General features: G+C 43.2%; 3 protein-coding genes across 5 annotated transcripts; 2 read left to right on the forward strand and 1 right to left on the reverse strand.

Annotated features, from left to right (window-relative positions):
- The first annotated feature begins 30,362 nt into the window (after positions 1-30,362).
- On the forward strand, positions 30,363-33,925 carry LOC110604801 (probable prolyl 4-hydroxylase 6). Of its 2 annotated transcripts, none has more exons than XM_021743108.2 (8): positions 30,363-30,738; positions 30,832-30,900; positions 30,997-31,054; positions 31,205-31,309; positions 32,460-32,517; positions 32,611-32,786; positions 32,883-32,943; positions 33,454-33,925. In XM_021743108.2, exons 1-8 carry the CDS (start codon positions 30,632-30,634, stop codon positions 33,762-33,764), a joined length of 945 nt encoding a protein of 314 aa, XP_021598800.1. In that variant the 5' UTR covers positions 30,363-30,631; the 3' UTR covers positions 33,765-33,925. The 2 variants fall into 2 exon arrangements, with proteins under 2 accessions (XP_021598800.1, XP_021598801.1); XM_021743109.2 differs by having other exon boundaries at positions 30,364-30,738; positions 33,457-33,925.
- A 460-nt stretch (positions 33,926-34,385) lies between these two features.
- Positions 34,386-37,252, forward strand: LOC110605470 (transcription factor MYB35). The gene is made up of 3 exons (XM_021744064.2): positions 34,386-35,248; positions 35,356-35,485; positions 36,195-37,252. The coding sequence occupies exons 1-3, from the start codon at positions 35,044-35,046 to the stop codon at positions 37,033-37,035; spliced, it is 1,176 nt and encodes a 391-aa protein (XP_021599756.1). The 5' UTR covers positions 34,386-35,043; the 3' UTR covers positions 37,036-37,252.
- Positions 37,253-38,071: 819 nt separating this feature from the next.
- On the reverse strand, positions 38,072-41,923 carry LOC110605469. Of its 2 annotated transcripts, none has more exons than XM_021744062.2 (9): positions 41,657-41,922; positions 41,484-41,567; positions 40,976-41,386; positions 40,633-40,768; positions 40,098-40,260; positions 39,706-39,834; positions 39,413-39,607; positions 38,582-38,704; positions 38,072-38,481 (listed from the first exon to the last, which is right to left on the reverse strand). In XM_021744062.2, exons 1-9 carry the CDS (start codon positions 41,841-41,843, stop codon positions 38,389-38,391), a joined length of 1,521 nt encoding a protein of 506 aa, XP_021599754.1. In that variant the 5' UTR covers positions 41,844-41,922; the 3' UTR covers positions 38,072-38,388. The 2 variants fall into 2 exon arrangements, 1 of the variants encoding a protein (XP_021599754.1); XR_002486402.2 differs by lacking the exon at positions 38,072-38,481 and adding an exon at positions 38,829-38,924 and having other exon boundaries at positions 41,657-41,923.
- Positions 41,924-72,089: the final 30,166 nt, after the last annotated feature.

The raw sequence follows: 72,089 nt of genomic DNA on the forward strand, positions 1-72,089 counted from the left end.
ATCTCAAGGTCATGTGTGGGGTAATTCAACTAATGCTTCTTTAGCTGCCTAGAAGCATAAGCAATCACCCTCTCATTCTGCATCAGTACACAACCCAGTCCCACACGGGACGCATCACAAAAGACTGTAAAGTCCTCATCACTAGATGGCAGAGCTAAAACTGGTGCTGAAGTCAACCTCTTCTTAAGCTCTTCAAAACTCTCTTCGCACTGGTCGGTCCACAGAAACTTCTGATTCTTCTTGGTCAACCTGGTCAGAGGAGCTGCTATCTTCGAGAAGTCCTGAACGAACCTCCTGTAGTAACCTGCCAAACCCAAGAAACTTCTGATTTCTGTCACTGAAGTGGGTCTAGGCCAGTTAGCCACAGTTTCTGTCTTCTTGGGGTCCACTTCTATTCCATTTTCTGTCACTACATGCCCCAAGAACGAAATGCTCCTAAGCCAGAACTCACACTTAGAGAACTTGGCATACAAGCCATGTTCCCTCAAGGTCTGTAGAACCAACCTCAGATGATGGGCATGCTCCTCTGCATCCCTGGAATACACCAAGATATCATCTATGAAGACAATAACGAAGTGATCCAGGTACTGGCTAAACACTCTGTTCATGAGATCCATGAATGTTGCAGGGGCATTGGTTAACCCGAACGGCATCACAAGGAACTCAAAATGCCCATATCTGGTCCTGAAAGCTGTCTTTGGCACATCCTCCTCTCTGATCCTCAGTTGATGATACCCGGACCTCAGATCTATTTTAGAGAAACAACCCACTCCTGCTAGCTGGTCGAATAGATCATCGATCCTTGGCAAAGGGTACCTATTCTTCGTAGTGACTTTGTTCAACTGCCTGTAGTCGATACAAAGTCTGAGGGATCCATCCTTCTTTCTGACAAACAAGACTGGAGCACCCCAAGGTGAGGTACTCGGTCGGATGAAGCCCTTGTCTACCAGCTCCTGTAACTGCTCCTTCAACTCTTTCAATTCTGCTGGCGCCATCCTGTAGGGAGGGATAGAGATCGGTCGGGTTCCAGGCATCAGTTCTATCTCGAACTCTATCTCCCTAGTAGGTGGTAAACCTGGCAGCTCGTCTGGGAACACATCTAAGAACTCTCTAACCACTGGCACCGAGGCGGGCTTTCTAACCTGACTGTTAAGCTCTCTCACATGAGCCAAATACCCCTGACATCCCCTCCTGAGCAACCTACGAGCCTGAAGAGCTGATATCAGACCTCTAGGTGTACCCCTCCTGTCTCCTCTGAAGACAACCTCAGACCCATCCTGACCTCTGAACCTGACTACCTTGTCCCTGCAGTCCAAGGTAGCACCATGGGTAGATAACCAGTCCATCCCTAGAATGACGTCAAAATCTGTCAAATCTAGAACCACCAGGTCGGCGGACAAGCATCTTCCCTCAACAAACACAGGACTACACTGGCAGGCTGACTCTGCCACTGATGGGTCACACTTGGGTCCACTGACCCAGAGAGGACACTCTAACCCAGAAGTCATCAACCCTAACCTCTCAACGGCTCTCGGTGCAATAAAAGAATGAGACGCACCAGGGTCCATCAAGGCATACACATCTGAACAACCAATGACTAAGTTACCTGCCACCACGGTGTTAGATGCATCTGCCTCCTGCTGTGTCATTGTGAAGATCCGTGCTGGAGCTGATGGACCTTCACCTCTGAAACCCGCTGAAGAAGAGGCTGCCCCTCTCCCTCTGCCTCTGCCACTGGCTTGAGTCATGGCTGGAGTTGCTGGCTGCGCTACACTGCCTGAAGCTGTCTGCTGGGACTGAGCCATCGGGACTGCTCTTGGACATTCTCGAGCCATATGCCCCTCCTGACCACATCTGAAATAGGCATTCGTCCCAAACCGACATACTCCCCTGTGTGGCTTACCACACCTCGCACAAACTGCATTATCTGCACCAGAGCTTGAGCCACTCCCAAATCCCAGACTGGACTTGACTTTGCTCCAAAACTTATTCTTCTTACCCTTGGGTTTACCCCTTCTCTTACTGCCTGAAGCTGCTGCACTCAGGGTAGAGGGATCTAACCTTCCCCCACCCAGAGTTTTAGGACCAGAAGACTGTGCCACTGTCTGTTTAACTGTCCCCTGAACGATGGCACTGGCCTCCATTTTCCTGGCCATATCTACTATGGCATGGAAGCTCTCCCTGTCCATGGACTGAATCAAGGAGGAATACCTGGAATGAAGTTTCATGACATACCTCCTTGACCTCTTCGAATCTGTATCCAGACTCTGCCCAGCAAAAGGCAACAGCTCTAAGAATCTGTCGGTGTACTCCTCTACACTCATTTCATCCGTCTGCCTTAACTGTTCAAACTCTATCATCTTCAGCTCCCTTGAACTATCGGGAAAAGCCCATCCTGCAAACTCGTTTGCAAACTCTTCCCAAGACATACTGTCCACCCTCGGATTCACATAATTCTTGAACCACTCACGGGCCTTCTTGCATTTTAATGTGAACCCAGCCATCTGGATGGCTCTACTGTCATCAGCCCCAATCTCCTCTGTGATCACTTTAACCCTTTCAAGATACACAAATGGGTCATCCCCTTTCTCATACTGAGGAGCACCAAGTTTCATGTAATCTGTCATCTTGACCTTACTCCCACTGGCTGAGCTAGGTCTAGAAGGTTGAGTAACTGGGGCTGCTGGTTCTGCAGGTGGTGGAGGTGGTGCAACATTTTCTGAGGTAGGGTTTGCTGGATTTGGATAGTAAGGTGGGGGTGGATACATTGGGTATTGTGAATATGGTGGGTAGTATGGTGGGTATGGCATCTGTGTGGGATAAGGGGTGAAGCTAGGGTAATCCGATGTGCCTCCCATCGAATACCCAGGGTTTTGTGAGAAGTGTGGGTAGTGGGGTGGCTGAACAAATCCTGAGGCCTGAATGCCTCCTTGGGACTCTCCCATACCTTCTTCTGACATGCTAACTCCCAAACTGCCATCCCTTCTCTGCTCTACATCCATATCATCCCCCATATCTTCTGACATTCCTCCCTGAACTGTTCCCCTCACTGATCTGCTCCTACCCAGATCCAGAGACCTTCTAGGGTCTCTTACTGCTCTTTCTCTGTTAGACCTACTAGACATTGCCCTAGGCAATGTAGGAGGACGGGCGCTCATGCCCTCATCCTCAGGTGGCACTCCAGTCAATCGTGCAGATCGATGAGTTCCTCTCATCCTGTTTCTGAAAAACAGCACACATAGCACAACATTAGCATCATATGGTTCATTTGGGCACACATGAACCCTCAGTACATACATCACATATCATAGCATATCATCATACAAGACAGGACTCCACATCCTATCCTAGTGGACATGATCTTTCCTATTGTGCTTGACCTTCTATAACATCTATGAGCCCGACACTCTAGGTCCGACCATATGAACCTAGGGCTCTGATACCACTCTGTAATGACCCGAAAATCGGACCGCTACCGGCGCTAGGATCCGGGTCGACTTAAGGCCGCTGGGACCCGTAGCAAGCCTAACATGCATCCTGAAAACCTGTTTAATCCCATACATGATCAACAACATACATAAAAATTAAAACTTTTCTTTCCATATACATCAACCAAACTCAACCTGTGCATACACGGTATATATCATAAATCATAAACATTGATCCCTCTGTGGGATCTCATCAGTGCCCCCAATGGGTGACATAACATATGTTGAGTTGGTTTACATAGACATCATAAAAATCTCTAAGATCATGTATTAAAAGGGATAACAACAATCTATGGTCAAGCACACCTCTAACATCCATAAACATCGTCTCATACTGATTAAGACATTACATTACAATTTGATCATGTCCATTGCTAGCTATTACATAAACATGACTTCTTTACTCTATCCGGACTCCTGCTCTATACTGTACCTGCAAGCCTGGGGGTAAAAGGGAGAGGGGTGAGCTAAAAGCCCAGTGAGTAGAACTATAAAACATATTAACACTATGTTCTATGGAATGCATCATAACACAGACAATTCACATAAGGGTTGGGTGAACTTGTCACCAATTAGTCCAAGCTAACATTGTGCCAGGCCGTAGCATGGGGTCCTGGTCTTCCTGAAATAACATACATTACTTACCATTGCCCCAGGGCCTCCTCTGGGCTCCTGGTCTTCGAGTCCCATAACCGTGCCAGGCCGTAGAATGGGGTCCTGGTCTTTCCTTACATTATGCCAGGCCGTAGAATGGGGTCCTGGTCTTCCTGTCATGGACTAATTGGGTCATCCAATATTCACCCACATCAACAACAATCGATGCAATGCGGCATATTCATGAAAACTAATGCAATCATCCTATTGCATAATCATGATGCATGAAACATGATAAAACATTTCATTTTTCAATTTAAAAGGGTTAAGTTTAGTTCCACTCACCTCTGGCTGACTCTGACAACACCGAAGCAGCTGAACTCACTGCTGGGGTCCTCGGTTCCTCGGGTCCGAACCTACACAGGTGGACTCAAATGAGGGACCAAACATACCTGAACATAACTATAAACTACTCCCCAAAAACCCCCTAAAACATCATGAAACAATAATAGAAAAACATGCAAAAGAGGCCTAGACAGGGCACTTTCGGCGGCAGGTTCGGCGGCCGAAAGTCCCTCCAGAGCCGAAAGTCAGGCAGGTTCGGCGGCACCTTCGGCGGCCGAAACTCCCAGACAGAGACGAAACTCATGCATGTTCGGCGGCACTTTCGGCGGCCGAAACTGCCAGACAGAGACGAAAGTCTCCTTTCGGGGGCAGGCTTCGGCAGCCGAAAGGCTTGCCTCCCCAGCCATGTTCGGCGGCCGAAATTCCTTCGGCTGCCGAACCTGGTTTCTGCGAAAGGGCAGAAACTTGGCTCCTTTTGCCCATTTCGCCTCTAAACCATCCAAACATGCCTCAAACCTATTCTTCAACACACATACACAAGCATACATGTTCCTAGGGGTCTCAAACCATCATAAACCCCATCTACTACACATCAAGCAACCACATTGTTCATGAACATACATTTATACCCATAAACATAACTATAACCTAAACATGCATTCTACCCCATAGATCGACTTAAAACTTGCTTAAAACATGCAATGAGCTTAAGATCGGCTCTTACCTCTTGAAGATCGAGAGAGAGACGACCAAAAACTCGAAGGTGGGAGAGATTGGATTCTTGAACCTCCAAGCTCCAAAACTTTGCTCAAAAGCTCTAATCTTCAAAACAAAGTTAAAACAAATGAAAATCTTGAAAGATCTAGAGGAAAAACATCAAGGATTGGTGAGGGGCGGCGGAGACTCACCTTGGCCGACAACGGGGAGAAAAGCTCGCCCGTTTTCGGCTAAGGGACCCTTTTTATAGTGGTTGGCCAGGCCACGTTCGGGGGCCGAATGTGCCTCCGCATGCATGCCATGTTCGGCGGCCGAACTTGAGGTTCGGCGGCCGAACCTGGACTTTCCTCACTTATGCTTTCGGGGGCCTAAGGCACAACCGAAATGCATGCATGTTCGGCGGCCGAACTTGGGATTCGGCGGCCGAACCTGAGTTTTCCTCCAATGCTATTTTCATGCAAAACTCATTTCCTTTTTACTTAAAACCATGAAAAACATTAAAACATTTTGTGAAAACATGTTTCTACCCTACTAGAGGCTTTCGACATCCGAGATTCCACCGGACGGTAGGAATTCCGATACCGGAGTCTAGCCGGGTATTACACGGACAGTCAGAGAGGACCATCCAGACAATAGAGGATATGCTCAGAATGTGTGTGCTGGATTTTGGCGGTTCTTGGAGGCAGCATCTACCTTTGGTGGAGTTTGCCTACAATAACAGCCATCATGCTAGCATAGGGATGGCCCTATATGAAGCTTTGTATGGAAGGAAGTGCAGGTCGCCTGTCTGTTGGGAAGAAGTTGGAGAAAAGGCCTTGGCAGGGCCTGAGTTAGTAGAAATCACCAGCAGAGTGGTGCCCATAATCAGAGAAAGGATCAAGACTGCTGTGAGCAGGCAAAAGAGTTATGCAGATGTCCGCAGAAGGCTAGTAGAGTTTCAGGAGGGGGATTTGGTATTGCTCAAGGTGTCTCCAATGAAAGGGGTGATTCGGTTCGGGAAGAAAGGTAAGCTAGCTCCACGATACATCGGACCCTTTGAAATCTTGCAAAGGATAGGAGATGTATCGTATAAGCTAGATTTACCTGCTTCAATGGAGAGAATCCATCCGGTTTTCCATGTTTCTATGCTATGAAAGTTTGTGTCAGATCCGGGTATGGTTCTTAGTGAGCCTGATATGGAGATCCAAGAGGATCTCACTTATGTTGAGCAACCAGAGCGGATTCTTGACACTCAGATCAGAAAGTTAAGGAACAAGGAAATCCTGATGGTAAAAGTCCTTTGGAATCACCACAACATCGAAGAGTGTACCTGGGAGACACGGGAGTCCATGCTCCAGCAATATCCTCATCTCTTTTAAGGTAAGTGTTATGTGTTTTATGTAAATGTTTATGTTTTATGCCATGCTATGTTTGTTTGGTGAACATTCGGGGATGAATGTTCTTAAGGGGGGGAGAATGTAATACCCGGCTAGACTCCAGTATCGGAATTCCTACCGTCCGGTGGAATCTCGGATGTCGGAAACCTCTAGAAGGATAAAACCATGTTTTCATAAAATGTTTTAATGTATTTTATGGTTTTAAACAAGAAAGGAAATGAGTTTTGTATGAAAATAACCTTGGAGGAAGACCCAGGTTCGGCCGCCGAACCTCAAGTTCGGCTGCCGAACATCCATGCATTTCGGGAGTGCTTTAGGCCCCCGAAGGCATGAGTGAGGGAAGTCTAGGTTCGGCCGCCGAACCTTATGTTCGGCCGCCGAACATGGCATGCATGCGGAGGCACGTTAGGCCCCCGAAAGTGGCCTGGCCAGCCACCTATAAAAGGGTCCTCATGTCCGAACGGGTGAGCTTTTCTCCCCGTTTTCTGCCAAGGTGAGTTCTCCGCCGTCCCTCATCGTTTTTGAGCTTCTTCCTTCGAATCTTCATGATTTTCTTATGAGTTTTCACTTGGTTTTGAAGATTTCGAGCTTAGATCGAAGTTGTGAAGCTTAGAGACCTCAGGAACCCATCCTCCCCAAATCTCCAAGTTAGGTCACACTCTCTCTCGATCTTCAAGAGGTAAGAGTCAATCTTGAGCTCATTTTATGTTTTAAGCAAGTTTTAAGAGGATTCATGGGATAGAAATGCATGTGTAGGTTTATGTTGAGTTTTTGGTTAAATGTGTGTTTTTGAGCAATGTATGTTGGATATGCATGTTTGAGGTGTTGTAGTTGGGGTTTAGGATAGTTTGAAGCCCTTAGGAGCTTATATGCTTGAGTTTGCATGTTGTAGAATAGGTAAATGCATGATGGAATGGTTTGGGAGGCATTTGTGCATGAAAGAGGCTGAGTTCTGCCCTTTGGAAGAACTCAGGTTCGGCAGCCGAAGGGACTTTCGGCCGCCGAACCTGCCTGTGGAGGCCAACTTTCGGCTGCCAAACCCTGCCCCCGAAAGTGGACTTTCGGCTCTGGAAGGGAGTTTCGGCCGCCGAAGGTGCCGCCGAACATGCATGAGTTTTGGCTCTGGAACCCACTTTCGGCCGCCGAAGGTGCCGCTGAAAGTGGCTGAGTTTCGACTCTGGAGGGACTTTCGGCCGCCGAAAGTGTCCTATTCAGCCTTCCTTTGCATGATTTATGTGATTGTTTTAAGGTGTTTTAAGGGGTTTTTGGGGAGTATTTTAGAGTCATGTTCTTGGATGTTTGGTCCCTCATTTGAGTCCACCTGTGTAGGTTCGGATCCGAGGAACCGAGGACCTGAGGAGTGAGATAGCTGCTTCAGAGTCATTAGAGCTTCAGCCAGAGGTGAGTGGAATAAACTTTATGTTTAAAGCAAATAAATAAATTTTGAGCATGATACATGCATCACGTATGCCATGAGATATACTAGGTTATTTGCATTAGAATTCACGAATATGTTGCATTGCATAACTTGATGATGATGTGGATGGATGTTGTAACAGCCCGGAAACCGGTACACCTCTTGTAACGGCCCCAAACTGCTCGGCACTAGGATCCAGATCGGCTTAAGGCCGCCGGGACCCGTAGTAAGCCTCTAAACATCCTGAACTCTAGGTATAATCCCATACATGATCAGCATTTTCATAAGAACTTAAGCTTTTACGGAAAGCCTTTAAACTTTTTCTTTATTTCAGCTTGACCTATGTATAGAAACATAGAACTTCATACTAGATGAGTCATCAAGCTAGCTGTAAAAACATATCCGTCTTGGGTCAAGGGATTGAGACCCTTTCTTCCCTCACGGCCATACATACTTCAAACCATTAAAACATTTCTTTAACTTGAAAACATTCTTAAAACATTTCTTTAACTTTCATATTGATCATGCAAAACCAAGGGATTTACCGACACTAGGCAAAGCACAACTCTATACTATACATCTCACATACTTTTCTTAGCTTGGCTCTATCTCTTATAACATACTCATTACTCTTTTCATTCATCATAACCATATATCATCATTATCATCATGTCCACTACTAAGCTAAACAAGCATACAAAACATACATAGCATTACATAACATATCATCTCTTTAACAACTTCCTTACATAACATCCTCTATAATCATAAACATACCCATCAAACCTTACTCAAACATAAACAAAACATAGCTAAGCTATTACAACCAAACATGGCAACCCATGCTTGAACCTCTTCTTTCCCATAGCTCTATCTGACTTACTCTGGCTTACTTACTCTGGCCCTGCAAAACTGGGGTTAAGGGAATGGGGTGAGCTACAAGAGCCCAGTGAGTAGAAACAGAGAAAACAGTTCATTAATTATGATTTCATTTTATTATTCATTATTTATTTATTATATTTTAATTCATTTTATTTTATTCTTTCTTTTATTCCATGCTTTCATGAAATGCGTCATATCACAACGAATACACATCAAACATTTCATCCCCGCTTGAGTTCACGCTAGCAATCTCTTCCTCTTGCGGGTGATTTTAGAGGGTTCTCGAAACGTCCTTCCCCTCAGGGTTAGACATGACCCCAACATTCCCTCTGTCATAACTCGGCCCCGAAGGAGCTCTCATTGGGCTTTCCTACATGTACTCGCCCGATGTAATACCCGGCTAGACTCCGGTATCGGAATTCCTACCGTCCGGTGGAATTTCGGATGTCGGGAACTTCTAGAAGGGTAAAGACATGTTTTATGAAATGTTTTCATGTTTTTAATGGTTTTAAAGTATGAAACTAAATGAGTTTTGCATGAAAATAGCATTGGAGGAAAACCCAGGTTCGGCCGCCGAAAGTCAAGTTCGGCCGCCGAACATGCATGCGTTTTGGAGGCACGTTAGGCCCCCGAAAGCATGAGTTAGGGAAGTTCAGGTTCGGCCGCCGAAAGTCAAGTTCGGCCGCCGAACATTTGCATGGATGCGGAGGCACATTCGGCCCCCGAACGTGGTCTGGCCAGCCACCTATAAAAGGGTCCCTTAGCCGAAAATGGGCGAGCTTTTCCTCCCCATTTCGGCCAAGGTGAGCATTCCGCCATCCTTCCCCAATCTTGAGTTTTTCCTTCCTTTTTCCATGATCTTTACAAGTTTATAACTTTGGTTTTGAAGATCTTTGAGCATAGAACGAGTTTTGGAGCTTGGAGACCAAAAGTTGAAACTTCTCCCATCTCCAAGTTTAGATCTCCTCAACCCTCGATCTTCAAGAGGTAAGAGCCGATCTTAAGCTCTTCATGTGTTTTAAGTAAGTTTTAAGTGATTTTATGGGGTAGAATGACATGTATAGGGTTGTATGAGTTTTTAAGCAAATGTTAGGTTTTAAGTGATTTATGGACAATGTATGATGTTTGAGTATGCTTGAAGTGTTGTAGTTGGGGTATTTGATGTTTTGAGGCCCCTAGGAACTTGTATGCATGATTTGGGTGAAGTATATGCATGGTGTGAGAGTTGGGAGGCATATGTGCATAGAGGAGCCAAAGTTTCTGCCCTTTGGCAGAAACCAGGTTCGGCAGCCGAAGGCACTTTCGGCCGCCGAACATGGCTTGAGAGGCAGCTTTAGGCTGCCGAAGCTTGCCCCCGAAAGTTGGAGTTTCGGCTCTGTCCGAGACTTTCGGCCGCCGAAGGTGCCGCCGAACATGCATGAGTTTCGTCTGTGTCTGGGAGTTTCGACCGCCGAAGGTGCCGCCGAACCTGCCTGACTTTCGTCTCTGGAGGGACTTTCGGCCGCCGAAGGTGCCACCGAAAGTGCCCTGTCCAGCCTTTTCTTGCATGCTTCCTAGGAGTGTTTTGTGATGTTTTTAGGAGGTTTTTGGGGGTATGTTTAGAGTTATGTTCTTGTTGTTTGGTGCCTCATTTGAGTCCACCTGTGTAGGTTCGGACCCGAGGAACCGAGACCCCCGGTTGTGAGATAGTCGTTCCGAGTTCGTTGTTCAGCTTCAGTCACCAGGTGAGTGGAACAACTTCTTAAGTTTTAAAGTAAATGAATAAATGAATAAATGAATGAATCATAAAGCATTGCCCATGCATCATTATGTCATGCAATATTTCAGGATGTTTGCATTAGAATTCACGAATATGCTGCATTGCATAAATTGATGTTGATGCGGATGGTTGTTGGGTGATCCATAGTCCTCTGATGTTATGTTATGATGATATGTTATGGGAGACCAGCGAGGCCCATTCTACGCCCCTGGCACTATGTAAGAGAAAGACCAGTGAGGCCCATTCTACGCCCCTGGCACTTTGGAATGTTATGTTATGTAAGAGAAAGACCAGTGAGGCCCATTCTACGCCCCTGGCATCTGGAGATGTTGAGGACTAATGGTGACAATACCATCCTTTATGTGATTAGCTGTGATGTGTTGCATTCCATGAAAGCATGAATAAGAAAAAGTTATATAATAATATACCTAAAAATGGAGGAATCATAATAATAATAAAATGAATAATAACATACCTAAAAAGGGTGGAATTAAAGCAAATATTTTTAGTTTCCGCTCATTGGGCTTTATAGCTCACCCCCTCTCCCCTAACCCCAGTCTTGCAGGTGCAGAGTAGATAGAGAAGTCAGCAGAGTAAGAGAAGTTTATGTAATAGTTTAGCTGTGGACATGGTTTGTTGGTAATGTAATTATGAGATGTAATGTAATGTAAGTTTGATAATTTGCTTGACTAGAGTCTGTTGTATTCCCTGTACACATGGTCTTGTATGAGATATAATGTTTTTATGATGATTATGTAATCCAAGCCTATGTTATGTTATGTTACCCCATTGGAATATTTGATGAGGATTCCAATGAGAGGTTTATGTTATGTTGTGCATGCACAGGCTAGGCTTGGCAAAGAAATGTTTGAATGAATGAAAGAAAAGTTTTTAATTTTTATGTATGTTGTTGACCATGTATGGGATTAAACAGGTTCACAGGATGTATGTTTGGCTTGCTACGGGTCCCGGTGGCCTTAAGCCGATCTGGATCCTAGCGCCGGTGGCGGCCTGATTTTCGGGTCGTTACAGAGTGGTATCAGAGCCCTAGGTTCATATGGTCGGACCTAGAGTGTCGGGCTCATAGATGTGATAGAAAGTCAAGCACAATAGGAAATCATGTCCACTAGGATAGGATGTAGAGTCCTGTCTAGAATGAAAGTATGATATGCCATGAGATATGCTATGTATATGATGTGGGTTCATGTGTTTCCACATGAACCATTGGATGCTAATGTTTTGATTTCTGTGCTGTTTTTCAGTAAACAGAATGCGAGGAACTCGTCGATCAGCTAGATTGGCTAAAGTACCACCGGAGGATGAGGGCACGAGCGCCCGTCCTCCAGCATTGCCAAGGGCAATGTCAAGTAGGTCCCACAGGGACAGAGCAGTGGGAGATCCTAGAAGATCTCTGGATCTGGGTAGAAACAGATCAGTAAGAGGAACGGTTCAAGGAGGCAGGTCAGTGGATGTGGGAGATGAGATGGATGTGGACCAGAGGAGGGATGGTAGTCTTGGTGTGAGCATTCCAGAAGAGGGCATGGGTGAGTCTCAGGGAGGCACTCAGGCCTCAGGGTTTGTTCCACCACCCCAGTACCCACCTTTTTCACCATACCCCGGGTATTCGATGGGAGGTACATCGGATTACCCCAGTGTTAATCCTTACCCTTCTCACATGCCATACCCACCTTTTTACCCACAGTATCCACAGTACCCTATGTACCCACCTCCATCCTTCCATCCAGGCACAGCAAACCCTATCCCAGGGGATGCCGCACCTCCACCACCAGCAGAAACCACAGTTACAGAAAACCAAAGACCTCAACCTACCTCATCTGGAGGGAGCAAGGCCAAGATGACCGACTATATGAAGTTGGGTGCTCCCCAGTTTGATACCGGTGATGATCCGTTTGTGTACCTGGAGAAGGTCAAAACAATTACAGATGAGATAGGGGCTGATGACAGTAGAGCCATTCAGATTGCTGGTTTCACTCTGAAATGCAAGAAGGCGCGAGAGTGGTTCAAGAACTATGTGAAACCAAAGGTGGACAGTTTGTCATGGGAGGAGTTTGCGAATGAGTTCGCAGGATGGGCTTTCCCTGACAGTTCCAGGGAGCTGAAGGTGATTGAGTTTGAACAGCTGAAGCAGACAGATGAGATGGGTGTCGATGAGTACACCGATAGATTCTTAGAGTTGTTGCCGTTTGCTGGGCAACATCTGGACACAGATCCGAAGAAGTCGAGGAGGTATATCATGAGGCTCAATTCCAGGTATTCCTCTTTGATTCAGTCAGCTGATAGAGAAAGTTTCCATGCCATTATAGACATGGCCAGGAGAATGGAGGCTAGTGCCGTAATAGAGGGAAAAGTCAAGCAGTCTGTGGCACAACCTTCTGGTTCTAAGACCCCAGGTGGGGGAAGGATAGACCCTTCATCCTTGAGTTCAGCCAGTAAGAAGTGGGGCAGTACCACTAAGAAACCAAAGAAGAATAAGTTCTGGAGCAAGATCAAATCAGGTCTGGGATTAGGAAGTGGCTCAAGCTCTGGTGCTGATAATGCAGTGTGTGCAAGGTGTGGTAGGCTACACAGGGGGATATGCCGGTTTGGGACGACAGCCTGCTACAGGTGTGGGCAAGAGGGACACATGTCTTGGGAGTGTCCGAGGGCAGTTCCTACGGCACAGCCCCAGCAGACAACTTCGGGTAGCGTAGCACAGCCAGCAGCTTCAGCCGCAACACAGGCTAGTGGCAGAGGCCGAGGGAGAGGGTCAGCCTCTTCTTCATCAGTTTACAGAGGGGAAGGTCCGTCAGCTCCAGCACGGATCTTCACAATGACGCAGCAGGAGGCAAACGCATCCAACACCGTGGTGTCAGGTAATATCATCATTGGTTGTTCAGATGTTTATGCCTTAATGGACCCGGGTGCATCCCATTCTTTTGTTTCTCCGAGAGCGGTCGAGAGGTTGGGTTTGATGGTCTCTGGGTTAGAGTGTCCCCTATGGGTCAGCGGACCCAAATGTGACCCGTCAGTGGCAGAGTCAGTCTGCCAGTACAGTCCAGTTTTCATAGAGGGAAGATGCCTATCCGCCGACCTAGTGGTTCTAGACTTGACAGATTTTGACGTCATTCTAGGGATGGATTGGCTGTCTACCCATGGTGCTACCTTGGATTGCAGAGACAAGGTAGTTAAGTTCAGATGTCAGGATGGGTCAGAGGTTGTCTTTAGAGGAGACAGGGGGAGTACACCTAGAGGTTTGATATCAGCCCTACAGGCTCGTAGGCTGCTCAGGAGGGGTTGTCAGGGTTATCTAGCTCATGTGAGAGAGCTAGACAGAGATGTCAGAGAGCCCGCCTCGGTGCCTGTGGTTAGAGAGTTCTTAGATGTTTTCCCAGACGAGCTGCCAGGTTTACCGCCTCCTAGGGAGATAGAGTTCGAAATAGAATTGATGCCAGGAACCAGACCGATCTCTATCCCTCCCTACAGGATGGCGCCAGCAGAGCTGAAAGAGCTTAAAGAACAGTTGCAAGAACTGGTAGACAAGGGTTTCATCCGACCGAGTGCCTCACCTTGGGGTGCTCCAGTGTTGTTCGTGAAAAAGAAGGATGGATCCCTTAGACTTTGTATCGACTATAGACAGTTGAACAAGGTTACTACCAAGAACAAGTACCCGTTGCCTAGGATCGATGATCTATTCGACCAGCTAGCAGGAGCAGGTTGTTTCTCCAAAATAGATCTGAGATCTGGGTATCATCAGCTGAGGATCAGAGATGAAGATGTGCCAAAGACAGCATTCAGGACCAGATATGGGCATTTTGAGTTTCTTGTAATGCCGTTCGGGTTAACTAACGCCCCTGCAGCATTCATGGATCTCATGAACAGAGTATTTAGCCAATACCTGGATCACTTCGTTATTGTCTTCATAGATGATATCTTAGTGTATTCCAGGAATGCAGAAGAGCATGCCCATCATCTGCGGTTGGTCTTGCAGACTTTGAGGGAACATGGCTTGTATGCCAAGTTCTCTAAATGTGAGTTCTGGCTAAGGAGCATCTCGTTCTTGGGGCATGTAGTGTCAGAGAATGGGATAGAGGTAGACCCCAAGAAGACAGAGACTGTGGTTAACTGCGCTAGACCCACTTCAGTGACGGAGATCAGAAGTTTCTTGGGTTTGGCAGGTTACTACAGGAGGTTCGTTCAGGACTTCTCAAAGATAGCAGCTCCTCTGACCAGACTAACCAGGAAGAATCAGAAATTTCTGTGGACCGACCAGTGCGAAGAGAGTTTTGAAGAGCTTAAGAGGAGGTTGACTTCAGCACCAGTGTTAGCACTGCCATCTAGTGGAGAGGACTTTACAGTCTTTTGTGATGCATCCCGTGTGGGACTGGGATGTGTGCTTATGCAGAATGAGAGGGTGATTGTTTATGCTTCTAGACAGCTAAAGAAGCATGAGTTGAATTACCCCACGCATGACCTTGAGATGGCAGCAGTAATCTTTGCACTCAAGATGTGGAGGCACTACCTCTATGGGGTAAAATGTGAGATCTTTACAGATCATAAGAGCCTGCAGTACATCCTGAGTCAGAGAGATTTGAATTTGAGACAGAGAAGATGGGTAGAACTGCTCAGTGACTACGATTGCAAAATCCAGTATCATCCGGGTAAGGCTAATGTTGTAGCTGATGCCTTAAGCCGGAAATCACTCGGCAGTCTATCCCACATCACAGCAGAACGAAGACCAGTAGTAAAGGAGTTCTACAAGCTCATCGAAGAAGGACTACAGTTAGAGTTGTCGGGTACAGGTGCCTTAGTGGCTCAGATGAAAGTGACACCCGTGTTCCTTGAGCAAGTCGCTCAGAAACAGCATGAGGACCCCGAGTTAGTGAAGATTGCTAGGACCGTTCAGTCAGGCAAGAATGATGAGTTCAGATTTGACAACAAGGGGATCCTCTGCTATGGGAGTCGATTATGTGTACCAGATGACATAGGGCTAAAAGGAGACATTATGAGAGAGGCTCATAATGCAAGATACAGCATTCACCCCGGAGCCACCAAGATGTATCAAGATCTAAAGAAGGTTTATTGGTGGCTAGCTATGAAGAAAGAAATGGCGCAGTTCGTGTCAGCCTGCGAAGTGTGTCAGAGGGTGAAGCTGGAACATCAGAAGCCAGCTGGAATGCTTAACCCGCTACCGATTCCAGAATGGAAATGGGAAAACATAGCTATGGACTTCGTAGTAGGGTTACCGGCGACGTCCAACAGATTGGACTCCATATGGGTGATTGTGGACAGACTCACCAAATCTGCTCACTTCCTCCCTGTCAGGAGTGGCTACTCTGTGGACAAGTTGGCGCAGGTGTATGTGGATGAGATTGTCAGGCTGCATGGGGTTCCAGTGTCTATAGTGTCAGATAGAGGGCCCCAGTTCACTTCCAGGTTTTGGCGGAGTCTGCAAAATGCCATGGGTACTAGGTTAGACTTCAGTACTGCCTTCCATCCCCAGACTGATGGACAGTCAGAGAGGACCATCCAAACAATAGAAGATATGCTCAGAATGTGTGTGCTAGATTTTGGCGGTTCTTGGAGGCAACATCTACCTTTAGTAGAGTTCGCCTACAATAACAGCTATCATGCTAGCATCGGGATGGCTCCATATGAAGCTTTGTACGGAAGGAAGTGCAGATCACCTGTTTGCTGGGAAGAAGTTGGTGAGAAGGCCTTGGCAGGGCCTGAGCTAGTAGAGATTACCAGCAGGGTGGTACCCATAATCAGAGAAAGAATCAAGACTGCTGCAAGCAGACAGAAGAGTTATGCAGACATCCGCAGAAGACTAGTTGAGTTTCAGGAGGGGGATCTGGTATTGCTTAAGGTGTCTCCAATGAAAGGAGTGGTTAGGTTCGGGAAGAAAGGTAAACTAGCCCCACGATACATTGGACCCTTTGAGATCTTGCAAAAGATTGGGAATGTATCGTACAAGCTGGATTTACCTACTTCTATGGAGAGAATCCATCCGGTCTTCCATGTTTCAATGTTGAGGAAGTTTGTGTCAGATCCGAGTAAGGTTCTTAGTGAGCCTGATGTAGAGATCCAAGAGGATCTCACCTATGTTGAACAGCCAGTGCGGATCATAGACACCCAGATCAGAAAGTTAAGAAACAAGGAAATCCCGATGGTGAAAGTCTTGTGGAACCACCACAATATAGAAGAATGTACCTGGGAGACACGGGAGTCCATGCTCCAACAGTATCCCCATCTCTTTTAGAGGTTAGTATCTATGTGTTTTATGTTATGCATGTACTAGTTGAGGAACATTCGGGGACGAATGTTCTTAAGGGGGGGAGAATGTAATACCCGGCTAGACTCCGGTATCGGAATTCCTACCGTCCGGTGGAATTTCGGATGTCGGGAACTTCTAGACGGGTAAAGACATGTTTTATGAAATGTTTTCATGTTTTTAATGGTTTTAAAGTATGAAACTAAATGAGTTTTGCATGAAAATAGCATTGGAGGAAAACCCAGGTTCGGCCGCCGAAAGTCAAGTTCGGCCGCCGAACATTTGCATGGATGCGGAGGCACATTCGGCCCCCGAACGTGGTCTGGCCAGCCACCTATAAAAGGGTCCCTTAGCCGAAAATGGGCGAGCTTTTCCTCCCCATTTCGGCCAAGGTGAGCATTCCGCCATCCTTCCCCAATCTTGAGTTTTTCCTTCCTTTTTCCATGATCTTTACAAGTTTATAACTTTGGTTTTGAAGATCTTTGAGCTTAGAACGAGTTTTGGAGCTTGGAGACCAAAAGTTGAAACTTCTCCCATCTCCAAGTTTAGATCTCCTCAACCCTCGATCTTCAAGAGGTAAGAGCCGATCTTAAGCTCTTCATGTGTTTTAAGTAAGTTTTAAGTGATTTTATGGGGTAGAATGACATGTATAGGGTTGTATGAGTTTTTAAGCAAATGTTAGGTTTTAAGTGATTTATGAACAATGTATGATGTTTGAGTATGCTTGAAGTGTTGTAGTTGGGGTATTTGATGTTTTGAGGCCCCTAGGAACTTGTATGCATGATTTGGGTGAAGTATATGCATGGTGTGAGAGTTGGGAGGCATATGTGCATAGAGGAGCCAAAGTTTCTGCCCTTTGGCAGAAACCAGGTTCGGCAGCCGAAGGCACTTTCGGCCGCCGAACATGGCTTGAGAGGCAGCTTTAGGCTGCCGAAGCTTGCCCCCGAAAGTTGGAGTTTCGGCTCTGTCCGAGACTTTCGGCCGCCGAAGGTGCCGCCGAACATGCATGAGTTTCGTCTCTGTCTGAGAGTTTCGGCCGCCGAAGGTGCCGCCGAACCTGCCTGACTTTCGTCTCTGGAGGGACTTTCGGCCGTCGAAGGTGCCGCCAAAAGTGCCCTGTCCAGCCTTTTCTTGCATGCTTCCTAGGAGTGTTTTGTGATGTTTTTAGGAGGTTTTTGGGGGTATGTTTAGAGTTATGTTCTTGTTGTTTGGTGCCTCATTTGAGTCCACCTGTGTAGGTTCGGACCCGAGGAACCGAGACCCCCGGTTGTGAGATAGTCGTTCCGAGTTCGTTGTTCAGCTTTAGTCACCAGGTGAGTGGAACAACTTCTTAAGTTTTAAAGTAAATGAATAAATGAATAAATGAATGAATCATAAAGCATTGCCCATGCATCATTATGCCATGCAATATTTCAGGATGTTTGCATTAGAATTCACGAATATGCTGCATTGCATAAATTGATGTTGATGCGGATGGTTGTTGGGTGATCCATAGTCCTCTGATGTTATGTTATGATGATATGTTATGGGAGACCAGCGAGGCCCATTCTACGCCCCTGGCACTATGTAAGAGAAAGACCAGTGAGGCCCATTCTACGCCCCTGACACTTTGGAATGTTATGTTATGTAAGAGAAAGACCAGTGAGGCCCATTCTACGCCCCTGGCATCTGGAGATGTTGAGGACTAATGGTGACAATACCATCCTTTATGTGATTAGCTGTGATGTGTTGCATTCCATGAAAGCATGAATAAGAAAAAGTTATATAATAATATACCTAAAAATGGAGGAATCATAATAATAATAAAATGAATAATAACATACCTAAAAAGGGTGGAATTAAAGCAAATATTTTTAGTTTCCGCTCATTGGGCTTTATAGCTCACCCCCTCTCCCCTAACCCCAGTCTTGCAGGTGCAGAGTAGATAGAGAAGTCAGCAGAGTAAGAGAAGTTTATGTAATAGTTTAGCTGTGGACATGGTTTGTTGGTAATGTAATTATGAGATGTAATGTAATGTAAGTTTGATAATGTGCTTGACTAGAGTCTGTTGTATTCCCTGTACACATGGTCTTGTATGAGATATAATGTTTTTATGATGATTATGTAATCCAAGCCTATGTTATGTTATGTTACCCCATTGGAATATTTGATGAGGATTCCAATGAGAGGTTTATGTTATGTTGTGCATGCACAGGCTAGGCTTGGCAAAGAAATGTTTGAATGAATGAAAGAAAAGTTTTTAATTTTTATGTATGTTGTTGACCATGTATGGGATTAAATAGGTTCACAGGATGTATGTTTGGCTTGCTACGGGTCCCGGCGGCCTTAAGCCGATCTGGATCCTAGCGCCGGTGGCGGCCTGATTTTCGGGTCGTTACACCCGACTAAAAAGGACTCAATGACAGACTTACGGGCTATTGAGGTCGCCTTGGTCCACCCATCTCATCACAACATCAACAATTTATGCAATGCGTCACATTCGTGAAACTAGTGCAATCATCCTATTACATATAAACATGATGCATGCATATGCTTTAGGCATTAGATTTCATTAAAATAAAAGATGCATTAGACATTTGATTTCTTAAAATAAAAGATTAGGTTTAGTTCTACTCACCTCCTGGCAGACGCTGACAGACTCTGCAACTGCTAGCACTACTGGCCTCCTCGATCCCTCGGGTCCGATCCTACACAGGTGGACTCGAATGAGGTGCCAAACATACTCTAAACAACTCATAAACATACTCCCAAAAACCCCTCTAAACATCACTAAGACATGCATAGGAAACACCCAAGAAACGGCTGGACAGGGCACTTTCGGCGGCACCTTCGGCGGCCGAAAGTCTCTTCCAGAGACGAAACTCGGGTAAGTTCGGCGGCAGGTTCGGCGGCCGTAACTCCAGGACAGAAACGAAAGTCCCTCCTTCGGGGGCACGTTCGGCAGCCTAAAGACTGCCTCCCATGCAGGTTCGGCGGCCGAAACCCCTTTCGGCGGCCGAACCTGGTCCCCTCTAGACGACAGGTCCGATTCTGCCAAGCCAAAAACCAAACTCAAATATACCCAAATCCTCACATACTCTCTCCCAATCATGCATACGCACTCCCACAAGCATAAAGGAGCATAAACTAACTTAAAACCCCCAACACAAACATCACATAACATACATTGGGTATAAAACCCACATAAACCTTAAACATGCACTTCTACCCAAACTCAACCATCAAACTCTATAAAACTTACTTAAAACTTCATTAAACATAAGGAAAAGCAAAGATCTACACTAACCTCTTGGAGATCGAGGGTTGGTGTGACCCGAACCTTGGAGATGTGGAGGAAACTAGCTCCGGGGTCTCCAAGCTCCAAATCCTTGATCCAAGTTTAAAACTCTTCAAAACCAAGAATGAAACTCATAAAAACCATAGAAGATTGAAGGAAAACGTGAAATCGACCAAGGGAGGACATGAACTCACCTGGGCACGAGAACGGGGAGAAAACTCGCCCATTTTCGGTCTGAGGCCTTTTATAGGCGACCGGCTGAGCCACATTCGGCGGCCAAACCAGCACCCTAAAGTCCCCCATATTCGGCGGCCGAACTTGAGGTTCGGCAGCCGAACCTGGTTTCTGCCCAACTCAACTTTCGGAAGCCAAAAGTCCATCCGAAACTATCTCATGTTCGGCGGCCGAACATCACCTTCGGCGGCCGAACCTGGGTTCTTCCTCCTTGGCCTTTTCTCTTCAAAACTCAATTCATTTTCATTTAAAACCATGAAATCATGTGAAAACATTTTAGAAAACACATTCTACCCTTCTAGAGAGATCCAACACCCTAGATTCCGCCGGAAGGCAGGAATCCCGATGCCGGATTCTAGCCGGGTATTACATTCTTCCCCCCTTCAAGAACATTCGTCCCCGAATGTTCCACAAACAAACAGGCATCTGAAACATAGCATCAATCATACATAAACAAGCAAGCAATCAAGCAAGCAAAACCTAAAAACCTCTCTCCTAAAAGAGAGACACGGCACTGCCGGAGTCAAAACTCCCGGTTCTCCTAAGAACACTCTTCCAATAGGAGATACCTCTAGCAATACCCAACTTCCTCTGAAACTCAACGCTTCCACTGCGCTACTCTGATCCTTACTCTTCTCTTCTCTTCTCATCTTTACTAACTGGCTTCTTCTCACTGCTAACCCAAACTAACTCTAACTCTCACAGGTAGTACCCGAATTTCAGATCTATCTTGGAAAAACAAACAGCTCCTACTAGCTGTCCCAATAGATCATCCATCCTGCATGGGAATACCTGCTCTTGGTAGTGACCTTGGTCAACTGCTTACAGTTATTACAAAGTCTCAAGGATTCATCCTTCTTTTCCCACCACCACACTGGAACAGTCCAGGGTGAGGTACTAGGTCGGATAAAACCCTTATCTACCAAGCCTCACCTCTATTCTGACTACTACCTCTCTCTATGCAGGCGCCATCCTGTAGGGAAGGGTAGAAATGGTTCTGGTTCCAGACACCACTCCTACTCCAAACTCTAACTTCCTGACAGGTGGTAAACCTGACAACTAGCCTGGGAAAACAACTAAGAACTCTCTCTAACAACTGGCATCGAGGCTGGTTCCCCGACCTGACTGCTAAACTCTCAAACAAGAGCTAGAACCCTCTGACAATCCTTCCTACGCACCCTACGAACCTGATAGGCTGACATCAAACCTCTAGGCATCCCTACTGTGTCCCCTCAGAAGAAAATCTTTGACCCATCCGGCCCTCTGAACCTGACTGCCTTGTCTCTGCAGACCAAGATAGCACCACGGGTAGAAAAACCAGTCCAACCCTAAACTGACGTCCAGACAGTCAAGTCTAGGACTTCAATGTCGGGTGGAAGGCATCTACCCTCAACTGACACTGAACTGGACCGGCAGACTGACTCTGCCACAGATGGATCACACATGAGTCCACTGACCCAAAGAGAACACTCTAGCCCAGAAGCTATTAACTCAACCTCTCGACGGCTCCTAGAGAACTAAAGAAAGAGAAAAACACTAGGGTTCACAAAAACACACACATCAGAACATTCAAAAGTGAGCGTACCTGACACCACCATGTTCGATGTGTCTGCTCCCCTTCCTTGCTCACTGGTCTGAGCCACATTACTTGGAGTTAACCGCTGGGACCGTACCATCCTGGGTGCAGTAGGACACTCACGTGCTATGTGTCCCTCCTGTCCGCACCTAAAACAAGCTATTGTCCCATAACGGCAGACTCCCTTGTGCGACCCTCCGCACCTCATACATCTTGTAGTGTCTCGACCAGAACTCGCACCATCTTCAGCATCTAGCCTAAACCTCTTCCACAACCTACCCTTCCTAGTTCTGCCCCATTGCTTAGGGGTTCTTCTCCCCCTTCTACCTCTCTTGGCGGCTGTACTCAGCATGGAGGGATCAACTTCCCTTGAACTTGAACTCTCAAAATCCTTAGACTCTCCCATGCAGTCCTCATCCATATTCACTTGCACACCTATGTCCCTCCTCTGCACCACTCCTTCTCTGCTGACATCAACAGACCTTCCAGGGTCTCTTGACGTTTCCCCACTGCCAACCATACCTGACTGTACTCCTGGCAGAACGGGAGGAAAGGTCTCCGTACCTTCCCACTCAGACGGATCTGACTCCACAGATCGACTAGCACCTTGCATCTTCAGCTCTTCTGAAAACACAACAAGCGCACCGGTACACATAAGCATCACATCACATAGCATGGCATCATAACACATAGCATGCATCATATCATATGGTCCATGTGACAAACACATGACCCCTCATGCAATATATATCATGGATGAACCTGTCACCTATAGCCTACAACATAGCAGAACATGCCTTGACCAACTGTGCCAAAGGCCATACCTGGTCTCTCAGCTCATCTCATATCAGTACATATTATGCCATCTCGCGGCTAAGAGACTATCAACATCCATAATACAAACATAAATGCACATGCACCACACATGGCATTACACATCATCAAACAAGACGGGACTCCTCATCCGGTCCTAGTGGACATGATCTTACTCTGAATCTTTCTTATTGTGCTTGCCCTTCTATGACATCTAAACCAACCTCTTTCCGATGTGGGATATCTCTAATCCTTGAGCATCTTTGCTCAACACACCGTACTTATGAGGCCCAAAGCTCTTATACCAACTGTAACAGCCCGGAAACCGGTACACCTCTTGTAACGGCCCCAAACTGCTCGGCACTAGGATTCAGATCGGCTTAAGGCCGCCGGGACCCGTAGTAAGCCTCTAAACATCCTGAACTCTAGGTATAATCCCATACATGATCAGCATTTTCATAAGAACTTAAGCTTTTACGGAAAGCCTTTAAACTTTTTCTTTATTTCAGCTTGACCTATGTATAGAAACATAGAACTTCATACTAGATGAGTCATCAAGCTAGCTGTAAAAACATATCCGTCTTGGGTCAAGGGATTGAGATCCTTTCTTCCCTCACGGCCATACATACTTCAAACCATTAAAACATTTCTTTAACTTGAAAACATTCTTAAAACATTTCTTTAACTTTCATATTGATCATGCAAAACCAAGGGATTTACCGACACTAGGCAAAGCACAACTCTATACTATACATCTCACATACTTTTCTTAGCTTGGCTCTATCTCTTATAACATACTCATTACTCTTTTCATTCATCATAACCATATATCATCATTATCATCATGTCCACTACTAAGCTAAACAAGCATACAAAACATACATAGCATTACATAACATATCATCTCTTTAACAACTTCCTTACATAACATCCTCTATAATCATAAACATACCCATCAAACCTTACTCAAACATAAACAAAACATAGCTAAGCTATTACAACCAAACATGGCAACCCATGCTTGAACCTCTTCTTTCCCATAGCTCTATCTGACTTACTCTGCCTTACTTACTCTGGCCCTGCAAAACTGGGGTTAAGGGAATGGGGTGAGCTACAAGAGCCCAGTGAGTAGAAACAGAGAAAACAGTTCATTAATTATGATTTCATTTTATTATTCATTATTTATTTATTATATTTTAATTCATTTTATTTTATTCTTTCTTTTATTCCATGCTTTCATGAAATGCGTCATATCACAACGAATACACATCAAACATTTCATCCCCGCTTGAGTTCACGCTAGCAATCTCTTCCTCTTGCGGGTGATTTTAGAGGGTTCTCGAAACGTCCTTCCCCTCAGGGTTAGACATGACCCCAACATTCCCTCTGTCATAACTCGGCCCCGAAGGAGCTCTCATTGGGCTTTCCTACATGTACTCGCCCGACTAAAAAGGACTCAATGACAGACTTACGGGCTATTGAGGTCGCCTTGGTCCACCCATCTCATCACAACATCAACAATTTATGCAATGCGTCACATTCGTGAAACTAGTGCAATCATCCTATTACATATAAACATGATGCATGCATATGCTTTAGGCATTAGATTTCATTAAAATAAAAGATGCATTAGACATTTGATTTCTTAAAATAAAAGATTAGGTTTAGTTCTACTCACCTCCTGGCAGACGCTGACAGACTCTGCAACTGCTAGCACTACTGGCCTCCTCGATCCCTCGGGTCCGATCCTACACAGGTGGACTCGAATGAGGTGCCAAACATACTCTAAACAACTCATAAACATACTCCCAAAAACCCCTCTAAACATCACTAAGACATGCATAGGAAACACCCAAGAAACGGCTGGACAGGGCACTTTCGGCGGCACCTTCGGCGGCCGAAAGTCTCTTCCAGAGACGAAACTCGGGTAAGTTCGGCGGCAGGTTCGGCGGCCGAAACTCCAGGACAGAAACGAAAGTCCCTCCTTCGGGGGCACGTTCGGCAGCCTAAAGACTGCCTCCCATGCAGGTTCGGCGGCCGAAACCCCTTTCGGCGGCCGAACCTGGTTCCCTCTGGACGACAGGTCCGATTCTGCCAAGCCAAAAACCAAACTCAAATATACCCAAATCCTCACATACTCTCTCCCAATCATGCATACGCACTCCCACAAGCATAAAGGAGCATAAACTAACTTAAAACCCCCAACACAAACATCACATAACATACATTGGGTATAAAACCCACATAAACCTTAAACATGCACTTCTACCCAAACTCAACCATCAAACTCTATAAAACTTACTTAAAACTTCATTAAACATAAGGAAAAGCAAAGATCTACACTAACCTCTTGGAGATCGAGGGTTGGTGTGACCCGAACCTTGGAGATGTGGAGGAAACTAGCTCCGGGGTCTCCAAGCTCCAAATCCTTGATCCAAGTTTAAAACTCTTCAAAACCAAGAATGAAACTCATAAAAACCATAGAAGATTGAAGGAAAACGTGAAATCGACCAAGGGAGGACATGAACTCACCTGGGCACGAGAACGGGGAGAAAACTCGCCCATTTTCGGTCTGAGGCCTTTTATAGGCGACCGGCTGAGCCACATTCGGCGGCCAAACCAGCACCCTAAAGTCCCCCATGTTCGGCGGCCGAACTTGAGGTTCGGCAGCCGAACCTGGTTTCTGCCCAACTCAACTTTCGGAAGCCAAAAGTCCATCCGAAACTATCTCATGTTCGGCGGCCGAACATCACCTTCGGTGGCCGAACCTGGGTTCTTCCTCCTTGGCCTTTTCTCTTCAAAACTCAATTCATTTTCATTTAAAACCATGAAATCATGTGAAAACATTTTAGAAAACACATTCTACCCTTCTAGAGAGATCCAACACCCTAGATTCCGCCGGAAGGCAGGAATCCCGATGCCGGATTCTAGCCGGGTATTACAGATGTTGGATGATCCTTTAGTCCTCGTATGATATGATATGATGATGATATGGTATGGAAGACCAGTGAGGCCCATTCTACGCCCCTGGCACGATTGGACTATGTATTGGTGACAAGTCCATCCTTGATGTGATTTGTTTGTGATGTGTTGCATTTCATGAAGGCATGAAATTTAAATTGAATGTTTATTTATTCTGCTCACTGGGCTCTATAGCTCACCCCTCTCCCTTAACCCCCAGATTTGCAGGTACAGGGTAGACCAGGAAGTCAGCTAGAGTAAAGTCGTGGTCATGTAATAGCTAGTGGTGGACATGATAAATATTGAAATGTAATGAATTGTATTAAACAGTTATGTAAATTAATGATGTTATTGAGGATAGAATTGTGCTTGACCATAGTATGTTGTTAATCCCTTTTTAGTACATGATCTTAAATGTGTATTGATGTTTATGTAAACCACACTTAATGAATGTTATGTTACCCCATTGGAGCAATTGATGAGGACTCCATTATAGGGTTGATGATTATGTATATGATTAGTGCATGCACAGGTTGAGTTTAGTGAATGAATGAAAAGAAAAGTTCAAAATTTTTATGTATGTGTTGATCATGTATGGGATTAAACAGGTATTCAGGATGAATGTTTGGCTTGCTACGGGTCCCGGCGGCCTTAAGCCAATCTGGATCCTAGCGCCGGTAGCGGTCCGGTTTCCGGGTCGTTACACTAATATTATTAAGCCCTAAGTAATTCATTGCATTCTTTCTATTCTTTAAGATATTGACTTGAGCGTCAAAGTGGCTGCCATGGGCACCTACCACCACCTCATGTTTCACTCTCGCAGGTTCTAACCAATCGCATTACAGTGTTGTTCCGGCCACGTTATCAATCTAATTCCCACCAGCAGTCAGTCTACATCAGGCCAAGGCAATTCCTACCAAGCCGCTCAAGCGTTGATCCCATGAGTCAAGGTAGTTATCGTCAGGCCATGAATTATAATTACAAGGCAGGCATCCACCAAGCATTATGTTTGGGGTGTTAGCTCCACCCTGGAAATTTACTAAGTTTCTTATTTCATGGCCCCAAGACGGATTAGTGACTAAGCGTCATCAACTCCTTCTTCACAGATCCTGACCTTGAACAAACATCTCCCCACTCTAAGCCACTGTCTTCTGGAGTTTCGCCTCAAGCTTGACTATCCTGATAGAGGCAGCCTGAGCCTCTTAAGCTTGAGCCTATAGCTCCAAGACTTGACGTTGCAATAAGGCCACTTGATCCTTAATAGATTTAGCCCAACCCTCAAGGCCCAAGTTAGAGGCACGGGTCGAGTCAAGATCAACCTGAAGCTTGTCCATTGATTCTAGAGTATCCTTCATCGTACCCTCAACTTCGGCTGCCCAGCTTTCAAGTTTGAACATTCCTCGACTAAAAGCTCCCTATGTGTCTCATTTGCACTAAATTCTCACCTCAAGCTTCTAAAATGCTCCTTGACCATGTAGGCGCAAAGGAGAAAAGACGCTCTGTTTAGTGCCAAGGCCAAACGTTGAATGCTGGCAGGCCAGGAAGACTCGACCCCAGCACTCATAGGAGCAGAGGAAGAAGGGGCATCAGTAGGGAGGCTGAGGTAGGAGCAGAGGCACCCAGGACCAAAGACTTAAGTTGAAAGGTGCTAGTTCCTCAACCGTAAGTTGGGAAGGGGGAGAGGGAAGTACAATTACCTCCTCTAAGGGGCGAGCACGCTTAGCAAGGGATTGGCAACATCAGCAACAACAGTCTTGCCCTTTCAAGTAGCACGCACTGCCTCGGCGAATCTGCTTGACTCGGTCATATCTGCAAACAAAAGAAAAAGTAAGTAAGATAGTCAAGATGATGTTCCTCACCGCCTGAGTAATATCAATCTTCCTTAAGGCTTTAGCTATCACCCTAAGGGAAGCCAAAGCCTCGTCTTCCTTTCTCCTTGGGCAGACCCCATCTTTATCCAGCTCTACCCAGTAGTGACTGCTAGCCTGAAGATGCCCAATGCCCCCCGGAGTATGATGATGGAGGATAAAAAACTTATTTTTCCATTGTTTTAAAGAATAAGACATTTGATCAAAAATATTCAAGTACTTTCAACTGCTAAAGTACCAAAACTCCTCATTCTTATGAGTACTCAATTCGTATAGCTGGGAGAAAAGTGCTACGCTAGGTCCAATGTGATTGTTAAAACATACAAACAGAAAAGTTACCAAAATTCTCCAACTATTAGGATGAAGCCGAGCAACAGAAAGCTTGTGAAACTGAAGGACCTCCATAAAATAGGGATCTAAAGGGAAATGGAGACCCACCTTCAACTACTCCTTGAAGACCATGATAGTATTGCCAACAGGAATGAAGTTGTTAGCAAAGACATGGGAAGAAGGAGTAAAGATTCAGAAAGAATCCTGAGGAATGTGATAGGTGTGATACAAACGATCCACATTGCTATCCGATAAGATGGACAAGATATCACTAAGGGAGCTACCCTCGTTCTCAAATGTCTCCCATAATGGAACAATGGGGGCTGGCACTCGGATAGGGCCATCAGAAGAGAAGCTAAAAACGCTGCTAAGGGAGGAAAAAGTGTTCCTATCCATATCAAAAAGGACAACAAAGATTATTGTAAATTAGGTAAGGACTTCAACAGAAAGGGAATCGTAGAGTGAATTTATTTGAAAAAAAAGTTGTAGAAAAATGCAAAAGTGATGAGTAGAGAAGACGATGGACCCTTATAAAAGTGGTTCTGAAGGCAGGCATTAAATGCGACACGATAAACAGTGCAGTAGCCGCTAAAAGATTCCGTAGACGAAGCGACATGAGCAGCAAGGAGCCAATCTTTAAGAGTCACATGTCCAGGGCATCGATAGAAGATATCCCCTTCGAATCTGAAGAGTCAAAAACTAGCGGGGGGACCTCTGATGTTACAGAACATCTGCCCAAATAAAATTATGAGCTATCACCGCAAGATAAAAACTACATGGCAAGGATCAGACAGGTGAAAAGTGCGATCCGGTCATAGGAAAGGAAGGCCCGAACGACACCTGGATTATCGCCAAGACTCGCTCTCCCCTGATAGGCCAAGTCTTGGCGCAGAGTTACCATTGTTAGGCACATTTTTTATTTCGCTTGTAATCATGAGATCACCAATCTATTAGCTGGTGATGCCCATTATCGAGCATCCAGCTATTATCGCCGGATTTTTAGAAAAGACTATATTTATCTCCATTCTCTTACGGTATAAAAGGGGAACGATCCCAGAGATAAAAATACGCTATCTCTAATATCATTCAAACTCTAAGTAATCCATTGCATTCTCTCTATTCTTCAAGATACTAACTTGAGCGTCGGAGTGACTGCGATGAGCATCCCCTACCACCTCACATTTTTTCTCTTATAGGTTTTAACCAATCGCATCACAGTATTGTTCCGGCCACATCATCAATCTAATCTCAATAACATTATTAACATTTTCAAAATCTTATCTCTATTGATCAAAATCGTTTTTTTAAATATATATTCATTCAAATATATTTTTATTTTATTTTTATAAAAAAAATTTATCATTTAGTCCTGTATTATAGGAAAACTCATTAATTAGCTCTTTAATTTTGAAAAAGACATTAAAAATGCTTGAGGTTTTAACGAATCTATTAATTAATCCTTCTATTAGTTTTATTTTTTAAATATTTTTATTATTTAGTCCTTATAATATGAAAAAATTCATTAGTTGGTCTCTCAATTTTATAAAAATATCTATCAATTATTCCCTCCATATTAAGAAACTTTTTTGCAAGAAATTTCACTATTTAGTTCATGTGATATAATGAAACTTATTAGTTAATCTATCAATTTTTAAAAATACATTAAAACGTTTTAAAATATACTAATTAATCCTATTAATTTAGCTATTAACTATTTTACTATTTAGTCCCTGTGGTAAGAGAAAATTTAATAATTGATCACTCAGTTTTATAAAAATGTTTACTAATCAGTCTCTTTGAGGGTGTTTGAAACATTTTTGCAACACTTAATATCTAAATTAATGAAAGAGTTAATTAGTACATTTTTAAAAATCTCAGAGACATTTTAATATATTTTTCAAAATTAAATGATTAATTAATGGGATTTCATATGCTACAGAATACTTAACTGTTAAAATTAATAAAAAAATTAATTAATAGAAAATAATATTTTAATATATTTTTAAAATCGATAGACTAATTAATAATTTTTTTATATTACATGAATTAAATAATAATTTTTATTATAATATTATATACTTCATAAAAATAGTTTAATATTTATTTTTATATGCAATAATTTATAAAATTATTTATATCATATTTAAAAAAATATTTTGTTACTTACTTTTATATAATAAAATATAAATTTATTTTTATGTAAATAATTTTTAGAAAACAAATTTCAAAAAGTAAATAATAAAAATAAAAAAATTATTTTTAATTTTGAAAAATTGAGAACACAAGTCGTATTTGTAAATTTTCCATGATTTAATTTTTTGATATCCTTTCCATTTTTACACTAGTGCTAGTTGATGTTACTGGACCTACCAAATCTGCCCCTAATCCAAATCCTCATTAATTTTATTTCCAAATGTAGTCAAAATCAAATCTTCTTATTATAACATAAACCTCTGAAAATTCCACTCCCACTCCCACCACCTGGTCTCCAAAAAACCACCTTTTAGAGGAAGCTTCCAACGGCGGCCGCTGTTTTTTCTGGTCCATTTTGACGGTTACTAATAGCGACAAAGTGCTATAACCGAAGCCAGTGGTCAGTGGACGCCCCTTTGTTTTGTCATTTTTCCTTTATTTTTTCTTCCCTGCCAAACACCTTCATTCATTCCCCTGCAAACAAACAACTATACTATCATTTTTTTCTTCTTCTTTCTCTATCTGTCTCGATGAAACCTTGTAATTTTCTCGCGCTTTCTCTTTGTTTCCTCCTACTTTTCCCTCGTTTTTCCTTTGCTTTCTTTCATATCCCTGGATGGACCAGTGAAAACAGAATGTAAGTCTCCTCTCTCTTTCACACACACACATATTTATAGTGTATTGGTTTGATGTATTTTTCAATTTTTCATGGCATGAATCGGTTTTAAAGATTGAAGAAAGGTGTTTTTTCTAATGCGTTTCATCCAACTCGAATCACCCAACTCTCTTGGCGCCCCAGGTAACTGCTTGTTGTAAGTATTTATATGTATTTGTAGCTGTAGCTGCCTTGTGCTTAATTTTATTTTATTGTTGTTGTGAAATTTGAACTTCTCAGGGCTTTCATTTACAAAGGGTTTTTATCAAATGAGGAGTGTGATCATCTTATTAATTTGGTTAGTGTAATTCTTTTTAATGTAATTTAATTTGGGATTTTTCTTTAGCTACATTAGAGATTTAAGTGAGTTCAAGATTGAATTTGGAGACAATCTTACGTATATTATTAATATTTTATTCATAATTGTGTTTTGATTTTGGGTGAGTAGGCTAGGGATAAGCTTGAGAAATCAATGGTGGCTGATAATGAATCTGGGGAGAGTATAGAGAGTGAAGTGAGAACAAGTTCGGGCATGTTTCTTTTCAAAGCTCAGGTATTTGATAATTAACCTTCAGCTTGATTGTAATATAGTTACAGTGGAATTGATTGATTTATGTGCGGACAGAGCTTACTTTTCATGCATTATTTGGTAGATTGAGTGTTATTGGGATATTAGAAATCAGGTTGATTGGGAGTTAATGCTGATTTGAAAGGATCGAGTGTTATTCAATTGGGAAAGCTTGATTCAGTTGGTGATAATGAATGCTATATATATATATATATATATATATAGCTTGATTCAGTTGGTGATAATGAATGCTATATATATATATATATATAGCTTGATTCAGTTGGTGATAATGAATGCTATATATATATATATATATATATAGCTTGATTCAGTTAGGTGATAATGAATGCTATATATATATATACATTTTTTTTTATTCTAAGCTCTAAAGTTTTAATTTTGATAATCAACACTAGCATAATGTAATTAGTTAATTACTTTAGGCATGATTTCTTGAATCTGCAAACACATTGCAAAGCTCCAAGGGCATACTTATGCATAATTAATAATTTCTGTACTTTTTGAATCTCCTAGTACAGTGTAGAGGATGTTAGAAGTATAATACAGAGTCCTGGCTTGGGTATATGGTTTTTCTGCTCTTCACGGGCAATTCTGTGAACAAATAACAAGGTGGGCCACACTTCGGCTTATTCAATATTTGGTTTGCTAAAAACTTATTGTGCTCAAACACATTAGCTGGTTTAAGTTTAGTGCAGTAAGAGTTCCCGAACTTCTAAGCCAATGTCAGACAGTTTTGAGAGAACTGTCTGAACTCTGAAGCTGAGGGAGACATTGGTTGGGAAGTTGGCACATATGGAAATTTTCTTAGCTCTGTATCAAGCTTGTTTTTGAAATATCAAGTTAATATAAGTTAACTCGATCCTTTTTTTCTTCACCATAAGGCACCATAAAAACAAATAAATCTACGTTGCCATCTTCCTTGCTGTGTTTATTTCTCTGTGTTAAAGGTGGAAGATTGTTCCTTAAAAAAAAAGGTGGAACATTGACTCGTAAATGGGAATGCATATACATGCAATAAAACTCTTACTTTCTGAAATACTCCTTGATAAATTCTCTGTTTTTGCTCTCAAATTGGAAAGCTTAAATGCTGTTCTTTGTTTCCACTGTGAAGGACAAAATTGTTGCAGATATTGAGGCGAGGATTGCTGCATGGACTTTCCTTCCACAAGGTAATTTATCGTATGCATTTTACCATTTTTATTTTATTAATGCATGTCTTACGAATTCTTGATTCATCTTTCCTGAACTATTTTTCGAATCAGAAAATGGAGAGTCCATGCAAATACTACACTATGAACATGGTCAGAAGTACGAACCTCATTTTGATTATTTTCGTGACAAGGTTAATCAGGAGCTGGGTGGCCATCGGATTGCAACAGTACTGATGTATTTGTCCAATGTTGAAAGGGGTGGGGAAACAGTGTTCCCAAACGCAGGGGTATACAATTTCTAACGACTTTAATTCCTGTGCCTTTGGTTACTTTATCCTTTTGGTTCTGTCCCAAACCAACTGCAGAGTGCATGTCTTCTACAGGCACATATGTCTCAGCCAAAGGATGATAGCTTGTCTGACTGTGCTAAGAATGGCTATGCAGGTATGATTTTCCAGATGTAGTCTAGCCACTCTCTTCAAATTTATCATGTTTTACGTTATATATTCAGACTCATTACAATATTTTATTGGTGGAACTTCAGGAGTGACATGGAGATATCATACTAGTCAGATGTAGGAATTGGCTTTTTTCTGTTGTGTTTTTTTCTTTTGCCTTCCTGTGCTGAAACTTGGTTCTGTATCTTTGTGGTGTCACCTGTTCTTGTCTTGAAGTAACCCTTAGCTATTCTTTTGGAAGTCACTTCAAACAAAATTAAGGAGCTTTTCCTAAAAAGAAAATTGTCCTAAACTTTGCCATCAAATTGCACCTTCTATCTAATATGGAAGCCTGGCAGACAAGTGATATGCATTTGCAAGGCCTTCTGTTGACAACTATATGTGATTCAACTCTCATGCTTTATTTTCTCATTTAGTCATCCAACAGCTATTAGCTTTTGAGTTTTGGCCCCACTTGATAGTGCCTCCTGATGAAGTCTACCACTATATGTGCTAGCAGTGAAACCCAGTAAGGGTGATGCTTTGCTGTTCTTTAGTCTTCATCCAAATGCAACTACTGACACCAAAAGCTTACATGGGAGTTGCCCAGTTATCGAGGGTGAGAAGTGGTCTGCAACCAAATGGATCCATGTCAGGTCCTTCGATAGACCTCTGAAGCGATCGAGAAATGGGGATTGTGTTGATGAAAATGAGAACTGCACTATGTGGGCAAAGGCAGGTGAGTGTAACAAGAACCCCATCTATATGATCGGTTCTGGCACTTCTGATGGCTATTGTAGGAAAAGCTGCAATGCATGCACCTCCTAGTATGTTCTCTTCCTAACTTTCGCATATAGAGTGAGAATTCATACATTATCAACTGTAAATAACAACAGGTTGTGCAGCTACGGCACAATTGTTAGATCTTTGTAAAAACTTTGTTAGCAATCATGGCAATATTAAAGTTAAAAGTGTCCAAATTTAAGTTATATCCACCTTTCCTCTAATTTTATTTAGTTGTATTTTGTTTTTATTTCTTTATTTTTAAATCTATGGGGGCTGTACATTGAGCTTTTTTTAATTCAGAGTGTTGGGAAAAAAAAAATTATTATAACTTATAGGTTGTGAGAAAAATATTTCTCAAATGGGTTATGTGCCATGTTCGAAACTATAAATTTCAAACATATCACATCAATCACTTTAGGCAACACTTTTTATTTTATTTTTTCTTTTAGAATCATATTTTATAATTGCTCTTGTTATCTACAAAATTTTAAAAAGGAAATTAATTTTCAACAATCAATATTAGTAAATAATTAATTTATTTTACCATTTTAATACATTTATTCTTGCAAAAACAATACAATAATAATAATATGCAATTAATTTTATTTTTATATATACTAATAAAAATATAAAAATAATTTCAATGAAATAAATTAACATATTTATTTTTTAGTTCCTGATGAAAAGATCAGGTTTTGGAGAAATTTAAGGTTTTTAAATATATTTAATGGAATGTTAAACTATGTAGACTTGCATAAGATATAAAATAGAGATAACAGTATCTCATATTTAATACTCGTAGTGATATATTCAGCAGTATAAGTGTCAAACATAACATTATAAGAAAAAAAAGCAATGACTTGTCGAACTTAACGCAATTCCTCCTAATTTTATAAATATTATTACCAACCATGAATTCATAATATTATTTTCCTTCCCAACTGAATCTAAAAAAACTCCTGTAAATTACCTCTCTGAAGGTAATAACATACCCAGATGCTGTGAGAGTACTCATTTGCACACAGACAGCAACTATACCAAAAAATAAAATAAAACATATATATTAGCTCAACTAATTAACTCAAAACGAACATGTATAATCCGTTGATGAAGCCGAGCATGTGGAGATGGCATGCACCCAATTGTGATGTATTGTCACGTAGAAATAACGTTTTCTACGCAAACATGAAACAAAATCATGCAATTGCTGTTAATTTAGAGGCAACTGCATGCTTTTCATGCTTCGCTCTCTCTCCCCATCAGTAGTTAAACGTTTGCTTCAATCTTCTCTTTCTCTATCTTTCTTAATTAATTACACTGCATGTACTTGCAACAGCGCTTACAACTTTCCTCACCATTATTACACAACCCATTCTCTTTTTGTTTCTTGCCCATGGGGAGGCCTCCTTGCTGCGACAAGTCCAACGTGAAAAGGGGTCTCTGGACTGCTGAGGAAGATGCCAAGATTCTTGCCTATGTCTCCAGCCATGGCATTGGCAACTGGACTCTGGTTCCCAAGAAAGCTGGTTTTTTGCTTTGTGCTCTTTTGTGTTTTTTTCTTATTTTTTTTGGTTTGAAATTTTTAGGGTTTGATTTGTATGAGTGGTGTTGTGGTTGTGTATTTTGAGTGCAGGGCTGAATAGATGTGGGAAGAGCTGTAGGCTTAGATGGACTAATTACTTGAGGCCTGATCTTAAGCATGATGACTTCACACCTCAAGAGGAACAACTCATTATTAATCTTCATAAAGCTGTAGGTAGCAGGTTGGTTTCTTCCGGTTCCTGTCGTTTTTGTCTCCTTCCATTTCTTTTTTTTTTTTTCATATTTTTTTTAGCAACCTTCTATTCAAATCAAAATAACTAATTCAACCAAATTAATTTGAATATTAAGTTTAATTTTAAATTTTTATTTTATTTTATTTTATTTTATTTTTAAAAAAAATTAATTATTTTGATCTGACCAATTTTAATAAAAAATTTTAATAAAATTAAACTCAACATTCTATTCGAATTTTATACTTTTCAATTCGATTACTTTAATTTTAGTTAAAATTTAATTTTATATTATATATAAAAAATATAATATAATTAATTAATCAATTTAATTTAATTTTATCAAATATTTTTTATTAAAATTCACCACTTACATTAATCACCGATTACAAAGTTAAAAATGTTTAATTAATAGGTATTCTTATGAATTATTCTTTAAAAATGCTCCCAAATATTTTTTTAGTAAATTATTATTAGATCTTGCAGTTTATCAAAATTAACTACTTAATCCCTATTTATTAACTGAGCTATGGTTCATCTGCAGAAGTTGTAGAAGAACTTGTCTTAAAAATTCCCCTCAAATAGTAACAAACCCAACTACCAACTGCACACATACAACTATCTTAACGACTCCATTTGGTGTTTTTTCTGTTACTAATGCACAAATTTTATGACTCCTCGTTAACTGTTTGTGTCGCAGGTGGTCTTTAATTGCAAGGCAGCTTCCAGGAAGAACAGACAACGATGTGAAGAACTATTGGAACACTAAGCTTAAGAAAAAGCTTTCCAAGATGGGAATTGATCCTATAACTCACAAATCCTTTTCTCAGATTCTTTCTGAATATGGTAACATTAGAGGTATATCAAACAACAATGGCAACCATGTTGCTTCTTTCAATAAAAACTTCAACTCCACTCTCGTGTCCAAACCAGAACAGCCATCTTCGTCTGTCTTAACTGGACCTTCTAGTTCTAATGTAATCCTGAAGCCTCCCATAGAACAAGTCCATGAAAACTCGTTCATTAATAACAGCCATTCCTGGGAATTTCTGCCTCAGTTTCAAGTCACCAACCATGACATTTTGAAACCATATTTGTTTAATGAGGTTAGCTCTTCTTCGTCATCTTCATGTTCCAGTACCGCCACGCAGTTAAACTCACCGCAATCGTATACCTGTCAAGAATCTCAGCCACCATTAACACCCTCTTCTTCTTGTTTCTGGAGTGAGTTTCTCGTCAATGATCCTGTAATATCTGCAGACTTTCATCATCTTCAGCAGCAGCAGCAGCACCAAGACTCTCATGGGGTGTTATCATCGACATCGATTTCGACACAGAATAATATATTCCATGGCAAGTTCACTAGTGGGAATGGTGATTTTGGACCGTACGATCATGGAGTAATGAATGGAAATCAAACAAACAGCTATGCAGATGCATCTTCATCTTCTGCAAGTTCATTTGTGGATGGTATCTTGGATAAGGACAGAGAAATGGGATCACAGTTTCCTCAACTTTTAGATCCTTCTTTTGATTACTAAGAGTTTTGACCATAGAAACATATGAGAATTAATGGATGATCAATTAGTTTTGACTTGCAGACATGAATGATTATGAATGAGGTAAGAAAAGTTCTAATGACATTGATCTTTTTAGCCATATATATATTGATTAGGGTGGTTGTGAAAATCATGGAGGAATTGCATGGATTTAAAAGTTTGCACTTTGCATCTAACAAAAAGGCATTAGTAACATCATAAAACAACACTAAGACCATGAAAACAGGAAAATTGAAAAAAAAAAAATATACTAGATCTTCTGAAGCCTCCAAAAGTCTAGCTGTACATAATCTATCTGCATCAGATCCATCATTTGCTTTTGAGAATTCCTTCACTCGAGAGTTCATAACAAAATTTCGACTCCCGAACAGAACCGTATTGATACTTGACAAGACAGGATAAGTAAATCAAAGAGAGAACCCAGCAAGTAGAAAAAAGTATGAATGGAAAAACTGAGTTCTATGGGTTCAAAGCATCCACAAATGATCTGCTTAAAATAATCTATGGCATTCAAAGCTTTTTGACCTTTTCCATTTGCCCCTATTGAGTTCAGTTTCCTTGGGATTATTTGGAAGCATTATAATGCCAGACACTCGTGAGATTCTATTAACATACTACATTTATACATAAATTCTTCACAACCAATAATCAATGAATTATTTTCCTCCTTTTGTCTTCTTGTTCATGATAACTCAGTAGCAATATTCATCTTTAAAAGGATGATTAGCCACTAAAATCACTCGAAGTAATATGTAAGTTCAAAAAGGAAATCTTCAAAAGTCACATGAAAGAAAATTTTCACATGGATTATTTGAGGAAAATTGTGCAGTAGACAAGAACTTCCTTGGCTTTTTGCTGACTGATCATATTTACTGCAGAAACACAAAATTGCATCTATTCTGCAATTTTTATTCAATTAGTTGGAAAGAACTAAGCAGATGGAATTCCACACGAACCCCAAACGAGGCTGGTGTATTCTAAAAAGAAACAACATGCAAGCCAAGAACAAACAGAAAATGGATAATTAAATAATCTGCATCAAATTATATTGGAAAATGATGAAAAAAGTACTCTATTGGAGCACAAGAGAAAACATGAATTGGAATGACAGAAACATTTCTCGCCTTTCACTTCCTTTTCTCTTGAACACACATATACACTCAAGTTAAAATCTATATACAAAATAATGGCAACAGTCAAATACAAAATTAGCCGCCAGAAGCTTTGGCTTTCAACTGGCAAAGACCCCAAAAGAATTCGGGTCTCATATAGGTTTTGCTGATAAAAAGAAAACCTTACAGTATAAAAGCACGTGTTGAGGTTACAAAGGCCTTATCAACACCCTAATTGTTGGTACTTAGTGTAGTCAATTCCATTCAAACGAATGCAACATAATATATGCTCGGGCAAGTCCTCTGCCTTGCATCCCTGTTTAAAAATTTTAGAATAATATCAGATGTGCATTGTATTAAATTGAAAACAACTACGAAGCGTTGCTTGTAATCTTCGGTAGAAAGAATATATTTACCTGAATTGTTAGGCCAAAATCCAGGATGCAAAACTTCAATCTGTCATGGAATGCTTCAAAACCTTTTCTAGAAATGTAGCTAAATCTATGCATATCCAAATCAATCTCAAAGTAGTTTTCTCCCTGTGAGAATACAAAGATAAAACACTAGTAAGAATTATCTCAGTTTATATTACTGTGTATTTAATACAAAAGCCATATAAAGTATTTCATTGCTATAAAATTCACTATAACTCTGAAAACACACCAGATACAACTAAAGAGCAAGAGAGTTCTTCTTGCCAAGTGATAACAATATTCATTTTCGAAGATTTCTTCTAGTAGAGTGATGTGACGAAGTTTGCTGCAGTTGCATTAACGGGATAACTTAATTAGTTGGTGACATTAACAAATATTTCCACTTTTGCTAGGTTTCATCATATGTAGACTCCTTGATATCAATTTGACACATTACGCATAACTTAGTAGTAAATTTAAACTACATTGAATTATCTGCAATGAGCCTCGTAAATAAGGAAAGAATAGAGAAACAAACTGATATTTGAGAAATGTACTTAATTCATGTGACCACTAAATATGTGATACATACCCACTCTATTGATCTTATCCCAATACAACGCGTGGTTTGGTACTTTTTCATTCTTCATAACTATATATCTGATAAGTAAAATGTAGTGAAAGGCACATGCAATGGATGTTCCAAAAGATCGTATGCTTCTGAATAAGATATCCTAATGCTAACATATATTCTTTTGAGTCTAAGGCTAATTTGAGAAAACTAGTAATACTAAAATGATCAGAATAATCGTTCTAAATACATCTAAAGTTTACCAAATAGAATTCATGTTGAGGACGTGATAGAACAGGTTTTTCATTGTAAGCATTCAGAAGCTTCTTTTCAGCAGAACTTAATTGAAGATCCTCTGCATTTGCCAATCGGCCCAAGATTTTTAATCTTTCCCTAAACGGTGCAATTGTATCAACTGGGAAACCTCTTACTCTCTCCACTTCATCATTAATTAACCTCTGTATAGGAAAGAAACATGGTTCAGAACCAAATTAATAATCTGTTAAAAATAAATGAACACTCTGCAAAAACAAAGGTTGAGATGCATTCAACTTACGCTTATATTTTCTTGGAAATGAGAGGGAAGCTCTTTCGAGTAATTTTCAGACACTTTAAAATACATAACCAAGTTCATTCCTTCTCCATCATTTTCACTTTGAAAAATTGTTGCAGGATACAAGGGTATCTGCAAGGAAATAAGTTGCGCCATTACTGAAAATACATAAAATGCTCAACATTACAGAAATGGCATGATTATTCCTGACGGGCAGATAACTTTTTAGGCTCATTGAACAAGAATCGCAATCATTTACAGAATCTTTGAAGTAGCAATGGACATAATGTAATGCACTAAAGCAGGAAATTTTTACTGCCATAATTTTTTTATATCAATTATTGATGGGAAGTACGAGTAGTGAAATTATGCAGGGAAAAGAAAGATATCAGCACCTGAATATTTACAACTAGAATAGAAGGGACTTCATCAGCTGCACTGATAGTAGGAAGTTCCACATATCTAGCAATATGATGAATTTTCCTTTGAGAGAGGAAGATGTCAGCACCAAACGGATAAAATGCAGCATAGTTTGGAGCACGCTCTTTCTTCTTATCCCTATCAAAAAATAAAAAGGAAAGGAATACTAAATGCAGAATCACAATAAACGTAGTAGAAGTTAACAACTACAAAAAATTGCAAATGCAGTGAAACTATGGAATATAAGAAAGAGACGCGATGAAACTATGGAATATAAGAAAGAGAGGCTGCATTTTGAGATATTTAGAATGCAACTACTTACAACTGTGAATTGAATTTTATCTGAAGTGGACATAATATAACTTTATTAATCAAGTGAGATTATTTACAAATTATGATAAAAAGTAGTAATTTAAGATAGAGAGAAGTGCGATAAAAGAGAGATGAAAATGCGACCAATTATCTCCACAACTTTTGTGGATTTAAACCCTGAAAACCAATTGTTCTCACCTCAAATAGTTCTGTCCCCTTACTTTGAAAGAACTTGGCTCAATAGGTGACCAACAATTAGGCATCTTCTTGTCTATAGGGCAGCAAGGAATTGAGGAACCAGCCACTGGTCTTTGCAGAAGTGCCTTGGGTGAAACTAAAAGAAACAGAAAGAAAAAAAATGCCCATGAGATGTAGCTCACTGACTTTCAATCAACTAAGGTTCTAAGGGATTATTACATCAAAGTATCGGGACAATGCAGATAAAAGTTCTATTATCAAAAACTCAAATTGTAAGTAAACTATGATGTTTGACAAACAAATGAAAAATGCAGATAATGAGGAAACCAAAAGCAACACTTACATAGAGTTGGAGTTGCATGTCCTTCTCTCCATTTAAAGGAAAGTTTCAGAGAAGGTTTTCTTCTGGAGGTTGGTGTTCCTGGACCTGGACTTAGTGATTTTTTCTTGTCAATCGAAGGGACTGTGGAGGAAGCAAGACAAGGTAAGCAAGCATTTGGAATAAGCCCACAATGATTTGCCTCCTGCATTACTTCCCCTCCGACACTAGTACCACAATTAGAAACTCCTGTAATACCCTTTACATCCCCATTGGGTTTGGTGTGAGAATCCCTGTCTTTTGATTGAACATTCTCTGCATTTCCCTCAATGACAGTCCCTGGTGTTGTGTTCTCGAAATTTTCCTTTGGATTAAAAAAATCTCTAGGCGATGAAACGCTCAATACACTCTCCGATCCAATTACAGAGAACCCATCTGTCATCAATCAAAAGCATTTTCATCCTCAGAATCCCATAAAAGTAAGCTAAAAAGAAAGAGCTTCTGAAGCAATTGTAGATATTAAATCACAAACCATCATGAACACTGTAGAACTCATCTTCCCATTCAGATTCAACAACTGAAATAGCATCAGAGAAGGCAGCAGCATCAGTGCTTCCTGTTGAAGATTTAAAAAACCCAAATGAAAAAAAATGATATTGAAAAGGATCAAAGCAACGAATGCGAGTTTGATCTCAAAAAACCAACCTTGCAAAGTAGGATTAGTATAAGAACGATCTGTTTGCGCAGTAAAATCAGCCTTTTCAATATTACGAGACGAAACACGTCTTTTGATCACTCTTCTTCTCTTTATTCTGGGCTTCCCATTGTTCTTCTTCTTGTTCCTCGACGATAAACCAACACAATCCTTTGGCCTCGAAGCACACGCTCCCATTTTCGCTCTCTCTCTCTCTCTCTCTCTCTCTCTCTCGGTGAAAGACTGAAACTTCTGGTTCTCGGCTTAGAATCATAGCGAATGCACTCGCGCACGCATAACACACGCGGGGTGGGCCAAAAGCCCAGTCGGGGCCTTTGAAAAGTCAATCAACAATAATAAACGACAACAACTTTACCACGGTACGACAACATTGAAGTGGGGTTCACATCTGGGCCCACGCGCTGTATTGAATTGATGAGTGATGTGACAAATGTTTATGGTGCGACGCGGGGGGGAAAGCGCGTGGGAAAAAAGGAAGTTATTAGATACACGTATGTGATAAACGTAGGAGAGTTAGGTTGGATACTTGGTGTCAGGAGGAGTACGTGGGGCAGGATTGAGTGCTTTGTTGGAAGCACGTGTGTGTTTGGTATGTGCACGAACTTCTACGCAAAGAAGGACTCGGTAGTTGTTATTGGCAAGACTGTGAACAGTTCTCAATGTTTAATCTGCTTTGTTTTTATTCAAATCATTCCGTGTCCCAAAAATTCTCCATCCGCTAATTTGGAGTCGTACAGATCAATTTCATTAAAAAATATAAAAATATTTCTTTTCAAATTCTAAGGATATCGCATATCTGGAATTTAATTTTGAGAATAATATTTTAATATATTTAACATTTATATTTCTATCACACCGATATATCTACATATATCTTATTTTCTATATAATATTGATATTGCCAGTCGATTTCTTTCATGTGATGGATTACTTATTAAATCTATAAGGTAAGAGAAGGTAACAGAGAATGAGGTCGTTGAATTAGATAGAAACGAAATTAATTAAAAAGAAAAATATACTTTAATGTGATAAAATGATAGCTTTATATAGGTTTTAGATATGGTTACTTCCTATTTTAGAGGATTTTGTATAAAATAGAATTAAAAATTTCAAAAAATAGGATTTTAATCTTTTAACTGATTTTTTTTTATTTTTTGAATGAGTTTTTCGATTGTTCATCCATATCATCATGAATGAGTCATTATGGATAAATCTTATAATTAATTCATTTATGACTAGGAGAGTCTTTCAATTAATTTCTCCATGGCCGAGTGGATGAGGCATTATACATCGTCTTATAATTGACTCTTTCATCACAAGGCGAGTCTTTCAATTGATTCATCCATGGCGAGATGAGTCCTACAATTACACATCTATAGCAGGATGAGCTTTACAATTGACTCATTTATGGCGGAATGAGTCTTACAATTACTCATTTATGAGTCTTACTATTGATCCATCCATGACCAGTTGAGTCTTATGGTTCACCCATCCGTAACTGGATAGATGAGTCTTACGGATGACTCATTTATAGCTAGATGAGCCATTTTGGAATGATATTACATCAAATGTACTTTATTCGTATCTTATTTTATTTTATTTCTAAAATAACTTTTTTAAGTGAATATTCAAAATATCTTTTATTATTTAATAAAATTTAATATATTTAAGATGAATATAATTGAAAATTAATGAAAAATTATCTTTTTTTTATTAGGTGCAAAAAATTAAAATGAACAAAAATTATGGGACGAAAATAATAATATATCTAGCATTCATTTTCTTACATGATAGTTGGTATGTGATCTAACAAAAAAATCGCCCAAAGTAAGTTATGAATTGTCACCATAAGATAGGACCACATGGTAAACGTCTAATAAGCCGACATCCAGTCCCACCCAAGGAAAGGAAGACCTGGACACTGTAGCACCCGGTCCTTCATCAAGACTCGCCCTCTCCTAGATATGTCAACATTCACATAAAGTTACTATTAGCAGATACAATCTAATAAATCCTCATTATACCTATAATTACAGGATCTACGATCAACTAATCAGTGGAATCTCCTATCAATTAGTCGGCACTGACTGGATTTTCAGAAAATGTTATAATTAACTCCATTTTCTTAAAGTATAAAAGCTAATGATCGCAGATATCAATATATGCAATTCTTACACAACTACTCTTATATTCTAAGCAATTCCTTACATTTATCCTTCTCTTTAGTTTACTAACTTGAGCGTTGGAGTGGCTGCTATAGGCGCCAACCACCTCACGTTCTCTTTCTTACAGATTGATCAATCACAGCTTAGCTTTATTCTGGCTGTATCAGTATGTAGTTATATAATTTTATTGTAACGACTCGAAAACCGGACCGCTACCGGCACTAGAATTCAGATCGACTTAAGGTTGCCGGAACCCGTAGCAAGCCTACTATACATCTTGGGTACCTGATAAAATCTCATACATGATCATACATCATCACAAAAACTTAAACATTTCCATGAAACCAAGCTCAACCTGTACATGTATCATACTAAAAACATAAAACTCATACTAGAGCCCTCATCAAATGCTCTAGCATAGTTAACATTACATGCCTCAAACTTGGTTCAAACATAACTCATGAATTTCTTAAGGGATTTGAAGGAAAAACCACAAAAGCATCAAAGGGTGGCAAAGACTCACCTCTGCCCGAAAATGGAGAGAAAAACTCTCTCATTTTCGGGCTAAAGGCCTCTTATAGGTAGCTGGATAAACCACCTTCGGGGGCCGAAAGAGGAGGTCCTGCGGCAGCACCACTTTCGGCGGCCGAACCTGGTTTTTCCCCTCCAAAACTATTTTCTTCAAAAACTCTTTTCTTTCTTTCTTAAAACCTTAGAATTTTCAAAATTCATTTAATACAAACCTTATTTTACCCTTTCTAAGGAGATTCCAGCCTCGAGATTCTGGGTTCCAACGGAGATTCCTTCAGAAGATTGAAATTCCGACGCCGAAGTCTAGCCGGGTATTACATTCTTTCCCCCCTTAAGAACATTCGTCCCCGAATGTTCAACAAGCACCCAAGCAAACATAACATCAAGAACACACATGAAAGCATAAGATACTTACTTTAAAAGAGATAGGGGTATTGTTGGAGCATGGACTCTCGAGTCTCCCAGGTGCACTCTTCCATATTGTGGTGATTCCAAAGGACTTTCACCATCGCGATTTCCTTGTTCCTCAACTTTCTGATCTGCGTGTCTACGATCCGAACTAGCTGCTCAATATAAGTGAGATGTCCTAGGATCTCTACATCAGGTTCATTAAGAACCTTGCCCGAATCTAAAACAGACTTTCGTAACATGGAAACATTGAAAACCGAATGGATTCACTCCATAGAAGCAGGTAAATCTAACTTGTAAGATACTGTAATACCCGGCTAGACTCCGGTATCGAAATTCCTACCGTCCGGTGGAATCTCGGATGTCGAAAACCTCTAGAAGGGTAAAACCATGTTTTAATAAAAATATTTTAATGTATTTTATATTTTAAGCAAGAAAGGAAATTGAGTTTTGAATGAAAAAGGCCAAGGAGGCATTTCCAGGTTCGGCCGCCGAACCTCAAGTTCGGCCGACGAACATTGGATAGTTTAGGGGGGCAAGTTAGGCTTCCGAAAGTTTCAAAGGTTCGGCCGCCGAACTTGCATGAGTTTTGGAGGCACTTTAGGCTGCCGAAAGGTGGTCTGGCAGCCCCTATAAAAGGGCTCCATGGCCGAAATGGGCGAGTTTTCTCCCCATTTTCGGCCACGGTGAGTCCCTGCTCTCCCATGGTTCATTTTTGATGTTTTTCCTTCGATCTTTAGAGTTTTAACGAGTTTTATCTTGATTTGAAGATATTTGAGCAAAAGAGCAAGTTTTGGAGCTTGGAGACCAAAGAGTTGAGATCTCCCCCATCTCCAAGTTCGGATCGTTTCTCCTCTAGATCTTCAAGAGGTAAGCTTCGATCTTGCCATTCTAGTATGTTTTAAACAAGTTTTATGAGTTTTGTGGGGTAGAAATGCATATTTAGGTTATTGTTGGTTTTATGGGTTTATATTGAGTTTTTGAGCAATGTGGGTTGTTTGATGTGTTGTAGTTGGGGTTTAAGATAGTTTGAAGCCCCTAGGAGCTTATGTATGAATGTATGTATGTTGTGGAAGTGTTTATGCATATTTTGTTTGAGTTGTGAAGTTTGGAAGGCATTTGTGCATGTTGGAGGCTGAGTTTCTGCCCTTTGGGAAGAACTCAGGTTCGACAGCCGAAGGGACTTTCGGCCGCCGAACCTGCCTGTGGAGGCCAACTTTTGGCTGCCGAACCCTGCCCCCGAAAGTGGACTTTCGGCTTTGGAAAGGGAGTTTTGGCCGCCGAAAGCGCCGCCGAACATGCATGAGTTTCGTCTCTGGAGGGAACCTTCGGCCGCCGAAGGTGCATGACTTTCGGCTCTGGAGGGACTTTCGGCCGCCGAACCTGCCGCCGAAAGTGCCCTGTTCAGCCTTCCTTTGCATGATTTATGTGATTGTTTTAAGGTGTTTTAGGGGGTTTTTGAGGAGTATTTTATAGTCATGTTCATGGATGTTTGGTCCCTTATTCGAGTCCACCTATGTAGGTTCGGACCCGAGGAACCGAGGACCCCAGTAGTGAGACAGCTGCTTCAGTGTTTTGTCAGAGCTAACATGAGGTGAGTAGAATAAACACTTAAGTTTTAAAGCAAATAAATATAGATTTGAGCATGTTCATGCATCACGAATGCCATGTGATATTCTAGGTTGTTTGCATTAGAATTCACGAATATGTTGCATTGCATAATTTGATGATGATGTGGATAGATGTTGGATGATCCTTAGTCCTCAATATGATACGATGTAATATGATATGGTATGGTATGGTATGGAAGTCCGGTTGATCCATTCTATGTCCCGGCACTATGTAAGAGAAAGACCGGTTGACCCATTCTACATCCCGGCACGTTGGAATGTTATGATATGTTATGTTTAAGAGAAAGTCCGGTTGACCCATTCTACGTCCCGGCACCTTGGAATGTAGAGGACTATTGGTGACAATACCATCCTTGATGTGATTGGTTTGTGATGTGTTGCATTTCATGAAAGCATGAAATTTAAAGTGAATGTTTATTTATTCTGCTCACTGGGCTTTGTAGCTCACCCCTCTCCCTTAACCCCCAAATTTGCAGGTACAGGGTAGACCAGGAGATCAGCAGGAGTAGTGTAACGACCCGAAAATCCGGACCGCTACCGGCGCTAGGATCCAGATCGGCTTAAGGCTGCCTGGACCCGTAGCAAGCCTAACATATGTCCTGTGCATCTGGTATAATCCCAAACATGATCAAACACTTCCATAAAACATGTAAAACTTTACCTTTAACCAGTTTGACCTGTGTATGCACTATGACTGAACTCATAGAACCCTTAGGGTCAGCATACCCTATGTCAAACTCGGTCCAACACATATATATATAAACATAAGGAAGAATAAAACTCATGTACAAAGGGATTATCCAACTCGGGCCAAGCACAATACTATAACTCTGAACATATATCATACTATCATTATGCAATACATCTCTTTTTACATCAATACATAACCTTACATTACATCATGTCCACTACTATTCTATTACATATCATGACCATAACCGTATCTCGTCATCTTCCTGAACTACCTCTGACCCTGCAAACCTGGGGTTAGGGGAGAGGGGTGAGCTAAAAAGCCCAGTGAGCAGAAACCATAACAGAAAACAGTTCATTTTAACATATGCTATCATGGAATGCGTCACATCACAAATATATCACCTCAAGGATGAATCTGTCACCAATAGCCCTCTACATATCAATCTCGTACCATAACAAGTCATCAATGCTTTATGCCAGGGGCGATACGGCCACGCCTGGACTTCACATACTTTATGCCAGGGGCGATACGGCCACACCTGGACTTCTCATACTATATGCCAGGGGCGATACGGCCACGCCTGGGCTTCTCGTCTCATATCATATCGTACATGAATATCATATCATTTCATATCATGTCATAACATACTGAGGGCTAGAGGACCAGTATCCATCCACATCATTGTCATCGTATTATGCAATGCATCATATTCGTGAATTCTAATGCAAACAACCTATTGCATAACATGGTATTCATGATGCATGAACATGCTTGAACATGCTGAAAACATTTGATTTAAAACATAAGGGTTAGTTCCACTCACCTCTGGCTAGCTCTGGACTAACTCTGAGCAGCTAACACTGCTAAACACCTCGGTTCCTCGGGTCCGGTCCTACACAGGTGGACTCCAGTGAGGTGCCAAACATACTATAAACAACTCATAAACAACTACCCAAAAACCCCCTAAAGCATCACTTAAACATGCATAGAAAACACTCAAGAAAAGGCTGGGCAGGGCACTTTCGGCGGCACCTTCGGCGGCCGAAGGTCCCTTCCAGAGACGAAAGTCAGGCAGGTTCGGCGGCACCTTCGGCGGCCGAACTCTCTCTCCAGAGACGAAAGTCAGACACTTTCGGCGGCCGAACATTACCTTCAGCGGCCGAAAGTCTGCTTTCAAGCCAAAAACCCAACTTTCGGGGACAAGGTTAGGCGGCCAAACTATGCATCCTCAGGCAGGTTCGGCGGCCGAAACCACCTTCGGCGGCCGAACCTGAGTTCATCCAGAACTCAGCCTTTGTGCATTTCAAGCCTCCCAAACCTTCCATACACCCCAAAACAAGCATCCAACTCCTCAAACACATGCATACATCCTTAACCATGCACAAAGGAGCTCAAACAAGCTTAAACTCCCCAAAAACAACATCTAAAGCATACATAGATAGTTTATGACCCACATAGGCCAAAACCATCAAAACAAACCAAACCTCACATACTCTTTCCCAATCATGCATACTCTCTCCCATATGCTCAAGGGGCTTGAAAACTGACCTAAACCCCAACACAAACATCACATGAACATACATTATCATACATTGGGCATAAAACCCACATAAACCTTAACATGCATATCTACCCATACTCAACCATCAAAACCTCTTAAAACTCACTTAAAACTTCATGAAACGTAAAAGAAAGCATAGATCCACACTTACCTCTTGAAGATCGAGGGTTTGTGTGAGCTCTAACTTGGAGATTGGAGGAAACTACTCCTTGGGTCTCCAAGCTTCCAAAACTTTGATCTAAGCTTGAAAACTCTTCAAAACAACCATGGAACTCATAAAAATATGAAGGAGATGAAGAGAAAACATGAAAATGACCAAAGGAGGACATGAACACACCTGAGCTCGAGAATGGGGAGAAATCTCGCCCATTTTCGGTCTGAGGGGCTTTTATAGGTGGCCAGCCAAACCTCCTTCGGCGGCCTAACATGCAAGCAAAACACCCCCATGTTCGGCGGCCGAACTTGAGGTTCGGCGGCCGAACCTGGTTTGTTCAAACATAGCTTTCGGAGGCCAAAAGCGCTCCCAAAACCGACTCATGTTCGGCGGCCGAACTTTACTTTCGGCGGCCGAACCTGGCAAAAACCTCCTTGGTCTTTTCTTTTCAAAACTCACTTCTTTTTCATTTAAAACCATGAAATCAGTAAAAATCATTTAAGAAATCACATTTTTACCCCTCTAGAAAACTCTGGCATCATCAAAATTCCATATTCCAACGGATATTCCGCCGGAAGGTAGGGATTCCGATGCCGGAATCTAGCCGGGTATTACATTCTTCCCCCCTTTAAGAACATTCGTCCTCAAATGTTCAAACATCAAACATGCATCAAGCATACATCAGCAAGCCAGCAACAAGCAAGCAAAACCTAAAAACCTCTCTTCTAAAAGAGAGACACGGTCATTGCTGGAGTATAAACTCTCGGTCTCCCTGGTGCACTTTTCATCTGAAGGTGATTCTAAGGGGCTTTCACCATCGGGATCTCCTTGTTTCCACACTTTCTGACTTGTGTGTCTGTGGTCCGTACTAGCTGCTCAACATAGGTGAGATCCTCTACGGTCTCCACCTCTGGTTCCTTTAAGAACTTCACTCGGACCCGACACAAACTCATATATCGTGGAAACATGGAAAAACGAATGGATCTCTTCCATTGAAGTGGGTAAACCTAACTCGTGGGATGCATTCCCAAATCCTTTGCAGGATTTCAAAGAGTCCAATGTATCTGAGAGCTAATTTACCTTTCCGCCCATAGCGAATCACCCTCTCTTTAGGAGACACCTCCAGCAAACCTCGACTTCCTCGAGAACCTCAACACGCTTCCGCCGTGCACTCTGACAAAACTCTTCTTCTCTTCTGAAACTCTACATGCCTCTTGCGGACGACTTCATACTCTCCTGCTGACTCACAGCAGTTCTGATTCTTCTCATCTTCTGACTATGCAACTCTTACTCCTTTTCTCTGCCTCTGATTCTCCTCTCTTGACTCAAGATGTATTGCAAGCTCTTTCGATCTGTAAGGATCTGTCCACATACCTTATACAGGTATCGCCTCCACATCTTGAGTGCAAGTATTACCATTGCCATCTCTGGATCGTGTGTAATATGATTCAACTCATGCTTCTTCAGCTACCTAGAAGCATAAGCAATCATTCTACCACTTTACATTAACACACAACCTAGTCCCTCACGGGACGCATCACAGGACACTGTGAAATCTCCATCACTGGCGGACAGAGCCACCACTGGTGCTGACATCAACATTTCCTTTGGCTTTTCAAAGCCCTCTTCACTCTAAGTAGACCACACACCCTCTGGTTCTTCTTGATCCATCTGGCCATAGGAGCGGCAACTCTAGAGAAGTTCTAGATGAACCTCCATTAGGTAACCTGCCCAACCCAAAAAGCTCTTGATCTTAGTCACTACAAGGGGCCTGGGCTAGTTAGCTACAACTTCAACTTTCTCAGGTCTACTTCACTTTTCTTTTCTCCGACACACATGACCCAAGAAGGATATGCTCCTCGACCAGAACTCACATTGGAGAACTAGGCATCCAAGCCATGTTCTCTCAGGATCTGCAATCCTGATTTCAGATGATGGGCATACTCTTCTGCATTTCTGGAACTCGCCGAGATACCGTCAATGAAGACAATAATGAAGTGATCCAGAAACCGACTAAAACTCTGCTTATGAGGTCCATGAATGATGTAGGGGCATTCATTAACCCGAACGACATTCCTAGGAACGCATAGTGCCCATATCTGGTTCTAAACACTGCTCTCTGTACATCTTCTTCCTTGATCTTAACTGATGGTACCTAGACTTCAGATCTATCTTGGAAAGGCAACTAGCTCCTGCTAGCCGACTTAAAATAGATCATCGATCCAAGGTAACAAATACTTGTTCTGGGTAGTGACTTTGTTCAACGACTGGTGGTCGCCACAAAGTCCTAGGGATCCATCCTTCATCCTCATAACAATACTGGAACACCCCAAGGCGAAGTGCTCAGTCAGATGGGAACCCTTAACTACCAACTCTCACAACTGATCCTTATAACTCTTTAAACTCTATTGATACCATCCTGTGGGGAGGGATAGAGGTTGGTCCAATTCCATGCATTACTTCTATTTTTAAACTCTATCTCCCTGACAGGTGGTAGTCCTGGGAACTCATCTGGGGAAACATCTAAACTCTCTAACAAAGGGCACTGAGGCGGGCTCCCTGACCCGACTGCTATACTCTCTCAGAAGAGCTAGAACCCCTGACAACTTTTCCTGAACAACCTACGAGCCTATAGGGTTGATACTGAACCTCTAGGTATCCCTATTCTGTCCCCTCTAAGGACTACCTCTGATCCATCCTTACCTCGGAACCTGACTACCTTGTCTCTGCAGACTAGGTAGTACCGCTAGTAGAAGAACCAATCCAACCCTAGAATGACGTCAAACAGTCAAATTTAGAACCGCTAGGTCAGCTGGAAGGCATCTACTCACAACACATACTCTGACTAAACCGGCAGACTGACTCTGCCACAGATGGATCACACTTGGGTGCACTGACCCCAAGGGAATACTCTAACCCATAAGCTATCAACCCAATCTCACGAGGGCTCACAAGCAAACAAAGAAAAGAGAAACATCAGGGTTCATGAAACAGACACACCAGAACATACCAGAGTGAGATTACCTGATCCCATCGGGTTCGATGTGTTAGCCTCCTGCTGAGTCATGGCGAAGATCCGTGCTGGAGCTGATGGACCTTCCCCACGGGAACCTGCTGAAGAAGGGGCTATCCCCCTGTCTCCGCCTCTACCACTGCCCTGAAACATGACTGGAGCTGATGGCTGAGCCATACTGCCTGGAGTTGTCTGATGGGACGGTGTCATAAAAGCTGCCTTAGGGCACTCTCGAGCTATGTGCCCCTCCTGGCCGCATCTGTAACATGCTGTAGTCCCAAACCGACAGACTCCCTTGTGCGGCCTACTGCACCTCGTACACTCTGCAACCTCTGTGCCTGAGCTCGAGCCACCTCCTAATCCCAGACCAGACTTTATCCGATTCCAGAACTTGTTCTTCTTTGATCTTCTGAGACCTCTGTCTCCCTTCTTACTTTTTGTGACAGCCTCACTTAGAGGGGAGAGATTAACATCACTTGTCCTCGGGAGTTTGGAACCCGAAGACTGTGCCACGTACTGTTTAACTGTCCCTTGGACAATGGCACTAGCCTCCATTCTCCGCACCATATCCACTATAGCATGGAAGCTCTCCCTTTCTGCTGATTGAACCAACGAGGAATACCTGGAGTGAAGCTTCATGACATATCTCCTAGACTTCTTTAGGTCTGTATCAAGACCTTGTCCTGCAAACGGCAACAGCTCCAGGAACCTGTCTGTAAACTCCTCTATACTCATCTCTTCCGTCTGCCTTAGCTACTCAAACTCAATCATCTTTAGTTCTCTGGAACTATCTGGAAAAGCCCATCCTGCAAACTCATTGGCAAACTGCTCCCAGGATAAGCTCTCCAACCTTGGGTCCACATAGTTTTTGAACCACTCCCTTGCCTTCTTGCATTTCAATGTGAACCCTGCCATCTGAATGGCTCTACTGTCACTTGCTTCTAGCTCATCTGTTATCATCTTTACCGTTCTGAGGTACTCAAAAGGGTCATCGCCTGCTTCGAACTTGGGGGCATCCAACTTGAGGTAATCTGTCATCTTTACTTTACCCCCAACTGATGAACCAGGTTTGGGTATCCGGACATCAGGGACTATTGGTTCTGCTGGTGGAGGAGGAGGTGCAGCATCCCCTGGGTTAGGGTTTGCTGGACCTGGGAAAAAGGGTGAGGATGGAAACATGGGGTACTGTGGGTAAAAGGGAGGATAGGGCATAAAGGTGGGATATGGGTTATAGCTGAAGAAATCCGATGTACCTCCCATCGGATACCCTGGCCCTTGCGGGTAGGGTGGACACTGTGGTGGAACAAAGCCCGAGGCCTGAGTGCCTCCTTGGGACTCTCCCATATCCTCTACTGACCTACTCATGCCCAAACTACTATCTCTTCTTTGGTTATCCTCCTCTGTTTCCATCACATCCGCTGACATACCTTCATGAACTGATTTCCTCCGACCTGCATCAAAAGACCTTCTAGGGTCCCTTGATGTACTTTCCCTGATCGCCCTACAAGATCTTGCCCTCTGCAGAGCAGGGGGATGGGCATCCATGCCCTCATTCTCTGGCGGAGCTCCAGTCAATCTCGCAGATCGACGAGTTCCTCTCATCTTGACTTCTGAAAGCATAACATAGCACATAAACATAAGCATCATACGGTTCATGTGGAAACACATGAACCTGCATCACATACATATCATAGCATTAATGCACATGCTCATCATCATGGCATTTCACATCATCATACAAGACAGGACTCCACATCCTATCCTAGTGGACATGATCTCTCCTATTGTGCTTGCCCTTCTATAACATCTATGAGCCCGACACACTATAGGTCCGACCATGTGACCTAGGGCTTCGATACCATTCTGTAACGACCCAGAAATCCGGATCGCTACCGGCGCTAGGATCCAGATCGGTTTAAGGCCGCCGGGACCCGTAGCAAGCCTAACATATGTCCTGTGCATCTGGTATAATCCCAAACATGATCAAACACTTCCATAAAACATGTAAAACTTTACCTTTAACCAGTTTGACCTGTGTATGCACTATGACTGAACTCATAGAACCCCTAGGGTCAGCATACCCTATGTCAAACTCGGTCCAATACATATATATATAAACATAAGGAAGAATAAAACTCATGTACAAAGGGATTATCCAACTCGGGCCAAGCACAATACTATAACTCTGAACATATATCATACTATCATTATGCAATACATCTCTTTTTACATCAATACATAACCTTACATTACATCATGTCCACTACTATTCTATTACATATCATGACCATAACCGTATCTCGTCATCTTCCTGAACTACCTCTGACCCTGCAAACCTGGGGTTAGGGGAGAGGGGTGAGCTAAAAAGCCCAGTGAGCAGAAACCATAACAGAAAACAGTTCATTTTAACATATGCTATCATGGAATGCGTCACATCACAAATATAACACCTCAAGGATGAATCTGTCACCAATAGCCCTCTACATATCAATCTCGTACCATAACAAGTCATCAATGCTTTATGCCAGGGGTGATACGGCCACGCCTGGACTTCACATACTTTATGCCAGGGGCGATACGGCCACACCTGGACTTCTCATACTATATGCCAGGGGCGATACGGCCACGCCTGGGCTTCTCGTCTCATATCATATCGTACATGCCATATCATATCATTTCATATCATGTCATAACATACTGAGGGCTAGAGGATCATCCAGTATCCATCCACATCATTGTCATCATATTATGCAATGCATCATATTCGTGAATTCTAATGCAAACAACCTATTGCATAACATGGTATTCATGATGCATGAACATGCTTGAACATGCTGAAAAAATTTGATTTAAAACATAAGGGTTAGTTCCACTCACCTCTGGCTAGCTCTGGACTAACTCTGAAGCAGCTAACACTGCTAAACACCTCGGTTCCTCGGGTCCGGTCCTACACAGGTGGACTCCAGTGAGGTGCCAAACATACTCTAAACAACTCATAAACAACTACCCAAAACCCCCCTAAAGCATCACTTAAACATGCATAGAAAAGACTCAAGAAAAGGCTGGGCAGGGCACTTTCGGCGGCACCTTCGGCGGCCGAAGGTCCCTTCCAGAGACGTAAGTCAGGCAGGTTCGGCGGCACCTTCGGCGGCCGAACTCTCTCTCCAGAGACGAAAGTCAGGCACTTTCGGCGGCTGAACATTACCTTCGGCGGCCGAAAGTCTGCTTTCAAGCCAAAAACCCAACTTTCGGGGACAAGGTTAGGCGGCCAAACTATGCATCCTCAGGCAGGTTCGGCGGCCGAAACCACCTTCGGCGGCCGAACCTGAGTTCATCCACAACTCAGCCTTTGTGCATTTCAAGCCTCCCAAACCTTCCATACACCCCAAAACAAGCATCCAACTCCTCAAACACATGCATACATCCTTAACCATGCACAAAGGAGCTCAAACAAGCTTAAACTCCCCAAAAACAACATCTAAAGCATACATAGATAGTTTATGACCCACATAGGCCAAAACCATCAAAACAAACCAAACCTCACATACTCTTTCCCAATCATGCATACTCTCTCCCATATGCTCAAGGGGCTTGAAAACTGACCTAAACCCCAACACAAACATCACATGAACATACATTATCATACATTGGGCATAAAACCCACATAAACCTTAACATGCATATCTACCCATACTCAACCATCAATACCTCTTAAAACTCACTTAAAACTTCATGAAACGTAAAAGAAAGCATAGATCCACACTTACCTCTTGAAGATCGAGGGTTTGTGTGAGCTCTAACTTGGAGATTGGAGGAAACTACTCATTGGGTCTCCAAGCTTCCAAAACTTTGATCTAAGCTTGAAAACTCTTCAAAACAACCATGGAACTCATAAAAATATGAAGGAGATGAAGAGAAAACATGAAAATGACCAAAGGAGGACATGAACACACCTGAGCTCGAGAATGGGGAGAAATCTCGCCCATTTTCGGTCTGAGGGGCTTTTATAGGTGGCCAGCCAAACCTCCTTCGGCGGCCTAACATGCAAGCAAAACACCCCCATGTTCGGCGGCCGAACTTGAGGTTCGGCGGCCGAACCTGGTTTGTTCAAACATAGCTTTCGGAGGCCAAAAGCGCTCCCAAAACCAACTCATGTTCGGCGGCCGAACTTTACTTTCGGCGGCCGAACCTGGCAAAAACCTTCTTGGTCTTTTCTTTTCAAAACTCACTTCTTTTTCATTTAAAACCATGAAATCAGTAAAAATCATTTAAGAAATCACATTTTTACCCCTCTAGAAGACTCTGGCATCATCAAAATTCCATATTCCAACGGAGATTCCGCCGGAAGGTAGGGATTCCGATGCCGGAATCTAGCCGGGTATTACAAGTAGAGTCATGTTTTATGTAATAGATAGATGTGGACATGAATATGATGTAATGTAAAAGTATAGTATAGAAATGTAATGTATTGATGCTTATGAAAGTTTAGAGTTGTGCTTGACCATAGTAATATGTTAATCCCTTTCTAGTACATGATCTCAAATGTTTAATGATGATTATTGTAAACCAAGCTTAATGTATGTTATGTTACCCCATTGGAGTATTTGATGAGGACTCCAGTGCGAGGTTTTATGTTATGGTTTGTGCATGCACAGGTTAAGCTTGGTGATTGAAAGAGTAAATGAAAGAATGAATGAATGAACGAATGATTAAATGAGAAAGTTTTAAATTTTCATGTAATTGTTGATCATGTATGGGATTAAACAGGTATTCAAGGATGAATGTTTGGCTTGTTACGGGTCCCGGCGGCCTTAAGCCAATCTGGATCCTAGCGCCGGTAGCGGTCCGATTTCCGGGTTGTTACAGATTGGTATCAGAGCCCTAGGTTCATATGGTCGGACCTAGAGAGTGTCGGGCTCATAGAGGTTATAGAAGGTCAAGCACAATAGGAAGATCATGTCCACTAGGATAGGATGTAGAGTCCTGTCTTGAATGATGATGTGAAATGCCATGATTATATGCATGTGCATTAATGATATGCTATGTATGTGATGTATGTGATGTATGTGATGCGGGTTCATGTGTTTGCATATGAACCATTTGATGCTAATGTTTATGTGATGTGTGCTGTTTTTCAGTAAACAAGATGAGAGGAACTCGTCGATCTGCACGATTGACTGGAGTACCACCGGAGGATGAGGGCATGAGTGCCCGTCCCCCTGCATTGCCAAGGGCAATGTTTAGCAGGTCTAGTAGGGAAAGAGTAGTGAGAGACCCTAGATGTAACGACCCGAAAATCGGTCCGCTACCGGCGCTAGGATCCAGATCGGCTTAAGGCCGCCGGGACCCGTAGCAAGCCAAACATTCATCCTGTGAACCTGTTTAATCCCATACATGATCAACAACATACATTAAAATTTTGAACCATTTCTTTCCATTCAATCACCAAACTCAACCTGTACATGCACTAATCATAAACATAAACATTAACCCCTCCTTGGAGTCTCATCAATGCTCCAATAGGGTGACATAACATGTATTGAGTTTGGTTTACATAAGCATCATAAAATCATGTACTCAAAGGGATTAACAACATACTAGGGTCAAGCACAATTCTATCCTTAATAACACCATTACATTACTGTACTAAACATTACATATCAACATTTTTCATGTCCACACTAGCTATTACATGACCATAACTTTATTACTCTTGCTGACCTCCTGGTCTACCATGTACCTGCAAACCTGGGGGTTAAGGGAGAGGGGTGAGCTACTAGAGCCTAGTGAGCAGAATAATAAAACATAGTATTTAAAACATGTGATATCATGGAATGCATCATAGCACAAACATTTCACATCAAGGATGAACTTGTCACCACTGAGCCCTCTATACAGTCTAATTATGCCAAGGGCGTAGTGCAGGCTCGCCTGGACTTCCATAGCATACCATACATATCCAATCATGCCGGGGGCGTAGTGCAGGCTCACCCGGACTTCCATAGTCTGTCATGTCATACTATATAAGGGCTAATGGATCATTCAACATTCATCCACATCAACAACTTAATATGCAATACAACATATTCGTGAATTCTAATGCAAGCACCCTAATATATCTCATGGCATTCATGATGCGTGAATCATGCTAAAACGCTCATTATTTACTTTGAAAACATAGAGAGTTATTCCACTCACCTTTGGCTAGCTCTGACAAGACTCGAAAGCAGCTATCTCACTGCTGGGGTCCTCGGTTCCTTGGGTCCGAACCTACACAGGTGGACTCAAATGAGGGACCTAACATACATGAACATGACTCTAAAATACTCCCCAAAAACCCCCCTAAAACACCTTAAAACAATCATAGAAATCATGCAAAGGAAGGCTGAAGAGGGCACTTTCGGCGGCAGGTTCGGCGGCCGAAAGTCCCTCCAGAGCCGAAAGTCATGCAGGTTCGACGGCACCTTCGGTGACCGAAAGTGCCCTCCAGAGACGAAAGTCCATTTTCGGGGGCAGGCTTCGGCAGCCGAAAGGCTTGCCTCACAGATAGGTTCGGCGGCCGAAAATCCTTTCGGCTGCCGAACCTGGTTTCTCCCAAAGGGCAGAAACTCAGCTCTTCAATGCACACTTTCCTCCCAAACCTTCCAAACAAACATCCAACTCTCTCAAAGCATGCATACACATATACATCAACACCTAGGGGTCTCAAACTATCCTAAACCCCAACTACAACACATCAAACATACACAAATATCATACATTGTCCACAAGTTTACATAAAACCTAACCAAGCTCAACTATCCTAAACATGCATTTCTACCCCATGAATCAACTTAAAACTTACTTAAAACATAAAATGAGTTCAAGATCGGCTCTTACCTCTTGAAGATCGAGAGAGAGACGACCTAAACTTGGAGAACCAAGGAAAAGAGCTCCTGAGTCTTCCAAGTCTCAAAACTTGCTTAAATGCTCAAAAATCTTCAAAACAAAGTAAAATCTCATGAAAATCATAAAAGATTTGTAAGAAGAGACTCAAAATCGATGGGGGACGGCGGAGAGCTCACCTTGGCCGAAAATGGGGAGAAAAGCTCGCCCATTTCGGACAAGGGACCCCTTTATAGGTAGCTGGCCAGGCCACTTTCGGGGGCCTAACGTGCCTCCGCATGCATGCCATGTTCGGCGGCCGAACCTGGACTTCCCTCACTTATGCCTTCGAGGGCCTAAAGCACACCCGAAGCGCATGCATGTTCGGCGGCCGAACTTGAGGTTCGACGGCCGAACCTGAGTCTTCCTCCAAGGTCTATTTCATCCAAAACTAGTTCGGCCACCGAACCTGAGTCTTTCTCCAAGGTCTATTTCATCCAAAACTCATTTTCCTTCTTACTTAAAATCATCAAATACATTAAAACATTTTATAAAAACATGATTTTACCCTTCTAGAGGTCTCCAACATCCGAGATTCCACCGGACGGTAGGAATTCCGATACCGGAGTCTAGCCGGGTGTTACATTCTTCCCCCCTTAAGAACATTCGTCCCCGAATGTTCACCAAACAAACATAGCATAGCATCAAACATGATCATACAAAGCATAAAACATCAACATATATATACATAACACATAACACTCACCTTAAAAGAGATGAGGATATTGTTGGAGCATGGACTCCCGTGTCTCCCAGGTACACTCTTCGATGTTGTAGTGATTCCAAAGGACTTTCACCATCGGGATTTCCTTGTTCCTTAGCTTTCTGATCTGGGTGTCTAGGATCCGCACCGGCTGCTCAACATAGGTGAAATCCTCTTGGATCTCCATATCAGGCTCACTAAGAACCTTGCCCGGATCTGACACGAACTTCCTTAATATGGAAACATGGAAAACCGGATGGATTCTTTCCATTGAAGCAGGTAAATCCAGCTTATACGATACATTCCCAATCTTTTGTAAGACTTCAAAGGGTCCGATGTACCGCGGAGCTAGCTTATCCTTTTTCCCAAACCGAATCACCCCTTTCATTGGAGACACCTTGAGCAATACCAAATCCCCCTCCTGAAACTCTACTTGCCTTCTGCGGATATCTGCATAACTCTTCTGTCTGCTTGCAGCAGTCTTGATCCTCTCTCTAATTATGGGCACCACCCTGCTGGTGATCTCTACTAGTTCAGGCCCTGCCAAGGCCTTTTCTCCTACTTCTTCCCAACAGACAGGCGATCTGCACTTCCTTCGATACAAAGCTTCATATGGGGCCATCCCTATGCTGGCATGATGGCTGTTATTGTAGGCAAACTCCACTAAAGGTAGATGCTGCCTCCAAGAACCGCCAAAATCCAGCACACACATTCTGAGCATATCTTCTATTGTTTGGATGGTCCTCTCTGATTGTCCGTCCGTCTGTGGATGGAAAGCAGTGCTAAAATCCAACCTGGTACCCATAACGTTCTGCAGACTCCGTCAAAACCTGGAGGTGAACTGGGGTCCTCTATCGGATACTATAGAAACAGGAACCCCATGCAGCCTGACAATCTCATCAACATACACCTGTGCCAACTTATCCACAGAATAGCCACTCCTGACAGGGATGAAGTGAGCAGATTTGGTCAGTCTGTCCACAATCACCCATATGGAGTCTAATCTGTTGGACGCTGCCGGTAACCCCACCACGAAGTCCATAGCTATATTCTCCCATTTTCACTCTGGAATAGGTAGTGGGTTAAGCATTCCAGTTGGCTTCTGATGTTCTAGCTTCACCCTCTGACACACTTCGCAGGCTGACACAAACTGTGCCACTTCTCTTTTCATAGCTGGCCACCAATACACCTTCTTCAGATCTTGATACATCTTGGTGGCTCCAGGGTGAACACTGTATCTGGCATTATGAGCCTCTCTCATAATGTCTCCCTTCAGCCCTACGTCATCTGGTATACATAATCTGCTCCCATAGCGGAGGATCCCCTTGTTGTCAAATCTGAACTCATAATCCTTGCCTAACTGAACAGTCCTGGCAATCTTCACTAACTCTGGGTCCTCATGCTGTTTCTGAGCCACCTGCTCCAGAAACACGGGTGCCACTCTCATCTGGGCTACCAAAGCACCTGTACCAGACAACTCCAACTGTAGACCTTCATTCATGAGCTCGAAGAACTGCCTCACCACTGGTCTTCTCTCTGCTGCAATATGGGACAAACTGCCAAGTGATTTCCGGCGTAAGGCGTCTGCCACAACATTCGCCTTACCCGGGTGGTACTGGATCTTGTAATCATAGTCACTAAGCAGTTCTACCCATCTCTTCTGCCTTAGATTCAGATCCCTCTGACTCAAGATGTACTGTAGGCTCTTATGATCGGTGAAGATCTCACATTTAACCCCATAGAGGTAATGCCTCCACATCTTGAGTGCAAAGATTACTGCTGCCATCTCAAGGTCATGTGTAGGGTAATTCAACTCGTGCTTCTTCAGCTGCCTAGAAGCATAAGCAATCACCCTTTCATTCTGCATTAGCACGCAACCCAGTCCCACACGGGATGCATCACAATAGACTGAGAAGTCTTCATTACTAGATGGCAGAGCTAACACTGGTGCTGAAGTCAGCCTCTTCTTTAGCTCCTCAAAGCTCTCTTCACACTGGTCGGTCCACACAAACCTCTGGTTCCTCTTAGTCAGTCTGGTCATGGGAGCTGCAATCTTAGAGAAGTCCTGGATGAACCTCCTGTAGTAACTTGCCAAACCCAAGAAGCTCTTGATCTCTGTCACTGTAGTGGGTCTAGGCCAGTTAGCTACAACTTCCACTTTCTTGGGGTCTACTTCGATTCCATTTTCTGATACCACATGCCCCAAGAAGGAGATGTTCCTCAGCCAGAACTCACACTTGGAGAACTTGGCATACAAGCCATGTTCCCTCAAGGTCTGCAAAACCAACCTCAGATGATGGGCATGCTCCTCTACATTCCTGGAATACACTAAGATATCATCTATGAAGACAATAACAAAGTGATCTAGGTACTGGCTAAATACTCCGTTCATGAGATCCATGAATGCTGCAGGGGCATTGGTCAACCCGAATGGCATCACAAGGAACTCATAATGCCCATATCTGGTCCTGAATGCTGTCTTCGGTACATCCTCTTCCCTTATCCTCAACTGGTGATACCCCGATCTCAGATCTATTTTGGAGAAACAACCTGCTCCTGCTAGCTGGTCGAATAGATCGTTGATCCTTGGCAACGGGACTTATTCTTGGTAGTGACCTTGTTCAACTGCCTGTAGTCGATACAAAGTCTGAGAGATCCATCCTTCTTTTTCACAAATAGCACTGGAGCACCCCAGGGTGAGGTACTCGGTCGGATGAATCCTCTATCTACCAACTCTTGCAACTGCTCCTTAAGCTCCTTCAATTCTGCTGGTGCCATCCTGTAGGGAGGAATAGAGATCGGTCTAGTTCCAGGCATCAATTCAATTTCAAACTCTATCTCCCTAGCAGGTGGTAAACCTGGCAGCTCGTCTGGGAAAACATCTAAGAACTCTCTGATCACTGGCACTGAGGCGGGCTCTCTGACATGACTATCCAGCTCTCTCACATGAGCTAGAAAACCCTGACAACCCCTCCTGAGCAACCTTTGAGCCTGAAGGGCTGATATCAAACCTCTAGGTGTACTCCCCCTGTCTCCTCTGAAGACAACCTCTGACCCATCCTGACATCTGAACCTGACTACCTTGTCTCTGCAATCCAAGGTAGCACCATAGGTAGATAGCCAATCCATCCCTAGAATGACGTCAAAATCTGTCAAATCTAGAACCACAAGGTCGGCGGACAGACATCTTCCCTCCACAAAAACTGGACTACACTGGCAGACTGACTCTGCCACTGACGGGTCACACTTGGGTCCATTGACCCATAGGGGACACTCTAACCCAGAGACCATCAATCCCAACCTCTCGACGGCCCTCAGAGCAATGAAAGAATGAGATGCACCAGGGTCCATTAATGCATACACATCAGAACAACCAATGATGAGATTACCTGACACCACGGTGTTGGATGTGTTTGCCTCCTACTGAGTCATGGTGAAGATCCGTGCTGGAGCTGACGGGCCCTCACCCCTGAAACCCGCTGAAGAAGAGGCTGCCCCTCTTCCTCTGCCTCTGCCACTAGCCTGAGTCGCGGCTGGAGCCACTGGCTGAGCCACACTACCAGAAGCTGTCTGCTGAGACTGTGCCACAGAAGCTACTCTAGGACACTCCCGTGCCATGTGTCCCTCCTGCCCACATCTGAAGCAGGCTGTCGTCCCAACCAGACATACTCCCTTGTGCGGCTTCCCACACTTCATACATGCTGTACTTCCTAATCCCAGACCTGACTTGATCTTGCTCCAGAACTTGTTCTTCTTGGACTTTCGGGAGCCTCTGTCCCACTTCTTACTGCCTGAACTCAGAGAAGAAGGGTCTAATCTCCCCCCACCTGGGGTCTTAGAACCAGAAGGCTGTGCCACTGACTGCTTAACTTTCCCCTCGATGATTGCACTAGCCTCCATTCTCCGAGCCATATCCACAATGGCATGGAAACTCTCCCTCTCTGCTGACTGAATCAAGGAGGAATACCTGGAATGGAGCTTCATGATATACCTCCTTGACTTCTTCTGATCTGTGTTCAGATTCTGCCCAGCAAACGGCAACAGCTCCAAGAATCTGTCTGTATACTCATCCACACTCATCTCATCCGTCTGCCTCAGCTGCTCGAACTCAATCATCTTCAATTCTCTTGAACTGTCAGGGAAAGCCCATCCTGCAAACTCATTTGCAAACTCCTCCCATGATAGGCTGTCCAACCTCGGGTTCACATAGTTCTTAAACCACTCACGGGCCTTCTTGCATTTTAGTGTGAACCCAGCCATCTGAATGGCTCTACTTTCATCAGCTCCTAACTCATCTGTAATTGTCTTAACCCTCTCAAGGTACACAAATGGGTCATCACCGGTTTCAAACTGGGGAGCACCCAGCTTCATATAATCGGTCATCTTGACCTTGCTCCCCCCAGATGAGCTAGGTTTAGGCATTTGGGTTTCTGGGACAGTAGGTGCTGCTGGTGGTGGAGGAGGTGCAGCATCCCCTGGGGTAGGGTTTGCTGTACCTGGATGGTAGGGTGGGGGTGGATACATAGGGTACTGTGAGTACGGTGGGTAGAAAGGTGGGTATGGCATCTGAGAGTGATAAGGGTTAAAACTGGGGTAATCCGATGTACCTCCCATCGAATAACCGGGATTATGTGAAAAGGGTGGGTAGTAAGGTGGCTGAACAAATCCCGAGGCCTGAGTGCCTCCTTGGGACTCTCCCATTCCCTCTTCTGACATACTCACTCCTAGACTGCCATCCCTCCTCTGATCCACATCCATCTCATCACCCACATTTTCTGACATTCCATCTTGCACTGTTCCCCTCACTGACCTGCTTCTACCCAGATCCAAAGACCTTCTAGGGTCTCTTACTGTTCTTTCCCTGCTGGACCTACTTGACATTACCCTAGGCAACGCAGGAGGACGGGCATCAGTGCCCTCGTCCTGGGGTGGTACTCCAGTCAATCGTGCCGATCGACGAGTTCCTCTCATCCTGTTTTCTGAAAACAACACACATCACATAGAACATTAGCATCAAATGGTTCATGCACAAACACATGAACCCGCAACACATACATCACATACATAACATATCATTAATGCACATGCATAAAATCATGGCATTTCACATCATCAATCAAGACAGGACTCTACATCCTATCCTAGTGGACATGATCTTCCTATTGTGCTTGACCTTCTAGAACATCTATGAGCCCGACACTCTAGGTCCGACCATATGAACCTAGGCCTCTGATACCAATCTGTAACGACCCGAAAATCGGTCCGCTTCCGGCGCTAGGATCCAGATCGGCTTAAGGCCGCCGGGACCCGTAGCAAGCCAAACATTCATCCTGTGAACCTGCTTAATCCCATATATGATCAACAACATACATAAAAATTTTGAACCATTTCTTTCCATTCAATCACCAAACTCAACCTGTACATGCACTAATAATAAACATAAACATTAACCCCTCCTTGGAGTCTCATCAATGCTCCAATGGGGTGACATAACATGTATTGAGTTTGGTTTACATAAGCATCATAAAATCATGTACTCAAAGGGATTAACAACATACTAGGGTCAAGCACAATTCTATCCTCAATAACACCATTACATTACTGTACTAAACATTACATATCAACATTTTTCATGTCCACACTAGCTATTACATGACCATAACTTCATTACTCTTGCTGACCTCCTGGTCTACCCTGTACCTGCAAACCTGGGGGTTAAGGGAGAGGGGTGAGCTACTAGAGCCCAGTGACCAGAATAATAAAACATAGTATTTAAAACATGTGATATCATGGAGTGCATCACAACACAAACATTTCACATCAAGGATGAACTTGTCACCACTGAGCCCTCTATACAGTCTAATTATGCCAGGGGCATAGTGCAGGCTCGCCTGGACTTCCATAGCATACCATACATATCCAATCATGCCGGGGGCATAGTGCAGGCTCACCCGGAGTTCCATAGTCTGTCATGTCATACTATATAAGGGCTAATGGATCATTCAACATTCATCCACATCAACAACTTAATATGCAATGCAACATATTCATGAATTCTAATGCAAGCACCCTAATATATCTCATGGAATTCATGATGCGTGAATCATGCTAAAACGTTCATTATTTACATTGAAAACATAGAGAGTTATTCCACTCACCTCTGGCTAGCTCTGACAAGACTCGAAAGCAGCTATCTCACTGCTGGGGTCCTCGGTTCCTTGGGTCCGAACCTACACAGGTGGACTCAAATGAGGGACCTAACATACATGAACATGACTCTAAAATACTCCCCAAAAACCCCCCTAAAACACCTTAAAACAATCATAGAAATCATGCAAAGGAAGGCTGAACAGGGCACTTTCGGCGGCAGGTTCGGCGGCCGAAAGTCCCTCCAGAGCCGAAAGTCATGCAGGTTCGACGGCACCTTCGGCGGCCGAAAGTGCCCTCCAGAGACGAAAGTCCATTTTCGGGGGCAGGCTTCGGCAGCCGAAAGGCTTGCCTTACAGACAGGTTCGGCGGCCGAAAATCCTTTTGGCTGCCGAACCTGGTTTCTCCCAAAGGGCAGAAACTCAGCTCTTCAATGCACACTTTCCTCCCAAACCTTCCAAACAAACATCCAACTCTCTCAAAGCATGCATACACACATACATCAACACCTAGGGGTCTCAAACTATCCTAAACCCCAACTACAACACATCAAACATACACAAATATCATACATTGTCCACAAGTTCACATAAAACCTAACCAAGCTCAACTATCCTAAACATGCATTTCTACCCCATGAATCAACTTAAAACTTACTTAAAACATAAAATGAGTTCAAGATCGGCTCTTACCTCTTGAAGATCGAGAGAGAGACGACCTAAACTTGGAGAACCAAGGAAAAGAGCTCCTGAGTCTTCCAAGCCTCAAAACTTGCTTAAATGCTCAAAAATCTTCAAAACAAAGTGAAATCTCATGAAAATCATAAAAGATTTGTAGGAAGAGACTCAAAATCGATGGGGGACGGCGGAGAGCTCACCTTGGCTGAAAATGGAGAGAAAAGCTCGCCCATTTCGGACAAGGGACCCCTTTATAGGTGGCTGGCCAGGCCACTTTCGGGGGCCTAACGTGCCTCCGCATGCATGCCATGTTCGGCGGCCGAACTTAAGGTTCGGCGGCCGAACCTGGACTTCTCTCACTTATGCCTTCGGGGGCCTAAAGCACACCCGAAGCGCATGCATGTTCGGCGGCCGAACTTGAGGTTCGGCGGCCGAACCTGAGTCTTCCTCCAAGGTCTATTTCATCCAAAACTCATTTTCCTTCTTACTTAAAATCATCAAATACATTAAAACATTTTATAAAAATATGATTTTACCCTTCTAGAGGTCTCCAACATCCGAGATTCCACCGGACGGTAGGAATTCTGATACCGGAGTCTAGCCGGGTATTACACTAGAAGGTCTTTGGATATGAACAGAAGCATATCAGTAAGGGGAACAGTTCAAGGAGGAATGTCAGAGGATGTGGGGGATGATATGGACGTGGATTAGAGGAGGGATGGCAATCTTGGAGTGACTATGTCGGAGGAGGGTATGGGAGAGTCCCAAGGAGGCACTCAGGCCTCGGGATTTGTTCAGCCACCCTAGTACCCACCCTTTTCTCAGAATCCCGGGTATTCGATGGGAGGTACATCGGATTACCCCAGCTTTAACCCTTATCACTCTCACATGCCATACCCACCTTTCTACCCACCATACCCACAGTACCCTATGTACCCACCCCATCATTCTATCCCGGTACAGCAAACCCTACCCCGGGGGATGCTGCACCTCCTCCACCACCAGCAGAACCTACTATCCCAGTAACCCAAATGCCTAAACCTAGCTCATCTGGAGGGAGCAAGGTCAAGATGACCGACTACATGAAGTTGGGTGCTCCCCAGTATGAGACCGGTGATGACCCGTTTGTGTATCTTGAGAGGGTCAGAACGATTACAGATGAGATAGGAGCTGATGACAGTAGAGCCATTCAGATGGCTGGGTTCACACTAAAATGCAAGAAGGCTCGAAAGTGGTTTAAGAACTATGTGAACCCGAGATTGGACAGCCTATCATGGGAGGAGTTTGCAAATGAGTTTGCAGGATAGGCTTTCCCTGACAGTTCAAGGGAGTTGAAGATGATTGAGTTTGAGCAGTTGAGGCAGTCAGATGAGATGAGTGTGGATGAGTATACAGACAGATTCTTGGAGCTGTTGCTATTTGCTGGGCAGAATCTGGACACAGATCAGAAGAAGTCAAGGAGGTATATCATGAGGCTCCATTCCAGGTATTCCTCCTTGATCCAGTCAGCCGAGAGGGAGAGTTTCCATGCCATAGTGGATATGGCTCGGAGGATGGAGGCTAGTGCAATCATCGAAGGGAAAGTTAAGCAGTCAGTGGCACAGCCTTCTGGTTCCAAGACCCCAAGTGGGGGAAAGTTAGACCCTTCCTCTTTGAGTTCAGGCAGTAAGAGGTGGGGCAACACCACCAGGAAGCCAAAGAAGAACAAGTTCTGGAGCAAGATCAAGTCAGGTCTGGGATTGGGAAGTGGCTCGAGCTCAGGTGCAGATAATACAGTATGTAGGAAGTGTGGAAAGCCGCACAAGGGTGTATGTCTGGTTGGGACGATAGCCTGCTTCAGATGTTGGCGGGAGGGACACTTGGCTCGGGAGTGTCCTAGAGCAGCTTTTATGGCACAGTCTCAGCAGACAGCTTCTGGTAGTGTGGCTCAACCAGTAGCTCCAGCCGCGACTTAGGCCAGTGGCAGAGGCAGAGGGAGAGGGGCAGCCTCTTCTTCAGCGGGTTTCAGAGGTGAAGGTCCATCAGCCCCAGCACGGATCTTCACAATGACACAGCAGGAGGCAAATGCATCGAACACCGTGGTGGCAGGTAATCTCATCATTGGTTGCTCGGATGTTTATGCCTTAATGGACCCTGGTAATCTCATCATTGGGATTGATGGTCTCTGGGTTAGAGTGTCCCCTATGGGTCAGTGGACCCAAGTGTGACCCATCAGTGGCAGAGTCAGTCTGCCAGTATAGTCCAGTTTTTGTTGAGGGAAGATGCCTTTCAGCCGACCTTGTGGTTCTAGATTTGACAGATTTTGACGTCATTCTAGGGATGGATTGGCTATCTACCCATGGTGCTACCTTGGACTGCAGAGACAAAGTAGTCAAGTTCAAATGTCAGGATGGGTCAGAGGTTGTCTTTAGAGGAGACAGGGGGAGTACACCTAGAGGTTTGATATCAGCCCTTCAGGCTCGTAGGATACTCAGGAGGGGTTGTCAGGGTTTTCTAGCTCATGTGAGAGAGCTGGATAGTCATGTCAGAGAGCCCGCCTCAGTGCCCGTGGTCAGTGAGTTTTTAGATGTGTTCCCAGATGAGCTGCCAGGTTTACCACCTGCTAGGGAGATAGAGTTTGAAATTGAGTTGATGCCTGGATCTAGACCGATCTCTATCCCTCCCTACAGGATGGCACCAGCTGAATTGAAAGAGCTTAAGGAGCACTTGCAAGAGTTGGTAAATAAGGGCTTCATCCGACAGAGTACCTCACCTTGGGGTGCTCCAGTGCTGTTCGTGAAAAAGAAAGATGGATCCCTTAGACTTTGTATCGACTACAGGCAGTTGAACAAGGTCACTACCAAGAATAAGTACCCTTTGCCAAGGATCGACGATCTATTCGACCAGCTAGCAGGAGCAGGTTGTTTCTCCAAAATAGATCTGAGATCTGGGTACCATCAGCTGAGGATAAGAGAAGAGGATGTGTCGAAGACGGCGTTCAGAACCAGATATAGGCACTATGAGTTCCTTGTAATGCCGTTCGGGTTGACCAATGCCCCTGCAGTATTCATGGATCTCATGAACAGAGTTTTCAGTCAATACCTGGATCACTTCGTTATTGTCTTCATAGATGATATCTTAGTGTATTCCAGGAATGCAGAGGAGCATGCCCATCATCTGAGGTTAGTTCTACAGAACTTGAGGGAACATGGCTTGTATGCCAAGTTCTCCAAATGTGAGTTCTGGCTGAGGAGCATTTCATTCTTAGGGCATGTGGTGTCAGAAAATGGAATCGAGGTAGACCCCAAGAAAGTGGAAGCTGTAGCAAACTGGTCTAGACCCACTATAGTGACAGAGATCAAGAGCTTCTTGGGTTTAGCAGGTTACTACAGGAGGTTCGTTCAGGACTTCTCTAAGATTGCAGCTCCTATGACCAGACTGACTAAGAAGAACCAGAGGTTTGTATGGACCGACTAGTGTGAAGAGAGCTTTGAGGAGCTAAAGAAGAGGTTGACTTCAGCACCAGTGTTAGCTCTGCCATCTAGTGATGAAGACTTCTCAGTCTATTGTGATGCGTCCCGTGTGGGACTGGGTTGTGTGCTAATGCAGAATGAAAGGGTGATTGCTTATGCTTCTAGGCAGTTGAAGAAGCACGAGTTGAATTACCCTACACATGACCTAGAGATGGCAGCGGTAATGTTTGCATTCAAGATGTTGAGGCATTACCTTTATGGGGTAAAATGTGAGATCTTCACAGATCATAAAAGCCTGCAGTACATCCTGAGTCAGAGAGAGCTGAATTTGAGGCAGAGAAGAAGGGTAGAACTGCTCAGTGACTATGATTGCAAGATTCAGTACCATCCGGGTAAGGCGAATGTTGTGGCAGACGCCTTAAGCCAGAAATCACTTGGCAGTTTATCCCATATTTCAGCAGAGAGGAGACTAGTGGTAAGGCAGTTCTTCGAGCTCATTAATGAGGGTCTACAGTTGGAGTTGTCTGGTACAGGTGCTTTGATAGCCCAGATGAGAGTGGCACCCGTGTTTCTGGAGCAGGTGGCTCAGAAACAACATGAGGACCCAGAGTTAGTGAAGATTGCTAGGGCTGTTTAGTCAGGCAAGAATGAAGAGTTCAGATTTGACAGCAAGGGGATCCTCCACTATGGGAATAGATTATGTGTACCAGATGACGTAGGTCTGAAGGGAGACATTATGAGGGAGGCTCATAATGCCAGATACAGTGTTCACCTCGGAGCCACCAAGATGTATCAAGATCTGAAGAAAGTTTATTGGTGGTCAGGTATGAAGAGAGAAGTGGCACAGTTCGTGTCAGCCTGAGAAGTATGTCAGAGGGTGAAGCTGGAACATCAGAAGCCGGCTGGAATGCTTAACCCACTACCTATTCCAGAGTGGAAATGGGAGAATATAGTTATGGACTTCGTGGTGGGGCTACTGGCGGCGTCCAACAGATTAGACTCCATATGGGTGATTGTGGACAGACTGACCAAATCTGCTCACTTCATTCCTGTCAGGAGTAACTACTCTGTGGACAAGTTGGCGCAGGTGTATGTAGATGAGGTTGTCAGGCTGCATGGGGTTCCTGTTTCTATAGTGTCTGATAGAGGACCCCAGTTCACCTCCAGGTTTTGGCGGAGTCTGCAGAATGCTATGGGTACCAGGTTGGATTTTAGCACTGCTTTCCATCCACAGACGGACGGACAGTCAGAGAGGACCATCCAGACAATTGAGGATATGCTCAGAATGTGTGTGCTGGATTTTGGCGGTTCTTGGAGGCAGCATCTACCCTTGGTGGAGTTTGCCTACAATAACAGCCATCATGCTAGTATAGGGATGGTTCCATATGAAGCTTTATATGGAAGGAAGTGCAGGTCGCCTGTCTGTTGGGAAGAAGTTGGAGAAAGAGCCTTGGCAGGTCCTGAGCTAGTAGAGATCACCAGCAGAGTGGTGCCCATAATCAGAGAAAGGATCAAGACTGCTGCAAGCAGGCAAAAGAGTTATGCAGATGTCCGCAGATGGCAAGTGGAGTTTCAGGAGGGGGATTTGGTATTGCTCAAAGTGTCTCCAATGAAACGGGTGATTCGGTTCGGGAAGAAAGGTAAGCTAGCTCCACGGTACATCGGACCCTTTGAGATCTTGCAAAAGATCGGGAATGCATCGTATAAGCTGGATTTACCTACTTCTATGGAAAGAATCCATCCGGTTTTCCATGTTTCTATGCTACGAAAGTTTGTGTCAGATCCTGGTAAGGTTCTTAGTGAGCCTGATGTGGAGGTCCAAGAGGATCTCACTTATGTTGAGCAGCCGGTACGGATTCTTGACACTCAGATAAGAAAGTTGAGAAACAAGGAGATCCCGATGGTGAAAGTCCTTTGGAATCACCACAACATCGAAGAGTGTACTTGGGAGACACGGGAGTCCATGCTCCAGCAATATCCTCATCTCTTTTAAAGTAAGTGTTATGTGTTTTATGTGAATGTTTATGTTTTATGCCATGCTATGTTTGTTTGGTGAACATTCGGGGACGAATGTTCCTAAGGGGGGAAGAATGTAATACCCGGCTAGACTCCGGTATCGGAATTCCTACCTTCCGGTGGAATCTCGGATGTCGAAAACCTCTAGAAGGGTAAAACCATATTTTCATAAAAATGTTTTAATGTATTTTATGGTTTTAAGCAAGAAAGGAAATTGAGTTTTGAATGAAAAAGACCAAGGAGGCATTTCCAGGTTCGGCCGCCGAACCTCAAGTTCGGCCGCCGAACATTGGATAGTTTAGGGGGGCAAGTTAGGCTTCCGAAAGTTTCAAAGGTTCGGCCGCCGA

This window comes from Manihot esculenta, chromosome 17 (genome assembly GCF_001659605.2).
Source record: "Manihot esculenta cultivar AM560-2 chromosome 17, M.esculenta_v8, whole genome shotgun sequence".
Taxonomy (NCBI): Eukaryota; Viridiplantae; Streptophyta; class Magnoliopsida; order Malpighiales; family Euphorbiaceae; genus Manihot; species Manihot esculenta.

What these genes read in the sequence shown, in the direction of transcription:
- LOC110604801 (XM_021743108.2), top strand. Translation starts at nt 30,632, where the DNA reads ATGAAACCTTGTAATTTTCTCGCGCTTTCTCTTTGTTTCCTCCTACTT. An exon ending in CAACTCTCTTGGCGCCCCAG is followed by an intron (nt 30,901 to 30,996) that starts GTAACTGCTTGT and finishes TGAACTTCTCAG; the next exon opens with GGCTTTCATTTACAAAGGGT. An exon ending in ATGGACTTTCCTTCCACAAG is followed by an intron (nt 32,518 to 32,610) that starts GTAATTTATCGT and finishes TTTTCGAATCAG; the next exon opens with AAAATGGAGAGTCCATGCAA.
- LOC110605470 (XM_021744064.2), top strand. Translation starts at nt 35,044, where the DNA reads ATGTACTTGCAACAGCGCTTACAACTTTCCTCACCATTATTACACAAC. An exon ending in TCTGGTTCCCAAGAAAGCTG is followed by an intron (nt 35,249 to 35,355) that starts GTTTTTTGCTTT and finishes TTTTGAGTGCAG; the next exon opens with GGCTGAATAGATGTGGGAAG. An exon ending in CATAAAGCTGTAGGTAGCAG is followed by an intron (nt 35,486 to 36,194) that starts GTTGGTTTCTTC and finishes TTTGTGTCGCAG; the next exon opens with GTGGTCTTTAATTGCAAGGC.
- LOC110605469 (XM_021744062.2), bottom strand. Translation starts at nt 41,843, where the DNA reads ATGGGAGCGTGTGCTTCGAGGCCAAAGGATTGTGTTGGTTTATCGTCG. An exon ending in ACATGCAACTCCAACTCTAT is followed by an intron (nt 40,769 to 40,975) that starts GTAAGTGTTGCT and finishes TGTTTCTTTTAG; the next exon opens with TTTCACCCAAGGCACTTCTG. An exon ending in ATTTTGGCCTAACAATTCAG is followed by an intron (nt 38,482 to 38,581) that starts GTAAATATATTC and finishes ATTTTTAAACAG; the next exon opens with GGATGCAAGGCAGAGGACTT.